Source organism: Hemitrygon akajei, unplaced genomic scaffold, assembly GCF_048418815.1.
Source record: "Hemitrygon akajei unplaced genomic scaffold, sHemAka1.3 Scf000054, whole genome shotgun sequence".
Taxonomy (NCBI): Eukaryota; Metazoa; Chordata; class Chondrichthyes; order Myliobatiformes; family Dasyatidae; genus Hemitrygon; species Hemitrygon akajei.
The window spans coordinates 5,131,041-5,198,512 of NW_027331940.1; the positions used below are offsets into that span (position 1 = coordinate 5,131,041).

At 53.9% G+C, this 67,472-nt stretch overlaps 1 protein-coding gene across 1 annotated transcript; it reads right to left on the reverse strand.

Moving 5' to 3' along the window:
• Window positions 1-53,570: 53,570 nt before the first annotated feature.
• LOC140721356 (ribonuclease inhibitor-like) lies at window positions 53,571-55,925 on the reverse strand. Its single transcript, XM_073036196.1, has 3 exons — window positions 55,746-55,925; window positions 53,898-53,984; window positions 53,571-53,742 (listed from the first exon to the last, which is right to left on the reverse strand). Exons 1-3 carry the CDS (start codon window positions 55,892-55,894, stop codon window positions 53,571-53,573), a joined length of 408 nt encoding a protein of 135 aa, XP_072892297.1. The 5' UTR covers window positions 55,895-55,925.
• Window positions 55,926-67,472: the final 11,547 nt, after the last annotated feature.

A 67,472-nucleotide genomic window follows, 5' to 3' on the forward strand; every position in this document is an offset into this window, starting at 1 on the left:
TATTGATAAAATATTCAGTAGATTTCGCAAAAATACTGAGTAAAATTCGAAGATGTTAGAATAAAACGTGCAGATTCTATCCTTAAGCTCTTTTAAAGAAAAGCGGTATATGCTTACCTTTGAATATTGTGATTGAAAAGCAGGGTGGTATGAGTATTTGGCTTAAGGAGAGAGACAGTGAGAGCGAGAGAGGGAGAGAAGCGAGAGAGACGGGAGAGGAGAGAGAGACTGACAGAGAGAGGGAGAGGAGAGAGGGGAGAGACTGAGAGAGAGACAGAGAGAGACTGAAGGAGGGAGGGAGAGAAGGAGAGGGGAGAGTGAGAGAGAGACAGTGAGAGCGAGAGAGGGAGAGAAGCGAGAGAGAGAGAGAGAGAGAGAGAGAGAGAGAGAGAGAGAGACTGACAGAGAGAGGGAGGGAGAGAGAGAGAGACAGAGAGAGGGAGGGGAGAGACTGAAAGAGAGACAGTCACAGAGAGAGAGACTGACAGAGGGAGGGAGAGGGGGGGAGAGACAGAAAGAGACAGTCAGGGAGAGAGACAGAGAGAGACTGACAGAGGGAGAGAAGGAGAGAGGGGAGAGTGAGAGAGAGACTGTCAGAGAGAGAGAGAGGAGAGAGGGGAGAGACTGAGAGAGAGACAGAGAGAGACTGACAGAGGGAGGGAGAGAGAGGGGAGAGACAGAAAGAGAGACAGTCAGAGAGAGAGAGACTGACAGAGGGAGAGAAGGACAGAGGGGAGAGTGAGAGAGAGACAGTCACACAGAGAGAGAGACAGACAGATAGAGAGAGAGAGAGGAGATTATTATTCTCTGCCCTCGGTCTTTCTGTTCCTTTTCACGTGTTTCATGGCCAATTTTCACATCATCATAATACAGTAGAATTGTTCATGAAACATGTGGGGGAGAGTTTCTGAATTACAAAACCTTTGGCATTGGGACAGTTCCACTCTTTTGACCTCAGTAGTCCGTGTCCAGTGGCACAAACCGACCTCTTTCTTGGTTCCAGTGAAGAACCTTGAGTTCATCTGTGTCTTGACATGCCCTTCGCTCTCTCCGGAGCGTTGCAGTACCGGATGCAAACAGATATTCTCATGATCAAAATCACGTTTAATATCACCGGCATGTGCCGTGATATTTGTTAACTGAGCAGCAGCAGGTCAATGCAATACTTAACACAGAAAAAGTAGATAAATAAGTAAAGTAAATACATCGGGTGTATAGTGAATTTTAAAAATCGTGCAAAACAGAAATAATATATGATAAAAATGTGAGATAGTAAGCGCGGGTTCAATGTCCATTTAGGAATCGGATGGCAGAGGGGAAGAACCTGTTCCTGAATCGCTGAGTGTGTGCCGTCAGGCTCCTGTACCTCCCCCCTTATGGTAGCAATGAGAAAGGGGTATGCCCTGGGTGATCGGGGTCCTGAATAATGGACGCTGACACCGCTCCAAGATGACGTCCTGGGAACTTTACAGGCAAGTATCCAAGATGGAGCTGCCTAAATTTACGACCCTCTGCAGCTTCTTTCGGTCCAGTGCAGTAGCACCGCACCTACCCCCCCCCCCCCCACAACAACCCTCCATCCCAGACAGTGACCCAGCCTGTCAGAATGCTCTCCCGTCTATAGAAGTGTTTGAGTTTATTTTGTTCACATACCAAATCTCTTCAAACTACAAAATGAAGTGTAGTCGCTGACTGGCCGTCTTTATAGCTGCATCGATGTGTTGGGACCAGGTTAGGTCCTCAGAGAAACAGACACCCAGGAACTTGAAACTGCTCCTCTCTCCACTTCTGATCCCTCTGTGAGGATCGGCATCTGATCCTTTGTCTTGCCGTTCCTGAAGTCCACAATCAGCTCTTTCGTCTTACTGACGTTGAGTGCCAGGTTGTTGCTGAGACACCACTCCACTAGTTGGTATATCTCGTTCCTGTGCGCCCTCTCGTCTCCATCTCATATTCGACCAACAATGGTTGTATCATCAGTAAATTTATAGATGGTATATGCGCCATGTCTAACCACACAGTCATGGGTGTACAGAGAGTAGAGCAGTGGGCTAAGCACACAGCCCTGAGGTGCACCAAAGTTGATCGTCAGCGTGGAGGAGATATTTTCACCAATCCGCATAGATTTTCGTCTTCCAGTTAGGAAGTCGAGGAGCCAATTGCAGACGGAGGCACAGAAGGCCAGGTTCTGTAACTTCTTAATCACGATTGCGGAATGATGGTGTGAATGCTGAGCTATTGTCACTAAACAGCATCCTGCACAGGTGTTTGTATTGTCCAGGTGGCTAAAGCCGTATGAAGAGCCATTACGAATGCTTCTGACGTTGACCTGTTGTGGCGATAGGCAAATTGCAGTGGGTCTAGATGTTTGCTGAGGCAGGACTTCACTCCAGTTATGAACACCCTCTCAAAGCATTTCATCACTGTAGATGTGAGTGCTACCGGGCGATAGTCATTAAGGCAGCTCACATTAATCTTCTTAGGCACTGGTATAATTGTGGCTTTATCTGAAGCAGTGGGAAATTCTGCCAGGAGCAGTGAGAGGTTGAAAATGTCCTTGAAAAGTCCCACCATTTAGGTGACAGGTTTTCAGAGCCTTACCAGGAATTCCATCGAACCTTTCACCTTGTGAGGGTTCACTCACTTTAAAGACAGCCTAACATCGGCCTCTGAGACGAAGATCACAGAGTCACCGCGTCCAGCAGGGATCTTCACAGCTCTAGTTATATTGGCGCGTAGAAGACGTTGGGTACATCTGGTAGTGAAGCATCGCGGCCATTCATGCCATTGGGTTTCGCTTTGTAGGACGTAATGCCTTGCAAACCCTGCCAGAGTTGTCGTACATCCGATGTCGCCTCCAACCTCGTTGGAAATGGTCACTTCACCCTCCCCAAATCATACCTGTTTTTCTGGTACAGACACTGGTCGCCAAATGTAAATGCCACAGATCTAGACTTCAGCAGACAACGTACCAACTGGTTCAGCCATGGCCTTTGGTTTGGGATTGTACAGTAATTCTTTGTAGGCACACTCTCATCCACACAGTTTTATTGAAGTCCGTAACAACTACATCATACTCATCCAGATTCGAAGATGAATCCCTGATACAGTCCAGTCCACCGATTCAAGGCAGTTCTGTAGTTGCTCCTATGCTTCCCTTGTCCAAACCTTCTTGGTCCTCACTTCTCTTGCTGTAGTCTTCGGTCTCTGCCTATACTTGGGGGTAGAAGTACAGCCAGGTGATCAGACTTCCCGAAGTGAGGGCGTGGAATAGGACAGTAGGCATTCTTGGCGGTGGTGTAGCAATGGTCCAGTGTGTTGTTTCCTCTGGTACTGCAAGTGATATGTTGATGGTAATTGCTTAGTGATTTTTTCAGACTGGCCTGGTTGACAATTCCCAAACCACTGGTGAAGGCGTTAGGGGGCGCTGTTTCGTGCATGATGATCCCATTATTCCTTCCTTGTGCCACCGAAAGTACGGTTCACACCATTTACGATGGTGATTGATAGGATCGTTGCCTAAGGTAGAGGGAGTCAATTTTAGAAAACCTAGCATATTTATTTTTCAACATAGTTCCCTCCTACACGTACGCACATAGTCCAGCGGTGGTGGAGCATACGGATCCCTTCATTGTAGAAGTGGTCCACAGCAGGGGTGATTGATAAGTTCGTGGCCTACGGAAGAAGGGGATGAGTTATTCCCTTCAAACTTTCTGCATTTTCACCCAAAGAGTTGAACTGCACGTGCATGTAACAGAGCGTCTTGGATCTGCAGGTGGGCCACAGCAGGGATTATTAAGTTCGTGGCCTAAGCTAGAAGGAGATATACAGCTCTCGTTACATGCACGTGCAGGTCAACTCTTTGAGTAAAAATGCAGAAAGTTGGAAGTTAACAACTCATCTCCTTCAACCGTAGACCACGAACTTATCAATCACCCCATGCTGTGGACCACTTCTGGAGGTCCAAGACGATGACTTATACAAAGAAGGGATCTGTATGCTCCACGACCACTGGACTAAGTGTGTTAATGTAGGAGGGGACAATGTTGAAAATTAAATGTGCTAGGTTTTCTAAAATTGACTCCTTTTACCTTAGGCCACGTACTTATCAATCACCCCTCATAGGTTATTGATTGAAACGTCTGTTCTCTCTCTAACAACCTGGAAACGAGTAGGATGGTGGTCATTCGTCCCAAACGAGTTCCCCACTGACACAGAAGCCGCTTGACCCATCTCGTTCCCTCACAAGTGATCGAGTCTGTCTTTCAGTATAAACTTCATTTCATTTCTCAAAGCGGTACCGAAGGCACAAAGCACATTTGACCCAATCTTCATCGGTGGCACTTCGGCAGCTCTGGGCAATATTTGGGAGGAATTCATCGGGTATTATTATTATTTTTTTTACTCGCCTACCTATCTCTGAATTCCACACGTATTCTCACCTCTACTCTACCCGTAATAATGGATCGCTCGTCATGTTATTGTAGACCTCTGACTCTAAAACAGGACGCGGATTGTATTTATAGTGATGTATGGCACCTTTTATGAGTTTGCCACTTAAAGCAACATTTTGGTGAATGATGTTTGCCCCGTGATCGTGTCCGTGTCAGTAATCAGATGATAAGCTCCCGCACGGGAGGATGGTCACGAAGGTTCAGTCGCTCGGCATTCACGATGAGGCAGTAAATGGGATCAGACATCGGCTTTGTAGTGGAAGCCAGAGAGTGGAGGGAGATTGTTGCATCTCTGACTGGAGGCCTGTGACTCCTACAGTGCCGCAGGGAGCCGTGCCGGGTACGTTTTTGTTTCTCGTCTCTATCAACCATCTGAATGATAACGTGGTTTACTGGAAATCTGCGGATGACAACCTGATTGGAGGTGTAGTGGACCGCAAGGAAGGCTGTAATGACGTACAGCGGGATCCGCACCAGCTGGAGAAATGAGCTGAAAATGGCTGAAGGAATTTAACGCAGACAAATGCGAGGTTTTGCTCTTCGGTAGAACTAACCAGGGGAGGTTGAACGGTCGGGCACTGAGGAGTGCGGTAGAACAAAGGGAGCTGGGAACACAGGTCCATAATCTGTTGAAAGTGGCGTCACAGGTAGATCGGGTGGTAAAGAAAGCTTTGGGTATATTGGTCTTCATGTCTCAAAAAGTTAAGTACAGGAGATGGGACGTCACGCTGTATGATGCATTTTTGAGGAAATTTACAATGATGTTGCCGGGTCTGGAGTTCATGGTTTCTCGAGTTCGAGCTTAAGGTAACGGGAGGGAAGTTCAAGGGGGATATTAGAGGAAGGTTTTTCACTTAGAGAGTGGTTGGTGCGTGGAATGCACTGCCTGAGTCAGTAGAGAAGGCAGATACACTAGTGAAGTTTAAGAGACTACTAGACAGGTATATGGAGGAATTTAAGGTGGGGGGTTATATGGCAGGCAGGGTTTGATGGTCGGCACAACATTCTGGGCCGAAGGGCCTGTAATGTGTTGTACTATTCTATGTTCTATGTTTTATGCTCTTCCATTGGTTAACAGTTTCTACTGTCTTGATACTTCCTTCATTTTTCATCCTTGTGCTTTCATTTAATTTCAGTTCCGTGTACTTCTTAACAGAATAGTATATGTTCGTTGGAATGGTTAATCATGTTTCCGTTGATGAAAATATATCCTGAGAAGTTTTATCTGACTGTTGTGTAAAGTATTTATGTCTTATTCTGTTCATTCTTCTTTCCCAGGTGGAGTTAATGTAAATGGGTTCGAGTGTACATGGAAATTTCTAAAATTCCTCATTTCAGTCCACATTTTCCTTTGTAAGTCTTTTTTCAGATCTGTTTCAGACCGGGATATTATGCGATATATCTGCTATACATGTCAACATGTATTATTTTGATTTTCTCGGCTCAAGCTGATAAAACCAGAGGTCCGGACACACTCATTTCTCAATTGCTCAGAACTTTCCGACTATTCTAATGGTGGTCAGTGTTGAGCTTTTCTGGAGATTTACTGACATACTGATGTGTGAGGAGGACGGGGAGATGGAGGAGGTGAGCCGTGTGGACAGGGGAGAGAAGATGGTGAGGGAGCTACACACACTCAGACAGGGGATTGGGAAGTTCCATTCTCTCTGACCCAAACACAGTAACCAAGACAGCACAAGGGGAGGGTCTGAGGTTTCCCATTCTCGCTCCGTTCGCCAGTTCCTCCTGTTCCCGAGCTGCGGTGCGAGTTTCTGCTGCTCTGAATGGAGCCTTTCACGCGTCGCTGTTCCGTCCACATCTCGTCTCCGATTGACACTGATGCTGACACTCACTATCTCTCTCTGTATCTCTCCCTCCATTCGCTGTCTCTCTCGCCCCCCCCCCCTCTCTTTAACTATCACACATTTTTAACTCTCATTCTCTGCCCCGGTATCTCTCTCTCTCTCTCTCTCTCTCTCTCTCCCTCTCTCTCTCTCTCTCTCTCTCTCTCTCTCTCTCTCTCTCTCTCTCTCTCTCTCTCTCTCTCTCTCTCTCTCTCTCTCTCTCTCTCTCTGTCTCTCACTCTCTCGGTTTTACTCATTTCTCTCGGACTTACTCACTCACCCCCTTGGGTTTGCTTTCTGTTTTTTTTTCTGTCTCTTTCCTGTATTTGTCTGTCTGTCTGACTGTTCCTCTCGTGTTTTTTTTTTATTCTCACTGCTTCTAAATCTTTCTCTATAACAATCCTTCTCACTCTTCGCGCACTTCCTCCCGTGGGAGAATCTGTGGTTTGGGATTGAGAGAAAGGGACTGTGGCATTAGGGAGAAAGGGGGCGGGGAAAAGAGAGAGTGAAAGAGAGAGACATTTACTTCCACCACACTTCTCACACTCAACGTCTCCGTTGAGGTGATGGGGGAAGAGAGGGAGACGTCAGAGAGAGAGAGACGGGAGAGAAAGAGCTCCGGGATAGAGAGTCTGGAGAGGGACTGCGAGTCTGAGGTAGATATACAGGGGTGAAGAGAGTTTGGAGAAGGACTGCGAGTCTGAGGTAGATATACAGGGGTGAGGAGAGTTTGGAGAAGGACCCTGGAGGAAGAAAACACTGCTTAATTACCCCCAGCTTTTATATTTCATTGATTGTATTGTGGTTATTATTTTATGTTGTTTCTTGTGTATGTCTGCAAGAAAATGTCATGTTCGGCCCAACTTTGTCGTCCGAAGGGCTTGTATTGTGCTAGGTTTTCTGTTTCTAAACTGAATTTCAGAGCAGAATACGGTGACAGAGATGTACTTTAATAATAAATTTGCTTTTACCTATGAAAGAGACTGTCGGAGAGAGAGCATCTGGAAGGGTGGAGAGAGAGCGAATGGGGAGCCAGGAGTGTGAGACGGGGAGAAAGGCCAGTGAAAGAGAGGGAGAGACCAAGCCTGAAAATAGACAAGGTGGAGAGGGAGAGAAATCGTAGATGAGAGAGCAGCCGGAATGAGGGGGAGATTTGGGATGAGACCGGGGACATAGAGACGGGGAGAAGGGTACATGAGACTGGGTGCCGAGAGTGTAAAAGAGGAAAGGAGCAAGAGCGCGTGAGGGGTAGTGAGAGAGAGATGGGGACAGGGGGAGAAACGAAATAAAGGGTGGTGAGAGGGGCTGGAGGACAGGATGGGGGAGAGAGATGTGGGGGAAGAGACGGAGAGGGCAAATGGGACAGAAGGGGCAGAGAGAGAGACTGAGGAAGTGGGTAATGGACGACGCAGAGGCGATGATGGTTTTACTCGTCTCGTCTCCTCTCCTCACCTTTTCTTTCTCCCCTCCCCTCCTCAACCTGATCCCTCCCTCTCGCACCGCCCCCTGCTAACCAGCCCGCACCGACAGATCGCCTTCATCTTCTCCAGCAAGCCCGCGCCACTCCTGCCTTTGACGGATTCGGGCCGAGCGACCTGAGGAGGGGAGGGAGAAAAATCCAGGTGGTATTTTGGAGATGGGAGGGGGTGGTAACGGCGCCAAGCTCTAACCGGAACTACATTCCTCCCCATGGGTACCCCTCACTGTTCCAGCTCCCTTGTTACGAGTCTTCTTGTCCCAGCCCTGGCATCCTGTCGCTCCTGAAACACTCCGCTCTCTGTTCCCTCGCTCTCCCCTCTATCACCGCCCATCTCACCCTGGCTGGCGGCCATTTTGTGATGTTTACCATTGACAACCGCTCTCCCAGCATCACTCCCCTACTCACCCGGTCACTCCTGACACATCTATCCCCTCTCTGTCCCCTTGTCCGTTCTACTGTCATCCACCACATCCTACGTGGTGAACATTTTCTGATGGGAAATTTCGCTCCCCCACCCAATCCCTTCCCTTCCCTCCGTCGTTGAGTGAGTCGCTCCCCTTTCTCTCCGTTATGACACTCTACTCTCCCTCCCATCAGCTCTGACCACGTCCCGACCCCTTGTTCCCCTTTACCCCGAACACACCTCTCTTTCTTGCAGCTTGTTTTATTTGCGAAGGAATTGTCAGCACCCATCCTTCCTCCACTGTAGAAAAAGTCACTCCCCCCAAAATCCCATCCTGTTCCTCCTCACCCTGTCCAGTCAAACCACTCCTTCCCGTCCCATCATTCCCACTCCCTCCCCGTCCCATCACTCCTCCCTTCCAGTCCCATTATTTTCGCTCCCTTCCTGTCGTTTCACACCTCCTCACCCCGTCTTTATCTTCTCCATGTCGGGCACCAGTTTGTGACAGGAAGTTCCGCCCCTCCCCTTTCCGTCCCCTAATGAGTCAGTGACTTCGCCACGTACACCGTCTCATCAGTCCACTCCTCGTCCCATCACTCCTCTTCTTCCCATACCCCTCCCCTGCACCCAAAACCCCACATGTATATGCGTATGTGTGGATATCTAAGATATATATATTAGTTTATTCAACATTATTAAAATTAAAACTATATATAGTACGCAAGGCTATGTAAAACACATATTAAAATAGTCAATAACATACTCGATCCCGGGATTGCACACAGGGACACCGCATGTTCCTTCGCCATAGATTCTGTGTATGTCAGTGGCCATTATAAGTCAGTGTCTCACTCCATCCCTGGCGGCCACATTAACCACGGATCCGCCCATTTTAAATCAGCGCGTCCCTCCCTCTCTAGTGCTCACTTCTACCAAAGCCGCCAGTTCCTCCCCAGCGGCCATTTCCAGTGAAGCGTCGGCCATTTGAAGTCAACGTGTCCTTCACTCCTTCTCTGCCGCTCACTTTAACCGAGGCGTCGCTCCCTCCTTGGTCCCGTTTCAACCCGGCCGAGCGGGGTCTCCTTCAGTCACCACATCTCTCCCTCCTTGGTCCCGTTTCAACCCGGCCGAACGGGGTCTCCTTCAGTCACCACATCTCTCCCTCCTTGGTCCCGTTTCAACCCGGCCGAACGGGGTCTCCTTCAGTCACCACATCTCTCCCTCCTTGGTCCCGTTTCAACCCGGCCGAACGGGGTCTCCTTCAGTCACCACATCTCTCCCTCCTTGGTCCCGTTTCAACCCGGCCGAGCGGGGTCTCCATCAGTCACCACATCTCTCCGTCCTTGTTCCCGTTTCAACCCGGCCGAACGGGGTCTCCATCAGTCACCACATCTCTCCGTCCTTGGTCCCGTTTCAACCCGGCCGAACGGGGTTTCCTTCAGTCATCACATCTCTCCCTCCTTGGTCCCGTTTCAACCCGGCCGAACGGGGTCTCCATCAGTCACCACATCTCTCCGTCCTTGGTCCTGTTTCAACCCGGCCGAACGGGGTCTCCTTCAGTCATCACATCTCTCCCTCCTTGGTCCCGTTTCAACCCGGCCGAACGGGGTCTCCTTCAGTCACCACATCTCTCCGTCCTTGGTCCCGTTTCAACCCGGCCGAACGGGGTCTCCTTCAGTCATCACATCTCTCCCTCCTTGGTCCCGGTTCAACCCGGCCGAGCGGGGTCTCCTTCAGTCACCACATCTCTCCCTCCTTGGTCCCGTTTCAACCCGTCCGAACGGGGTCTCCTTCAGTCACCACATCTCTCCCTCCTTGGTCCCGTTTCAACCCGGCCGAGCGAGGTCTCCTTCAGTCACCACATCTCTCCCTCCTTTGTCCGGTTTCAACCCGGCCGAACGGGGTCTCCTTCACTCACCACATCTCTCCCTCCTTGGTCCCGTTTCAACCCGGCCGAACGGGGTCTCCTTCAGTCACCACATCTCTCCCTCCTTGGTCCCGTTTCAACCCGGCCGAACGGGGTCTCCTTCAGTCACCACATCTCTCCCTCCTTGGTCCCGTTTCAACCCGGCCGGACGGGGTCTTCTTTAGTCACCACATCTCTCCCTCCTTGGTCCCGTTTCAACCCAGCCGAACGGTGTCTCCTTCAGTCACCACATCTCTCCCTCCTTGGACCCGTTTCAACCCGGCCGAACGGGGTCTCCTTCAGTCACCACATCTCTCCCTCCGTTGGTCCCGTTTCAACCCGGCCGAACGGGGTCTCCTTCAGTCACCACATCTCTCCCTCCTTGGTGCCGTTTCAACCCGGCCGAACGGGGTCTCCTTCAGTCACCACATCTCTCCCTCCTTGGTCCCGTTTCAACCCGGCCGGACAGGGTCTCCTTTAGTCACCACATCTCTCCCTCCTTGGTCCCGTTTCAACCCGGCCGAACGGGGTCTCCTTCAGTCACCACATCGCTCCCTCCTTGGTCCCGTTTCAACCCGGCCGGACAGGGTCTCCTTTAGTCACCACATCTCTCCCTCCTTGGTCCCGTTTCAACCCGGCCGAACGGGGTCTCCTTCAGTCACTACATCGCTCCCTCCTTGGTCCCGTTTCAATCCGGCCGAACGGGGTCTCCTTCAGTCACCACATCTCTCCCTCCTTGGTCCCGTTTCAACCCGGCCGAACGGGGTCTCCTTTAGTCACCACATCTCTCCCTCCTTGGTCCCGTTTCAACCCAGCCGATCGGGGTCTCCTTAGTCACCACATCTCTCCCTCCCTTGGTCCCGTTTCAACCCGGCCGGACAGGGTCTCCTTTAGTCACCACATCTCTCCCTCCTTGGTCCCGTTTCAACCCGGCCGAACGGGGTCTCCTTCAGTCACCAGATCTCTCCGTCCTTGGTCCCGTTTCAACCCGGCCGAACGGGGTCTCCTTCAGTCACCACATCTCTCCGTCCTTGGTCCCGTTTCAACCAGGCCGAACGGGGTCTCCTTCAGTCACCACATCTCTCCGTCGTTGGTCCCGTTTCAACCCGGCCGAACGGGGTCTCCTTCAGTCACCACATCTCTCCGTCCTTGGTCCCGTTTCTACCCGGCCGAGCGGGGTCTCCTTCAGTCACCACATCTCTCCGTCCTTGGTCCCGTTTCAACCCGGCCGAACGGGCTCTCCGTCAGTCACCACATCTCTCCCTCCTTGGTCCCGTTTCAACCCGGCCGAACGGGGTCTCCTTCAGTCACCACATCTCTCCGTCCTTGGTCCCGTTTCAACCCGGCCGAACGGGGTCTCCTTCAGTCACCACATCTCTCCGTCCTTGGTCCCGTTTCTACCCGGCCGAGCGGGGTCTCCTTCAGTCACCACATCTCTCCGTCCTTGGTCCCGTTTCAACCCGGCCGAACGGGCTCTCCGTCAGTCACCACATTTCTCCCTCCTTGGTCCCGTTTCAACCCGGCCGAACGGGGTCTCCTTCAGTCACCACATCTCTCCCTCCTTGGTCCCCTTTCAACCCGGCCGAACGGGGTCTCCTTCAGTCACCACATCTCTCGCTCCTTGGTCCCGTTTCAACCCGGCCGAGCGGGGACTCCTTCAGTCACCACATCTCTCCCTCCTTGGTCCCGTTTCAACCCGGCCGAGCGGGGTCTCCTTCAGTCACCACATCTCTCCCTCCTCGGTCCCGTTTCAACCCGGCCGGACAGGGTCTCCTTTAGTCACCACATCTCTCCCTACTTGGTCCCGTTTCAACCCGGCCGAACGGGGTCTCCTTCAGTCACCACATCTCTCCCTCCTTGGTCCCGTTTCAACCCGGCCGAACGGGGTCTCCTTTAGTCACCACATCTCTCCCTCCTTGGTCCCGTTTCAACCCGGCCGAACGGGGTCTCCTTCAGTCACTACATCGCTCCCTCCTTGGTCCCGTTTCAATCAGGCCGAACGGGGTCTCCTTCAGTCACCACATCTCGCCCTCCTTGGTCCCGTTTCAACCCGGCCGAACGGGGTCTCCTTTAGTCACCACATCTCTCCCTCCTTGGTCCCGTTTCAACACGGCCGAACGGGGTCTCCATCAGTCACCACATCTCTCCGTCCTTGGTCCCGTTTCAACCCGGCCGAACGGGGTCTCCATCAGTCACCACATCTCTCCCTCCTTGGTCCCGTTTCAACCCGGCCGAGCGGGGTCTCCTTCAGTCACCACATCTCTCCCTCCTTGGTCCCGTTTCAACCCGGCCGAGCGGGGTCTCCATCAGTCACCACATCTCTCCGTCCTTGTTCCCGTTTCAACCCGGCCGAACAGGGTCTCCATCAGTCACCACATCTCTCCGTCCTTGGTCCCGTTTCAACCCGGCCGAACGGGGTCTCCTTCAGTCATCACATCTCTCCCTTCTTGGTCCCGTTTCAACCCGGCCGAACGGGGTCTCCATCAGTTACCACATCTCTCCGTCCTTGGTCCCGTTTCAACCCGGCCGAACGGGGTCTCCTTCAGTCACCACATCGCTCCCTCCTTGGTCCCGTTTCAACCCGGCCGGACAGGGTCTCCTTTAGTCACCACATCTCTCCCTCCTTGGTCCCGTTTCAACCCGGCCGAACGGGGTCTCCTTCAGTCACTACATCGCTCCCTCCTTGGTCCCGTTTCAATCCGGCCGAACGGGGTCTCCTTCAGTCACCACATCTCTCCCTCCTTTGTCCCGTTTCAACCCGGCCGAACGGGGTCTCCTTTAGTCACCACATCTCTCCCTCCTTGGTCCCGTTTCAACCCAGCCGATCGGGGTCTCCTTCAGTCACCACATCTCTCCCTCCCTTGGTCCCGTTTCAACCCGGCCGGACAGGTTCTCCTTTAGTCACCACATCTCTCCCTCCTTGGTCCCGTTTCAACCCGGCCGAACGGGGTCTCCTTCAGTCACCACATCTCTCCGTCCTTGGTCCCGTTTCAACCCGGCCGAACGGGGTCTCCTTCAGTCACCACATCTCTCCGTCCTTGGTCCCGTTTCAACCCGGCCGAACGGGGTCTCCTTCAGTCACCACATCTCTCCGTCCTTGGTCCCGTTTCAACCCGGCCGAACGGGGTCTCCTTCAGTCACCACATCTCTCCGTCCTTGGTCCAGTTTCTTCCCGGCCGAGCGGGGTCTCCTTCAGTCACCACATCTCTCCGTCCTTGGTCCCGTTTCAACCCGGCCGAACGGGCTCTCCGTCAGTCACCACATCTCTCCCTCCTTGGTCCCGTTTCAACCCGGCCGAACGGGGTCTCCTTCAGTCACCACATCTCTCCCTCCTTGGTCCCGTTTCAACCCGGCCGAACGGGGTCTCCTTCAGTCACCACATCTCTCGCTCCTTGGTCCCGTTTCAACCCGGCCGAGCGGGGACTCCTTCAGTCACCACATCTCTCCCTCCTTGGTCCCGTTTCAACCCGGCCGAGCGGGGTCTCCTTCAGTCACCACATCTCTCCCTCCTTGGTCCCGTTTCAACCCGGCCGAGCGGGGTCTCCTTCAGTCACCACATCTCTCCCTCCTTGGTCCCGTTTCAACCCGGCGGAACGGGGTCTCCTTCAGTCACCACATCTCTCCCTCCTTGGTCCCGTTTCAACCCGGCCGAGCGCGGTCCCCTTCAGTCACCACATCTCTCCCTCCTTGGTCCCGTTTCAACCCGGCGGAACGGGGTCTCCTTCAGTCACCACATCTCTCCCTCCTTGGACCCGTTTCCACCCGGCCGAACGGGGTCTCCTTCAGTCACCACATCTCTCCCTCCTTGGTCCCGTTTCAACCCGGCCGGACAGGGTCTCCTTCAGTCACCACATCGCTCCCTCCTTGGTCCCGTTTCAACCCGGCCGAACGGGGTCTCCTTCAGTCACCACATCTCTCCCTCCTTGGTCCCGTTTCAACCCGGCCGAACGGGGTCTCCTTTAGTCACCACATCTCTCCCTCCTTGGTCCCGTTTCAACCCAGCCGATCGGGGTCTCCTTCAGTCACCACATCTCTCCCTCCCTTGGTCCCGTTTCAACCCGGCCGGACAGGTTCTCCTTTAGTCACCACATCTCTCCCTCCTTGGTCCCGTTTCAACCCGGCCGAACGGGGTCTCCTTCAGTCACCACATCTCTCCGTCCTTGGTCCCGATTCAACCCGGCCGAACGGGGTCTCCTTCAGTCACCACATCTCTCCGTCCTTGGTCCCGTTTCAACCCGGCCGAACGGGGTCTCCTTCAGTCACCACATCTCTCCGTCCTTGGTCCCGTTTCAACCCGGCCGAACGGGGTCTCCTTCAGTCACCACATCTCTCCGTCCTTGGTCCAGTTTCTACCCGGCCGAGCGGGGTCTCCTTCAGTCACCACATCTCTCCGTCCTTGGTCCCGTTTCAACCCGGCCGAACGGGCTCTCCGTCAGTCACCACATCTCTCCCTCCTTGGTCCCGTTTCAACCCGGCCGAACGTGTTCTCCTTCAGTCACCACATCTCTCCCTCCTTGGTCCCGTTTCAACCCGGCCGAACGGGGTCTCCTTCAGTCACCACATCTCTCGCTACTTGGTCCCGTTTCAACCCGGCCGAGCGGGGACTACTTCAGTCACCACATCTCTCCCTCCTTGGTCCCGTTTCAACCCGGCCGAGCGGGGTCTCCTTCAGTCACCACATCTCTCCCTCCTTGGTCCCGTTTCAACCCGGCCGAGCGGGGTCTCCTTCAATCACCACATCTCTCCCTCCTTGGTCCCGTTTCAACCCGGCGGAACGGGGTCTCCTTCAGTCACCACATCTCTCCCTCCTTGGTCCCGTTTCAACCCGGCCGAGCGCGGTCCCCTTCAGTCACCACATCTCTCCCTCCTTGGTCCCGTTTCAACCCGGCGGAACGGGGTCTCCTTCAGTCACCACATCTCTCCCTCCTTGGTCCCGTTTCCACCCGGCCGAACGGGGTCTCCTTCAGTCACCACATCTCTCCCTCCTTGGTCCCGTTTCAACCCGGCCGGACAGGGTCTCCTTCAGTCACCACATCGCTCCCTCCTTGGTCCCGTTTCAACCCGGCCGAACGGGGTCTCCTTCAGTCACCACATCTCTCCCTCCTTGGTCCCGTTTCAACCCGGCCGAGCGGGGACTCCTTCAGTCACAACATCTCTCCCTCCTTGGTCCCGTTTCAACCCGACCGAACGGGGTCTCCTTCAGTCACCACATCTCTCCCTCCTTGGACCCGTTTCAACCCGGCCGAACGGGGTCTCCTTCAGTCACCACATCTCTCCCTCCGTTGCTCCCGTTTCAACCCGGCCGAACGGGGTCTCCTTAAGTCACCACATCTCTCCCTCCTTGGTCCCGTTTCAACCCGGACGAACGGGGTCTCCTTCAGTCACCACATCTCTCCCTCCTTGGTCCCGTTTCAACCCGGCCGAGCGGGGTCTCCTTCAGTCACCACATCTCTCCCTCCTTGGTCCCGTTTCAACCCGGCCGAACTGGGTCTCCTTCAGTCACCACATCTCTCCCTCCTTGGTCCCGTTTCAACCAGGCCGGACAGAGTCTCCTTCAGTCACCACATCTCTCCCCCCTTGGTCCCGTTTCAACCCGGACGAACGGGGTCTCCTTCAGTCACCACATCTCTCCCTCCTTGGTCCCGTTTCAACCCGGCCGGACAGGGTCTCCTTTAGTCACCACATCTCTCCCTCCTTTTTCCCGTTTCAACCCGGCCGAACGGGGTCTACTTCAGTCATCACATCGCTCCCTCCTTGGTCCCGTTTCAACCCGGCCGGACAGGGTCTCCTTTAGTCACCTCATCTCTCCCTCCTTGGTCCCGTTTCAACCCGGCCGAACGGGGTCTCCTTCAGTCACTACATCGCTCCCTCCTTGGTCCCGTTTCAATCCGGCCGAACGGGGTCTCCTTCAGTCACCACATCTCTCACTCCTTGGTCCCGTTTCAACCCGGCCGAACGGGGTCTCCTTTAGTCACCGCATCTCTCCCTCCTTGGTCCCGTTTCAACCCAGCCGATCGGGGTCTCCTTCAGTCACCACATCTCTCCCTCCCTTGGTCCCGTTTCAACCCGGCCGGACAGGGTCTCCTTTAGTCACCACATCTCTCCCTCCTTGGTCCCGTTTCAACCCGGCCGAACGGGGTCTCCTTCAGTCACCACATCTCTCCGTCCTTGGTCCCGTTTCAACCCGGCCGAACGGGGTCTCCTTCAGTCACCACATCTCTCCGTCCTTGGTCCCGTTTCAACCCGGCCGAACGGGGTCTCCTTCAGTCACCACATCTCTCCGTCATTGGTCCCGTTTCAACCCGGCGGAACGGGGTCTCCTTCAGTCACCACATCTGTCCCTCCTTGGTCCCGTTTCCACCCGGCCGAACGGGGTCTCCTTCAGTCACCACATCTCTCCCTCCTTGGTCCCGTTTCAACCCGGCCGGACAGGGTCTCCTTCAGTCACCACATCGCTCCCTCCTTGGTCCCGTTTCAACCCGGCCGAACGGGGTCTCCTTCAGTCACCACATCTCTCCCTCCTTGGTCCCGTTTCAACCCGGCCGAGCGGGGACTCCTTCAGTCACAACATCTCTCCCTCCTTGGTCCCGTTTCAACCCGACCGAACGGGGTCTCCTTCAGTCACCACATCTCTCCCTCCTTGGACCCGTTTCAACCCGGCCGAACGGGGTCTCCTTCAGTCACCACATCTCTCCCTCCGTTGCTCCCGTTTCAACCCGGCCGAACGGGGTCTCCTTAAGTCACCACATCTCTCCCTCCTTGGTCCCGTTTCAACCCGGACGAACGGGGTCTCCTTCAGTCACCACATCTCTCCCTCCTTGGTCCCGTTTCAACCCGGCCGAGCGGGGTCTCCTTCAGTCACCACATCTCTCCCTCCTTGGTCCCGTTTCAACCCGGCCGAACTGGGTCTCCTTCAGTCACCACATCTCTCCCTCCTTGGTCCCGTTTCAACCAGGCAGGACAGAGTCTCCTTCAGTCACCACATCTCTCCCTCCTTGGTCCCGTTTCAACCCGGACGAACGGGGTCTCCTTCAGTCACCACATCTCTCCCTCCTTGGTCCCGTTTCAACCCGGCCGGACAGGGTCTCCTTTAGTCACCACATCTCTCCCTCCTTTTTCCCGTTTCAACCCGGCCGAACGGGGTCTACTTCAGTCATCACATCGCTCCCTCCTTGGTCCCGTTTCAACCCGGCCGGACAGGGTCTCCTTTAGTCACCTCATCTCTCCCTCCTTGGTCCCGTTTCAACCCGGCCGAACGGGGTCTCCTTCAGTCACTACATCGCTCCCTCCTTGGTCCCGTTTCAATCCGGCCGAACGGGGTCTCCTTCAGTCACCACATCTCTCACTCCTTGGTCCCGTTTCAACCCGGCCGAACGGGGTCTCCTTTAGTCACCGCATCTCTCCCTCCTTGGTCCCGTTTCAACCCAGCCGATCGGGGTCTCCTTCAGTCACCACATCTCTCCCTCCCTTGGTCCCGTTTCAACCCGGCCGGACAGGGTCTCCTTTAGTCACCACATCTCTCCCTCCTTGGTCCCGTTTCAACCCGGCCGAACGGGGTCTCCTTCAGTCACCACATCTCTCCGTCCTTGGTCCCGTTTAAACCCGGCCGAACGGGGTCTCCTTCAGTCACCACATCTCTCCGTCCTTGGTCCCGTTTCAACCCGGCCGAACGGGGTCTCCTTCAGTCACCACATCTCTCCGTCCTTGGTCCCGTTTCTACCCGGCCGAGCGGGGTCTCCTTCAGTCACCACATCTCTCCGTCCTTGGTCCCGTTTCAACCCGGCCGAACGGGCTCTCCGTCAGTCACCACATCTCTCCCTCCTTGGTCCCGTTTCAACCCGGCCGAACGGGGTCTCCTTCAGTCACCACATCTCTCCCTCCTTGGTCCCGTTTCAACCCGGCCGAACGGGGTCTCCTTCAGTCACCACATCTCTCGCTCCTTGGTCCCGTTTCAACCCGGCCGAGCGGGGACTCCTTCAGTCACCACATCTCTCCCTCCTTGGTCCCGTTTCAACCCGGCCATGCGGGGTCTCCTTCAGTCACCACATCTCTCCCTCCTTGGTCCCGTTTCAACCCGGCCGAGCGGGGTCTCCTTCAGTCACCACATCTCTCCCTCCTTGGTCCCGTTTCAACCCGGCGGAACGGGGTCTCCTTCAGTCACCACATCTCTCCCTCCTTGGTCCCGTTTCAACCCGGCCGAGCGGAGTCTCCTTCAGTCACCACATCTCTCCCTCCTTGGTCCCGTTTCCACCCGCCCGAACGGGGTCTCCTTCAGTCACCACATCTCTCCCTCCTTGGTCCCGTTTCAACCCGGCCGGACAGGGTCTCCTTCAGTCACCACATCGCTCCCTCCTTGGTCCCGTTTCAACCCGGCCGAACGGGGTCTCCTTCAGTCACCACATCTCTCCCTCCTTGGTCCCGTTTCAACCCGGCCGAGCGGGGACTCCTTCAGTCACCACATCTCTCCCTCCTTGGTCCCGTTTCAACCCGGTCGAACGGGGTCTCCTTCAGTCACCACATCTCACCCTCCTTGGTGCCGTTTGAACCCGGTCGAACGGGGTCTCCTTCAGTCACCACATCTCTCCCTCCTTGGTCCCGTTTCAACCCGGCCGAGCGGGGTCTCCTTCAGTCACCACATCTCTCCCTCCTTGGTCCCGTTTCAACCCGGCCGAGCGGGGTCTCCTTCAGTCACCACATCTCTCCCTCCTTGGTCCCGTTTCAACCCGGCCGAGCGGGGTCTCCTTCAGTCACCACATCTCTCCCTCCTTGGTCCCGTTTCCACCCTGCCGAACGGGGTCTCCTTCAGTCACCACATCTCTCCCTCCTTGGTCCCGTTTCAACCCGGCCGAACGGGGTCTCCTTCAGTCACCACATCTCTCCGTCCTTGGTCCCGTTTCAACCCGGCCGAACGGGGTCTCCTTCAGTCACCACATCTCTCCCTCCTTGGTCCCGTTTCAACCCGGCCGAACGGGGTCTCCTTCAGTCACCACATCTCTCCCTCCTTGGTCCCGTTTCAACCCGGCCGAACGGGGTCTCCTTCAGTCACTACATCGCTCCCTCCCTGGTCCCGTTTCAATCCGGCCGAACGGGGTCTCCTTCAGTCACCACATCTCTCCCTCCTTGGTCCCGTTTCAACCCGGCCGAACGGGGTCTCCTTCAGTCACCACATCTCTCTCTCCTTGGTCCCGTTTCAACCCGGCCGGACAGGGTCTCCTTTAGTCACCACATCTCTCCCTCCTTGGTCCCGTTTCAACCCAGCCGAACGGGGTCTCCTTCAGTCACCACATCTCTCCCTCCTTGGTCCCGTTTCAACCCAGCCGAACGGGGTCTCCTTCAGTCATCACATCTCTCCCTCCTTGGTCCCGTTTCAACCCGGCCGAACGGGGTCTCCATCAGTCACCACATCTCTCCCTCCTTGGTCCCGTTTCAACCCGGCCGAGCGGGGTCTCCATCAGTCACCACATCTCTCCGTCCTTGTTCCCGTTTCAACCCGGCCGAACAGGGTCTCCATCAGTCACCACATCTCTCCGTCCTTGGTCCCGTTTCAACCCGGCCGAACGGGGTCTCCTTCAGTCATCACATCTCTCCCTTCTTGGTCCCGTTTCAACCCGGCCGAACGGGGTCTCCATCAGTTACCACATCTCTCCGTCCTTGGTCCCGTTTCAACCCGGCCGAACGGGGTCTCCTTCAGTCACCACATCGCTCCCTCCTTGGTCCCGTTTCAACCCGGCCGGACAGGGTCTCCTTTAGTCACCACATCTCTCCCTCCTTGGTCCCGTTTCAACCCGGCCGAACGGGGTCTCCTTCAGTCACTACATCGCTCCCTCCTTGGTCCCGTTTCAATCCGGCCGAACGGGGTCTCCTTCAGTCACCACATCTCTCCCTCCTTTGTCCCGTTTCAACCCGGCCGAACGGGGTCTCCTTTAGTCACCACATCTCTCCCTCCTTGGTCCCGTTTCAACCCAGCCGATCGGGGTCTCCTTCAGTCACCACATCTCTCCCTCCCTTGGTCCCGTTTCAACCCGGCCGGACAGGTTCTCCTTTAGTCACCACATCTCTCCCTCCTTGGTCCCGTTTCAACCCGGCCGAACGGGGTCTCCTTCAGTCACCACATCTCTCCGTCCTTGGTCCCGTTTCAACCCGGCCGAACGGGGTCTCCTTCAGTCACCACATCTCTCCGTCCTTGGTCCCGTTTCAACCCGGCCGAACGGGGTCTCCTTCAGTCACCACATCTCTCCGTCCTTGGTCCCGTTTCAACCCGGCCGAACGGGGTCTCCTTCAGTCACCACATCTCTCCGTCCTTGGTCCAGTTTCTTCCCGGCCGAGCGGGGTCTCCTTCAGTCACCACATCTCTCCGTCCTTGGTCCCGTTTCAACCCGGCCGAACGGGCTCTCCGTCAGTCACCACATCTCTCCCTCCTTGGTCCCGTTTCAACCCGGCCGAACGGGGTCTCCTTCAGTCACCACATCTCTCCCTCCTTGGTCCCGTTTCAACCCGGCCGAACGGGGTCTCCTTCAGTCACCACATCTCTCGCTCCTTGGTCCCGTTTCAACCCGGCCGAGCGGGGACTCCTTCAGTCACCACATCTCTCCCTCCTTGGTCCCGTTTCAACCCGGCCGAGCGGGGTCTCCTTCAGTCACCACATCTCTCCCTCCTTGGTCCCGTTTCAACCCGGCCGAGCGGGGTCTCCTTCAGTCACCACATCTCTCCCTCCTTGGTCCCGTTTCAACCCGGCGGAACGGGGTCTCCTTCAGTCACCACATCTCTCCCTCCTTGGTCCCGTTTCAACCCGGCCGAGCGCGGTCCCCTTCAGTCACCACATCTCTCCCTCCTTGGTCCCGTTTCAACCCGGCGGAACGGGGTCTCCTTCAGTCACCACATCTCTCCCTCCTTGGACCCGTTTCCACCCGGCCGAACGGGGTCTCCTTCAGTCACCACATCTCTCCCTCCTTGGTCCCGTTTCAACCCGGCCGGACAGGGTCTCCTTCAGTCACCACATCGCTCCCTCCTTGGTCCCGTTTCAACCCGGCCGAACGGGGTCTCCTTCAGTCACCACATCTCTCCCTCCTTGGTCCCGTTTCAACCCGGCCGAACGGGGTCTCCTTTAGTCACCACATCTCTCCCTCCTTGGTCCCGTTTCAACCCAGCCGATCGGGGTCTCCTTCAGTCACCACATCTCTCCCTCCCTTGGTCCCGTTTCAACCCGGCCGGACAGGTTCTCCTTTAGTCACCACATCTCTCCCTCCTTGGTCCCGTTTCAACCCGGCCGAACGGGGTCTCCTTCAGTCACCACATCTCTCCGTCCTTGGTCCCGATTCAACCCGGCCGAACGGGGTCTCCTTCAGTCACCACATCTCTCCGTCCTTGGTCCCGTTTCAACCCGGCCGAACGGGGTCTCCTTCAGTCACCACATCTCTCCGTCCTTGGTCCCGTTTCAACCCGGCCGAACGGGGTCTCCTTCAGTCACCACATCTCTCCGTCCTTGGTCCAGTTTCTACCAGGCCGAGCGGGGTCTCCTTCAGTCACCACATCTCTCCGTCCTTGGTCCCGTTTCAACCCGGCCGAACGGGCTCTCCGTCAGTCACCACATCTCTCCCTCCTTGGTCCCGTTTCAACCCGGCCGAACGTGTTCTCCTTCAGTCACCACATCTCTCCCTCCTTGGTCCCGTTTCAACCCGGCCGAACGGGGTCTCCTTCAGTCACCACATCTCTCGCTACTTGGTCCCGTTTCAACCCGGCCGAGCGGGGACTACTTCAGTCACCACATCTCTCCCTCCTTGGTCCCGTTTCAACCCGGCCGAGCGGGGTCTCCTTCAGTCACCACATCTCTCCCTCCTTGGTCCCGTTTCAACCCGGCCGAGCGGGGTCTCCTTCAATCACCACATCTCTCCCTCCTTGGTCCCGTTTCAACCCGGCGGAACGGGGTCTCCTTCAGTCACCACATCTCTCCCTCCTTGGTCCCGTTTCAACCCGGCCGAGCGCGGTCCCCTTCAGTCACCACATCTCTCCCTCCTTGGTCCCGTTTCAACCCGGCGGAACGGGGTCTCCTTCAGTCACCACATCTCTCCCTCCTTGGTCCCGTTTCCACCCGGCCGAACGGGGTCTCCTTCAGTCACCACATCTCTCCCTCCTTGGTCCCGTTTCAACCCGGCCGGACAGGGTCTCCTTCAGTCACCACATCGCTCCCTCCTTGGTCCCGTTTCAACCCGGCCGAACGGGGTCTCCTTCAGTCACCACATCTCTCCCTCCTTGGTCCCGTTTCAACCCGGCCGAGCGGGGACTCCTTCAGTCACAACATCTCTCCCTCCTTGGTCCCGTTTCAAACCGACCGAACGGGGTCTCCTTCAGTCACCACATCTCTCCCTCCTTGGACCCGTTTCAACCCGGCCGAACGGGGTCTCCTTCAGTCACCACATCTCTCCCTCCGTTGCTCCCGTTTCAACCCGGCCGAACGGGGTCTCCTTAAGTCACCACATCTCTCCCTCCTTGGTCCCGTTTCAACCCGGACGAACGGGGTCTCCTTCAGTCACCACATCTCTCCCTCCTTGGTCCCGTTTCAACCCGGCCGAGCGGGGTCTCCTTCAGTCACCACATCTCTCCCTCCTTGGTCCCGTTTCAACCCGGCCGAACTGGGTCTCCTTCAGTCACCACATCTCTCCCTCCTTGGTCCCGTTTCAACCAGGCCGGACAGAGTCTCCTTCAGTCACCACATCTCTCCCCCCTTGGTCCCGTTTCAACCCGGACGAACGGGGTCTCCTTCAGTCACCACATCTCTCCCTCCTTGGTCCCGTTTCAACCCGGCCGGACAGGGTCTCCTTTAGTCACCACATCTCTCCCTCCTTTTTCCCGTTTCAACCCGGCCGAACGGGGTCTACTTCAGTCATCACATCGCTCCCTCCTTGGTCCCGTTTCAACCCGGCCGGACAGGGTCTCCTTTAGTCACCTCATCTCTCCCTCCTTGGTCCCGTTTCAACCCGGCCGAACGGGGTCTCCTTCAGTCACTACATCGCTCCCTCCTTGGTCCCGTTTCAATCCGGCCGAACGGGGTCTCCTTCAGTCACCACATCTCTCACTCCTTGGTCCCGTTTCAACCCGGCCGAACGGGGTCTCCTTTAGTCACCGCATCTCTCCCTCCTTGGTCCCGTTTCAACCCAGCCGATCGGGGTCTCCTTCAGTCACCACATCTCTCCCTCCCTTGGTCCCGTTTCAACCCGGCCGGACAGGGTCTCCTTTAGTCACCACATCTCTCCCTCCTTGGTCCCGTTTCAACCCGGCCGAACGGGGTCTCCTTCAGTCACCACATCTCTCCGTCCTTGGTCCCGTTTCAACCCGGCCGAACGGGGTCTCCTTCAGTCACCACATCTCTCCGTCCTTGGTCCCGTTTCAACCCGGCCGAACGGGGTCTCCTTCAGTCACCACATCTCTCCGTCATTGGTCCCGTTTCTACCCGGCCGAGCGGGGTCTCCTTCAGTCACCACATCTCTCCGTCCTTGGTCCCGTTTCAACCCGGCCGAACGGGCTCTCCGTCAGTCACCACATCTCTCCCTCCTTGGTCCCGTTTCAACCCGGCCGAACGGGGTCTCCTTCAGTCACCACATCTCTCCCTCCTTGGTCCCGTTTCAACCCGGCCGAACGGGGTCTCCTTCAGTCACCACATCTCTCGCTACTTGGTCCCGTTTCAACCCGGCCGAGCGGGGACTACTTCAGTCACCACATCTCTCCCTCCTTGGTCCCGTTTCAACCCGGCCGAGCGGGGTCTCCTTCAGTCACCACATCTCTCCCTCCTTGGTCCCGTTTCAACCCGGCCGAGCGGAGTCTCCTTCAATCACCACATCTCTCCCTCCTTGGTCCCGTTTCAACCCGGCGGAACGGGGTCTCCTTCAGTCACCACATCTCTCCCTCCTTGGTCCCGTTTCAACCCGGCCGAGCGCGGTCCCCTTCAGTCACCACATCTCTCCCTCCTTGGTCCCGTTTCAACCCGGCGGAACGGGGTCTCCTTCAGTCACCACATCTCTCCCTCCTTGGTCCCGTTTCCACCCGGCCGAACGGGGTCTCCTTCAGTCACCACATCTCTCCCTCCTTGGTCCCGTTTCAACCCGGCCGGACAGGGTCTCCTTCAGTCACCACATCGCTCCCTCCTTGGTCCCGTTTCAACCCGGCCGAACGGGGTCTCCTTCAGTCACCACATCTCTCCCTCCTTGGTCCCGTTTCAACCCGGCCGAGCGGGGACTCCTTCAGTCACAACATCTCTCCCTCCTTGGTCCCGTTTCAACCCGACCGAACGGGGTCTCCTTCAGTCACCACATCTCTCCCTCCTTGGACCCGTTTCAACCCGGCCGAACGGGGTCTCCTTCAGTCACCACATCTCTCCCTCCGTTGCTCCCGTTTCAACCCGGCCGAACGGGGTCTCCTTAAGTCACCACATCTCTCCCTCCTTGGTCCCGTTTCAACCCGGACGAACGGGGTCTCCTTCAGTCACCACATCTCTCCCTCCTTGGTCCCGTTTCAACCCGGCCGAGCGGGGTCTCCTTCAGTCACCACATCTCTCCCTCCTTGGTCCCGTTTCAACCCGGCCGAACTGGGTCTCCTTCAGTCACCACATCTCTCCCTCCTTGGTCCCGTTTCAACCAGGCCGGACAGAGTCTCCTTCAGTCACCACATCTCTCCCTCCTTGGTCCCGTTTCAACCCGGACGAACGGGGTCTCCTTCAGTCACCACATCTCTCCCTCCTTGGTCCCGTTTCAACCCGGCCGGACAGGGTCTCCTTTAGTCACCACATCTCTCCCTCCTTTTTCCCGTTTCAACCCGGCCGAACGGGGTCTACTTCAGTCATCACATCGCTCCCTCCTTGGTCCCGTTTCAACCCGGCCGGACAGGGTCTCCTTTAGTCACCTCATCTCTCCCTCCTTGGTCCCGTTTCAACCCGGCCGAACGGGGTCTCCTTCAGTCACTACATCGCTCCCTCCTTGGTCCCGTTTCAATCCGGCCGAACGGGGTCTCCTTCAGTCACCACATCTCTCACTCCTTGGTCCCGTTTCAACCCGGCCGAACGGGGTCTCCTTTAGTCACCGCATCTCTCCCTCCTTGGTCCCGTTTCAACCCAGCCGATCGGGGTCTCCTTCAGTCACCACATCTCTCCCTCCCTTGGTCCCGTTTCAACCCGGCCGGACAGGGTCTCCTTTAGTCACCACATCTCTCCCTCCTTGGTCCCGTTTCAACCCGGCCGAACGGGGTCTCCTTCAGTCACCACATCTCTCCGTCCTTGGTCCCGTTTAAACCCGGCCGAACGGGGTCTCCTTCAGTCACCACATCTCTCCGTCCTTGGTCCCGTTTCAACCCGGCCGAACGGGGTCTCCTTCAGTCACCACATCTCTCCGTCCTTGGTCCCGTTTCTACCCGGCCGAGCGGGGTCTCCTTCAGTCACCACATCTCTCCGTCCTTGGTCCCGTTTCAACCCGGCCGAACGGGCTCTCCGTCAGTCACCACATCTCTCCCTCCTTGGTCCCGTTTCAACCCGGCCGAACGGGGTCTCCTTCAGTCACCACATCTCTCCCTCCTTGGTCCCGTTTCAACCCGGCCGAACGGGGTCTCCTTCAGTCACCACATCTCTCGCTCCTTGGTCCCGTTTCAACCCGGCCGAGCGGGGACTCCTTCAGTCACCACATCTCTCCCTCCTTGGTCCCGTTTCAACCCGGCCATGCGGGGTCTCCTTCAGTCACCACATCTCTCCCTCCTTGGTCCCGTTTCAACCCGGCCGAGCGGGGTCTCCTTCAGTCACCACATCTCTCCCTCCTTGGTCCCGTTTCAACCCGGCGGAACGGGGTCTCCTTCAGTCACCACATCTCTCCCTCCTTGGTCCCGTTTCAACCCGGCCGAGCGGAGTCTCCTTCAGTCACCACATCTCTCCCTCCTTGGTCCCGTTTCCACCCGCCCGAACGGGGTCTCCTTCAGTCACCACATCTCTCCCTCCTTGGTCCCGTTTCAACCCGGCCGGACAGGGTCTCCTTCAGTCACCACATCGCTCCCTCCTTGGTCCCGTTTCAACCCGGCCGAACGGGGTCTCCTTCAGTCACCACATCTCTCCCTCCTTGGTCCCGTTTCAACCCGGCCGAGCGGGGACTCCTTCAGTCACCACATCTCTCCCTCCTTGGTCCCGTTTCAACCCGGTCGAACGGGGTCTCCTTCAGTCACCACATCTCACCCTCCTTGGTGCCGTTTGAACCCGGTCGAACGGGGTCTCCTTCAGTCACCACATCTCTCCCTCCTTGGTCCCGTTTCAACCCGGCCGAGCGGGGTCTCCTTCAGTCACCACATCTCTCCCTCCTTGGTCCCGTTTCAACCCGGCCGAGCGGGGTCTCCTTCAGTCACCACATCTCTCCCTCCTTGGTCCCGTTTCAACCCGGCCGAGCGGGGTCTCCTTCAGTCACCACATCTCTCCCTCCTTGGTCCCGTTTCCACCCTGCCGAACGGGGTCTCCTTCAGTCACCACATCTCTCCCTCCTTGGTCCCGTTTCAACCCGGCCGAACGGGGTCTCCTTCAGTCACCACATCTCTCCGTCCTTGGTCCCGTTTCAACCCGGCCGAACGGGGTCTCCTTCAGTCACCACATCTCTCCCTCCTTGGTCCCGTTTCAACCCGGCCGAACGGGGTCTCCTTCAGTCACCACATCTCTCCCTCCTTGGTCCCGTTTCAACCCGGCCGAACGGGGTCTCCTTCAGTCACTACATCGCTCCCTCCCTGGTCCCGTTTCAATCCGGCCGAACGGGGTCTCCTTCAGTCACCACATCTCTCCCTCCTTGGTCCCGTTTCAACCCGGCCGAACGGGGTCTCCTTCAGTCACCACATCTCTCTCTCCTTGGTCCCGTTTCAACCCGGCCGGACAGGGTCTCCTTTAGTCACCACATCTCTCCCTCCTTGGTCCCGTTTCAACCCAGCCGAACGGGGTCTCCTTCAGTCATCACATCTCTCCCTCCTTGGTCCCGTTTCAACCCGGCCGAACGGGGTCTCCATCAGTCACCACATCTCTCCGTCCTTGGTCCCGTTTCAACACGGCCGAACGGGGTCTCCTTCAGTCATCACATCTCTCCCTGCTTGGTCCCGTTTCAACCCGGCCGAACGGCGTCTCCTTCAGTCACCACATCTCTCCGTCCTTGGTCCCGTTTCAACCCGGCCGAGCGGGGTCTCCTTCAGTCACCACATCTCTCCCTCCTTGGTCCCGTTTCAACCCGGCCGAACGGGGTCTCCTTCAGTCACCACATCTCTCCCTCCTTGGTCCCGTTTCAACCCGTCCGAACGGGGTCTCCTTCAGTCACCACATCTCTCCCTCCTTGGTCCCGTTTCAACCCGGCCGAACGGGGTCTCCTTCAGTCACCACATCTCTCCCTCCTTGGTCCCGTTTCAACCCGGCCGAACGGGGTCTCCTTCAATCACCACACCTCTCCCTCCTTGGACCCGTTTCAAACCGGCCGAGCGGGGTCTCCTTCCGTCACCACATCTCTCCCTCCTTGGTCCCGTTTCAACCCGGCCGAACGGGGTCTCCTTCAGTCACCACATCTCTCCCTCCTTGGTCCCGTTTCAACCCGGCCGAACGGGGTCTCCTTTAGTCACCACATCTCTCCCTCCTTGGTCCCGTTTCAACCCGGCCGAACGGGGTCTCCTTCAGTCACTACATCGCTCCCTCCTTGGTCCCGTTTCAATCCGGCCGAACGGGGTCTCCTTCAGTCACCACATCTCTCCCTCCTTTGTCCCGTTTCAACCCGGCCGAACGGGGTCTCCTTTAGTCACCACATCTCTCCCTCCTTGGTCCCGTTTCAACCCAGCCGATCGGGGTCTCCTTCAGTCACCACATCTCTCCCTCCCTTGGTCCCGTTTCAACCCGGCCGGACAGGTTCTCCTTTAGTCACCACATCTCTCCCTCCTTGGTCCCGTTTCAACCCGGCCGAACGGGGTCTCCTTCAGTCACCACATCTCTCCGTCCTTGGTCCCGTTTCAACCCGGCCGAACGGGGTCTCCTTCAGTCACCACATCTCTCCGTCCTTGGTCCCGTTTCAACCCGGCCGAACGGGGTCTCCTTCAGTCACCACATCTCTCCGTCCTTGGTCCCGTTTCAACCCGGCCGAACGGGGTCTCCTTCAGTCACCACATCTCTCCGTCCTTGGTCCAGTTTCTTCCCGGCCGAGCGGGGTCTCCTTCAGTCACCACATCTCTCCGTCCTTGGTCCCGTTTCAACCCGGCCGAACGGGCTCTCCGTCAGTCACCACATCTCTCCCTCCTTGGTCCCGTTTCAACCCGGCCGAACGGGGTCTCCTTCAGTCACCACATCTCTCCCTCCTTGGTCCCGTTTCAACCCGGCCGAACGGGGTCTCCTTCAGTCACCACATCTCTCGCTCCTTGGTCCCGTTTCAACCCGGCCGAGCGGGGACTCCTTCAGTCACCACATCTCTCCCTCCTTGGTCCCGTTTCAACCCGGCCGAGCGGGGTCTCCTTCAGTCACCACATCTCTCCCTCCTTGGTCCCGTTTCAACCCGGCCGAGCGGGGTCTCCTTCAGTCACCACATCTCTCCCTCCTTGGTCCCGTTTCAACCCGGCGGAACGGGGTCTCCTTCAGTCACCACATCTCTCCCTCCTTGGTCCCGTTTCAACCCGGCCGAGCGCGGTCCCCTTCAGTCACCACATCTCTCCCTCCTTGGTCCCGTTTCAACCCGGCGGAACGGGGTCTCCTTCAGTCACCACATCTCTCCCTCCTTGGACCCGTTTCCACCCGGCCGAACGGGGTCTCCTTCAGTCACCACATCTCTCCCTCCTTGGTCCCGTTTCAACCCGGCCGGACAGGGTCTCCTTCAGTCACCACATCGCTCCCTCCTTGGTCCCGTTTCAACCCGGCCGAACGGGGTCTCCTTCAGTCACCACATCTCTCCCTCCTTGGTCCCGTTTCAACCCGGCCGAACGGGGTCTCCTTTAGTCACCACATCTCTCCCTCCTTGGTCCCGTTTCAACCCAGCCGATCGGGGTCTCCTTCAGTCACCACATCTCTCCCTCCCTTGGTCCCGTTTCAACCCGGCCGGACAGGTTCTCCTTTAGTCACCACATCTCTCCCTCCTTGGTCCCGTTTCAACCCGGCCGAACGGGGTCTCCTTCAGTCACCACATCTCTCCGTCCTTGGTCCCGATTCAACCCGGCCGAACGGGGTCTCCTTCAGTCACCACATCTCTCCGTCCTTGGTCCCGTTTCAACCCGGCCGAACGGGGTCTCCTTCAGTCACCACATCTCTCCGTCCTTGGTCCCGTTTCAACCCGGCCGAACGGGGTCTCCTTCAGTCACCACATCTCTCCGTCCTTGGTCCAGTTTCTACCCGGCCGAGCGGGGTCTCCTTCAGTCACCACATCTCTCCGTCCTTGGTCCCGTTTCAACCCGGCCGAACGGGCTCTCCGTCAGTCACCACATCTCTCCCTCCTTGGTCCCGTTTCAACCCGGCCGAACGTGTTCTCCTTCAGTCACCACATCTCTCCCTCCTTGGTCCCGTTTCAACCCGGCCGAACGGGGTCTCCTTCAGTCACCACATCTCTCGCTACTTGGTCCCGTTTCAACCCGGCCGAGCGGGGACTACTTCAGTCACCACATCTCTCCCTCCTTGGTCCCGTTTCAACCCGGCCGAGCGGGGTCTCCTTCAGTCACCACATCTCTCCCTCCTTGGTCCCGTTTCAACCCGGCCGAGCGGGGTCTCCTTCAATCACCACATCTCTCCCTCCTTGGTCCCGTTTCAACCCGGCGGAACGGGGTCTCCTTCAGTCACCACATCTCTCCCTCCTTGGTCCCGTTTCAACCCGGCCGAGCGCGGTCCCCTTCAGTCACCACATCTCTCCCTCCTTGGTCCCGTTTCAACCCGGCGGAACGGGGTCTCCTTCAGTCACCACATCTCTCCCTCCTTGGTCCCGTTTCCACCCGGCCGAACGGGGTCTCCTTCAGTCACCACATCTCTCCCTCCTTGGTCCCGTTTCAACCCGGCCGGACAGGGTCTCCTTCAGTCACCACATCGCTCCCTCCTTGGTCCCGTTTCAACCCGGCCGAACGGGGTCTCCTTCAGTCACCACATCTCTCCCTCCTTGGTCCCGTTTCAACCCGGCCGAGCGGGGACTCCTTCAGTCACAACATCTCTCCCTCCTTGGTCCCGTTTCAACCCGACCGAACGGGGTCTCCTTCAGTCACCACATCTCTCCCTCCTTGGACCCGTTTCAACCCGGCCGAACGGGGTCTCCTTCAGTCACCACATCTCTCCCTCCGTTGCTCCCGTTTCAACCCGGCCGAACGGGGTCTCCTTAAGTCACCACATCTCTCCCTCCTTGGTCCCGTTTCAACCCGGACGAACGGGGTCTCCTTCAGTCACCACATCTCTCCCTCCTTGGTCCCGTTTCAACCCGGCCGAGCGGGGTCTCCTTCAGTCACCACATCTCTCCCTCCTTGGTCCCGTTTCAACCCGGCCGAACTGGGTCTCCTTCAGTCACCACATCTCTCCCTCCTTGGTCCCGTTTCAACCAGGCCGGACAGAGTCTCCTTCAGTCACCACATCTCTCCCTCCTTGGTCCCGTTTCAACCCGGACGAACGGGGTCTCCTTCAGTCACCACATCTCTCCCTCCTTGGTCCCGTTTCAACCCGGCCGGACAGGGTCTCCTTTAGTCACCACATCTCTCCCTCCTTTTTCCCGTTTCAACCCGGCCGAACGGGGTCTACTTCAGTCATCACATCGCTCCCTCCTTGGTCCCGTTTCAACCCGGCCGGACAGGGTCTCCTTTAGTCACCTCATCTCTCCCTCCTTGGTCCCGTTTCAACCCGGCCGAACGGGGTCTCCTTCAGTCACTACATCGCTCCCTCCTTGGTCCCGTTTCAATCCGGCCGAACGGGGTCTCCTTCAGTCACCACATCTCTCACTCCTTGGTCCCGTTTCAACCCGGCCGAACGGGGTCTCCTTTAGTCACCGCATCTCTCCCTCCTTGGTCCCGTTTCAACCCAGCCGATCGGGGTCTCCTTCAGTCACCACATCTCTCCCTCCCTTGGTCCCGTTTCAACCCGGCCGGACAGGGTCTCCTTTAGTCACCACATCTCTCCCTCCTTGGTCCCGTTTCAACCCGGCCGAACGGGGTCTCCTTCAGTCACCACATCTCTCCGTCCTTGGTCCCGTTTCAACCCGGCCGAACGGGGTCTCCTTCAGTCACCACATCTCTCCGTCCTTGGTCCCGTTTCAACCCGGCCGAACGGGGTCTCCTTCAGTCACCACATCTCTCCGTCCTTGGTCCCGTTTCTACCCGGCCGAGCGGGGTCTCCTTCAGTCACCACATCTCTCCGTCCTTGGTCCCGTTTCAACCCGGCCGAACGGGCTCTCCGTCAGTCACCACATCTCTCCCTCCTTGGTCCCGTTTCAACCCGGCCGAACGGGGTCTCCTTCAGTCACCACATCTCTCCCTCCTTGGTCCCGTTTCAACCCGGCCGAACGGGGTCTCCTTCAGTCACCACATCTCTCGCTCCTTGGTCCCGTTTCAACCCGGCCGAGCGGGGACTCCTTCAGTCACCACATCTCTCCCTCCATGGTCCCGTTTCAACCCGGCCATGCGGGGTCTCCTTCAGTCACCACATCTCTCCCTCCTTGGTCCCGTTTCAACCCGGCCGAGCGGGGTCTCCTTCAGTCACCACATCTCTCCCTCCTTGGTCCCGTTTCAACCCGGCGGAACGGGGTCTCCTTCAGTCACCACATCTCTCCCTCCTTGGTCCCGTTTCAACCCGGCCGAGCGGAGTCTCCTTCAGTCACCACATCTCTCCCTCCTTGGTCCCGTTTCCACCCGGCCGAACGGGGTCTCCTTCAGTCACCACATCTCTCCCTCCTTGGTCCCGTTTCAACCCGGCCGGACAGGGTCTCCTTCAGTCACCACATCGCTCCCTCCTTGGTCCCGTTTCAACCCGGCCGAACGGGGTCTCCTTCAGTCACCACATCTCTCCCTCCTTGGTCCCGTTTCAACCCGGCCGAGCGGGGACTCCTTCAGTCACCACATCTCTCCCTCCTTGGTCCCGTTTCAACCCGGTCGAACGGGGTCTCCTTCAGTCACCACATCTCACCCTCCTTGGTGCCGTTTGAACCCGGTCGAACGGGGTCTCCTTCAGTCACCACATCTCTCCCTCCTTGGTCCCGTTTCAACCCGGCCGAGCGGGGTCTCCTTCAGTCACCACATCTCTCCCTCCTTGGTCCCGTTTCAACCCGGCCGAACGGGGTCTCCTTCAGTCACCACATCTCTCCCTCCTTGGTCCCGTTTCAACCCGGCCGAGCGGGGTCTCCTTCAGTCACCACATCTCTCCCTCCTTGGTCCCGTTTCCACCCTGCCGAACAGGGTCTCCTTCAGTCACCACATCTCTCCCTCCTTGGTCCCGTTTCAACCCGGCCGAACGGGGTCTCCTTCAGTCACCACATCTCTCCGTCCTTGGTCCCGTTTCAACCCGGCCGAACGGGGTCTCCTTCAGTCACCACATCTCTCCCTCCTTGGTCCCGTTTCAACCCGGCCGAACGGGGTCTCCTTCAGTCACCACATCTCTCCCTCCTTGGTCCCGTTTCAACCCGGCCGAACGGGGTCTCCTTCAGTCACTACATCGCTCCCTCCCTGGTCCCGTTTCAATCCGGCCGAACGGGGTCTCCTTCAGTCACCACATCTCTCCCTCCTTGGTCCCGTTTCAACCCGGCCGAACGGGGTCTCCTTCAGTCACCACATCTCTCTCTCCTTGGTCCCGTTTCAACCCGGCCGGACAGGGTCTCCTTTAGTCACCACATCTCTCCCTCCTTGGTCCCGTTTCAACCCAGCCGAACGGGGTCTCCTTCAGTCATCACATCTCTCCCTCCTTGGTCCCGTTTCAACCCGGCCGAACGGGGTCTCCATCAGTCACCACATCTCTCCGTCCTTGGTCCCGTTTCAACACGGCCGAACGGGGTCTCCTTCAGTCATCACATCTCTCCCTGCTTGGTCCCGTTTCAACCCGGCCGAACGGCGTCTCCTTCAGTCACCACATCTCTCCGTCCTTGGTCCCGTTTCAACCCGGCCGAGCGGGGTCTCCTTCAGTCACCACATCTCTCCCTCCTTGGTCCCGTTTCAACCCGGCCGAACGGGGTCTCCTTCAGTCACCACATCTCTCCCTCCTTGGTCCCGTTTCAACCCGGCCGAGCGGGGTCTCCTTCCGTCACCACATCTCTCCCTCCTTGGTCCCGTTTCAACCCGGCCGAACGGGGTCTCCTTCAGTCACCACATCTCTCCCTCCTTGGTCCCGTTTCAACCCGGCCGAACGGGGTCTCCTTCAGTCACCACATCTCTCCCTCCTTGGTCCCGTTTCAACCCGGCCGAGCGGGGTCTCCTTCAGTCACCACATCTCTCCCTCCTTGGTCCCGTTTCAACCCGGCCGAACGGGGTCTCCTTCAGTCACCACATCTCTCCCTCCTTGGTCCCGTTTCAACCAGGCCGGACAGAGTCTCCTTCAGTCACCACATCTCTCTCTCCTTGGTCCCGTTTCAACCCGGCCGAGCGGGGTCTCCTTCAGTCACCACATCTCTCCCTCCTTGGTACCGTTTCAACCCGGCCGCGCGAGGTCTCCTTCAGTCACCACATCTCTCCCTCCTTGGTCCGGTTTCAACCCGGCCGAACGGGGTCTCCTTCAGTCACCACATCTCTCCCTCCTTGGTCCCGTTTCAACCCGGCCGAACGGGGTCTCCTTCAGACACCACATCTCTCCCTCCTTGGTCCCGTTTCAGCCCGGCCGAACGGGGTCTCCTTCAGTCACCACATCTCTCCCTCCTTGGTCCCGTTTCAACCCGGCCGAACGGGGTCTCCTTCAGTCACCACATCTCTCCCTCCGTAGGTCCCGTTTCAACCCGGCCGAACGGGGTCTCCTTCAGTCACCACATCACTCCCTCCTTGGTCCCGTTTCAACCCGGCCGAACGGGGTCTCCTTCAGTCACCACATCTCTGCCTCCTTGGTCCCGTTTCAACCCGGCCGGACAGGGTCTCCTTTAGTCACCACATCTCTCCCTCCTTGGTCCCGTTTCAACCCGGCCGAGCGGGGTCTCCTTCAGTCACCACATCTCTCCCTCCTTGGTCCCGTTTCAACCCGGCCGGACAGGGTCTCCTTCAGTCACCACATCTCTCCCTCCTTGGTCCCGTTTTAACCCGCCCGAACGGGGTCTCCTTCAGTCACCACATCTCTCCCTCCTTGGTCCCGTTTCAACCCGGCCGAACGGGGTCTCCTTCAGTCACCACATCTCTCCCTCCTTGGTCCCGTTTCAACCCGGCCGAACGGGGTCTCCTTCAGTCACCACATCTCTCCCTCCTTGGTCCCGTTTCAACCCGGCCGAACGGGGTCTCCTTCATTCACCACATCTCTCCCTCCTTGGTCCCGTTTCAACCCGGCCGAGCGGGGTCTCCTTCATTCACCACATCTCTCCCTCCTTGGTCCCGTTTCAACCCGGCCGAACGGGGTCTCCTTCAGTCACCACATCTCTCCCTCCTTGGTCCCGTTTCAACCCGGCCGAACGGGGTCTCCTTCAGTCACCACATCTCTCCCTCCTTGGTCCCGTTTCAACCCGGCCGCACGGGGTCTCCTTCCGTCACCACATCTCTCCCTCCTTGGTCCCGTTTCAACCCGGCCGAAGGGGGTCTCCTTCAGTCACCACATCTCTCCCTCCTTGGTCCCGTTTCAACCCGGCCGAACGGGGTCTCCTTCAGTCACCACATCTCTCCCTCCTTGATCCCGTTTCAACCCGGCCGAACGGGGTCTCCTTCAGTCACCACATCTCTCCCTCCTTGGTCCCGTTTCAACCCGGCCGAACGGGGTCTCCTTCAGTCACCACATCTCTGCCTCCTTGGTCCCGTTTCAACCCGGCCGAACGGGCTCTCCGTCAGTCACCACATCTCTCCCTCCTTGGTCCCGTTTCAACCCGGCCGAACGGGGTCTCCTTCAGTCACCACATCTCTCCCTCCTTGGTCCCGTTTCAACCCGGCCGAACTAGGTCTCCTTCAGTCACCACATCTCTCCCTCCTTGGTCCCGTTTCAACCCGGCCGAGCGGGGTCTCCTTTACTCACCACATCTCTCCCTCCTTGGACCCGTTTCAACCCGGCCGAACGGGGTCTCCTTCAGTCACCACATCTCTCCCTCCTTGGTCCCGTTTCAACCCGGCCGAGCGGGGTCTCCTTCAGTCACCACATCTCTCCCTCCTTGGTCCCGTTTCAACCCGGCCGAGCGGGGTCTCCTTCAGTCACCACATCTCTCCCTCCTTGGTCCCGTTTCCACCCGGCCGAACGGGGTCTCCTTCAGTCACCACATCTCTCCCTCCTTGGTCCCGTTTCAACCCGGCCGGACAGGGTCTCCTTCAGTCACCACATCGCTCCCTCCTTGGTCCCGTTTCAACCCGGCCGAACGGGGTCTCCTTCAGTCACCACATCTCTCCCTCCTTGGTCCCGTTTCAACCCGGCCGAACGGGGTCTCCTTCAGTCACCACATCTCTCCCTCCTTGGTCCCGTTTCAACCCGGCCGAGCGGGGACTCCTTCAGTCACCACATCTCTCCCTCCTTGGTCCCGTTTCAACCCGGCCGAACGGGGTCTCCTTCAGTCACCACATCTCTCCCTCCTTGGTCCCGTTTCAACCCGGCCGGACAGGGTCTCCTTCAGTCACCACATCTCTCCCTCCTTGGTCCCGTTTCAACCCGGCCGAACGGGGTCTCCTTCAGTCACCACATCTCTCCCTCCTTGGTCCCGTTTCAACCCGGCCGAGCGGGGTCTCCTTCAGTCACCACATCTCTCCCTCCTTGGTCCCGTTTCAACCCGGCCGAGCGGGGTCTCCTTCAGTCACCACATCTCTCCCTCCTTGGTCCCGTTTCCACCCGGCCGAACGGGGTCTCCTTCAGTCACCACATCTCTCCCTCCTTGGTCCCGTTTCAACCCGGCCGAACGGGGTCTCCTTCAGTCACCACATCTCTCCCTCCTTGGTCCCGTTTCAACCCGGCCGAGCGGGGTCTCCTTCAGTCAACACATCTCTCCCTCCTTGGTCCCGTTTCAACCCGGCCGAGCGGGGTCTCCTTCAGTCACCACATCTCTCCCTCCTTGGTCCCGTTTCCACCCGGCGGAACGGGGTCTCCTTCAGTCACCACATCTCTCCCTCCTTGGTCCCGTTTCAACCCGGCCGAACGGGGTCTCCTTCAGTCACCACATCTCTCCGTCCTTGGTCCCGTTTCAACCCGGCCGAACGGGGTCTCCTTCAGTCACCACATCTCTCCCTCCTTGGTCCCGTTTCAACCCGGCCGAACGGGGTCTCCTTCAGTCACCACATCTCTCCCTCCTTGGTCCCGTTTCAACCCGGCCGAACGGGGTCTCCTTCAGTCACCACATCTCTCCCTCCTTGGTCCCGTTTCAACCCTGCCGGACAGGGTCTCCTTTAGTCACCACATCTCTCCCTCCTTGGTCCCGTTTCAACCCAGCCGAACGGGGTCTCCTTCAGTCACCACATCTCTCCCTCCCTTGGTCCCGTTTCAACCCGGCCGAACGGGGTCTCCTTCAGTCACCACATCTCTCCCTCCTTGGTCCCGTTTCAACCCGGCCGAACGGGATCTCCTTCAGTCACCACATCTCTCCCTCTCTTGGTCCCGTTTCAACCCGGCCGAACGGGGTCTCCTTCAGTCACCACATCTCTCCCTCCTTGGTCCCGTTTCAACCCGGCCGGACAGGGTCTCCTTCAGTCACCACATCGCTCTCTCCTTGGTCCCGTTTCAACCCGGCCGAACGGGGTCTCCTTCAGTCACCACATCTCTCCCTCCTTGGTCCCGTTTCAACCCGGCCGAACGGGGTCTCCTTCAGTCACCACATCTCTCCCTCCTTGGTCCCGTTTCAACCAGGCCGAGCGGGGACTCCTTCAGTCACCACATCTCTCCCTCCTTGGTCCCGTTTCAACCCGGCCGAACGGGGTCTCCTTCAGTCACCACATCTCTCCCTCCTTGGTCCCGTTTCAACCCGGCCGGACAGGGTCTCCTTCAGTCACCACATCTCTCCCTCCTTGGTCCCGTTTCAACCCGGCCGAACGGGGTCTCCTTCAGTCACCACATCTCTCCCTCCTTGGTCCCGTTTCAACCCGGCCGAGCGGGGTCTCCTTCAGTCACCACATCTCTCCCTCCTTGGTCCCGTTTCAACCCGGCCGAGCGGGGTCTCCTTCAGTCACCACATCTCTCCCTCCTTGGTCCCGTTTCCACCCGGCCGAACGGGGTCTCCTTCAGTCACCACATCTCTCCCTCCTTGGTCCCGTTTCAACCCGGCCGAACGGGGTCTCCTTCAGTCACCACATCTCTCCCTCCTTGGTCCCGTTTCAACCCGGCCGAGCGGGGTCTCCTTCAGTCACCACATCTCTCCCTCCTTGGTCCCGTTTCAACCCGGCCGAGCGGGGTCTCCTTCAGTCACCACATCTCTCCCTCCTTGGTCCCGTTTCCACCCGGCCGAACGGGGTCTCCTTCAGTCACCACATCTCTCCCTCCTTGGTCCCGTTTCAACCCGGCCGAACGGGGTCTCCTTCAGTCACCACATCTCTCCGTCCTTGGTCCCGTTTCAACCCGGCCGAACGGGGTCTCCTTCAGTCACCACATCTCTCCCTCCTTGGTCCCGTTTCAACCCGGCCGAACGGGGTCTTCTTCAGTCACCACATCTCTCCCTCCTTGGTCCCGTTTCAACCCGGCCGAGCGGGGTCTCCTTCAGTCACCACATCTCTCCCTCCTTGGTCCCGTTTCAACCCGGCCGAACGGGGTCTCCTTCAGTCACCACATCTCTCCCTCCTTGGTCCCGTTTCAACCCGGCCGAACGGGGTCTCCTTCAGTCACCACATCTCTCCCTCCTTGGTCCCGTTTCAACCCGGCCGGACAGGGTCTCCTTCAGTCACCACATCTCTCCCTCCTTGGTCCCGTTTCAACCCGGCCGAACGGGGTCTCCTTCAGTCACCACATCTCTCCCTCCTTGGTCCCGTTTCAACCCGGCCGAGCGGGGTCTCCTTCAGTCACCACATCTCTCCCTCCTTGGTCCCGTTTCCACCCGGCCGAACGGGGTCTCCTTCAGTCACCACATCTCTCCCTCCTTGGTCCCGTTTCAACCCGGCCGAACGGGGTCTCCTTCAGTCACCACATCTCTCCCTCCTTGGTCCCGTTTCAACCCGGCCGAGCGGGGTCTCCTTCAGTCACCACATCTCTCCCTCCTTGGTCCCGTTTCCACCCGGCCGAACGGGGTCTCCTTCAGTCACCACATCTCTCCCTCCTTGGTCCCGTTTCAACCCGGCCGAACGGGGTCTCCTTCAGTCACCACATCTCTCCGTCCTTGGTCCCGTTTCAACCCGGCCGAACGGGGTCTCCTTCAGTCACCACATCTCTCCCTCCTTGGTCCCGTTTCAACCCGGCCGAACGGGGTCTCCTTCAGTCACCACATCTCTCCCTCCTTGGTCCCGTTTCAACCCGGCCGAACGGGGTCTCCTTCAGTCACCACATCTCTCCCTCCTTGGTCCCGTTTCAACCCTGCCGGACAGGGTCTCCTTTAGTCACCACATCTCTCCCTCCTTGGTCCCGTTTCAACCCAGCCGAACGGGGTCTCCTTCAGTCACCACATCTCTCCCTCCCTTGGTCCCGTTTCAACCCGGCCGAACGGGGTCTCCTTCAGTCACCACATCTCTCCCTCCTTGGTCCCGTTTCAACCCGGCCGAACGGGATCTCCTTCAGTCACCACATCTCTCCCTCTCTTGGTCCCGTTTCAACCCGGCCGAACGGGGTCTCCTTCAGTCACCACATCTCTCCCTCCTTGGTCCCGTTTCAACCCGGCCGGACAGGGTCTCCTTCAGTCACCACATCGCTCCCTCCTTGGTCCCGTTTCAACCCGGCCGAACGGGGTCTCCTTCAGTCACCACATCTCTCCCTCCTTGGTCCCGTTTCAACCCGGCCGAACGGGGTCTCCTTCAGTCACCACATCTCTCCCTCCTTGGTCCCGTTTCAACCCGGCCGAGCGGGGACTCCTTCAGTCACCACATCTCTCCCTCCTTGGTCCCGTTTCAACCCGGCCGAACGGGGTCTCCTTCAGTCACCACATCTCTCCCTCCTTGGTCCCGTTTCAACCCGGCCGGACAGGGTCTCCTTCAGTCACCACATCTCTCCCTCCTTGGTCCCGTTTCAACCCGGCCGAACGGGGTCTCCTTCAGTCACCACATCTCTCCCTCCTTGGTCCCGTTTCAACCCGGCCGAGCGGGGTCTCCTTCAGTCACCACATCTCTCCCTCCTTGGTCCCGTTTCAACCCGGCCGAGCGGGGTCTCCTTCAGTCACCACATCTCTCCCTCCTTGGTCCCGTTTCCACCCGGCCGAACGGGGTCTCCTTCAGTCACCACATCTCTCCCTCCTTGGTCCCGTTTCAACCCGGCCGAACGGGGTCTCCTTCAGTCACCACATCTCTCCCTCCTTGGTCCCGTTTCAACCCGGCCGAGCGGGGTCTCCTTCAGTCACCACATCTCTCCCTCCTTGGTCCCGTTTCAACCCGGCCGAGCGGGGTCTCCTTCAGTCACCACATCTCTCCCTCCTTGGTCCCGTTTCCACCCGGCCGAACGGGGTCTCCTTCAGTCACCACATCTCTCCCTCCTTGGTCCCGTTTCAACCCGGCCGAACGGGGTCTCCTTCAGTCACCACATCTCTCCGTCCTTGGTCCCGTTTCAACCCGGCCGAACGGGGTCTCCTTCAGTCACCACATCTCTCCCTCCTTGGTCCCGTTTCAACCCGGCCGAACGGGGTCTCCTTCAGTCACCACATCTCTCCCTCCTTGGTCCCGTTTCAACCCGGCCGAACGGGGTCTCCTTCAGTCACCACATCTCTCCCTCCTTGGTCCCGTTTCAACCCTGCCGGACAGGGTCTCCTTTAGTCACCACATCTCTCCCTCCTTGGTCCCGTTTCAACCCAGCCGAACGGGGTCTCCTTCAGTCACCACATCTCTCCCTCCCTTGGTCCCGTTTCAACCCGGCCGAACGGGGTCTCCTTCAGTCACCACATCTCTCCCTCCTTGGTCCCGTTTCAACCCGGCCGAACGGGATCTCCTTCAGTCACCACATCTCTCCCTCTCTTGGTCCCGTTTCAACCCGGCCGAACGGGGTCTACTTCAGTCACCACATCTCTCCCTCCTTGGTCCCGTTTCAACCCGTCCGAACGGGGTCTCCTTCAGACACCACATCTCTCCCTCCTTGGTCCCGTTTCAGCCCGGCCGAACGGGGTCTCCTTCAGTCACCACATCTCTCCCTCCTTGGTCCCGTTTCAACCCGGCCGAACGGGGTCTCCTTCAGTCACCACATCTCTTCCTCCGTTGGTCCCGTTTCAACCCGGCCGAACGGGGTCTCCTTCAGTCACCACATCACTCCCTCCTTGGTCCCGTTTCAACCCGGCCGAACGGGGTCTCCTTCAGTCACCACATCTCTGCCTCCTTGGTCCCGTTTCAACCCGTCCGGACAGGGTCTCCTTTAGTCGCCACATCTCTCCCTCCGTGGTCCCGTTTCAACCCAGCCGATCGGGGTCTCCTTCAGTCACCACATCTCTCCCTCCCTTGGTCCCGTTTCAACCCGGCCGGACAGGGTCTCCTTTAGTCACCACATCTCTCCCTGCTTGGTCCCGTTTCAACCCGGCCGATCGTGTTCTCCTTCAGTCATCACATCTCTCCATCCTTGGTCCCGTTTCAACCCGGCCGAACGGGGTCTCCTTCAGTCACCACATCTCTCCGTCCTTGGTCCCGTTTCAACCCGGCCGAACGGGGTCTCCTTCAGTCACCACATCTCTCCGTCCTTGGTCCCGTTTCAACCCGGCCGAACGGGGTCTCCTTCAGTCATCACATCTCTCCCTCCTTTGTCCCGTTTCAACCCGGCCGAACGGGGTCTCCTTCAGTCATCACATCTCTCCATCCTTGGTCCCGTTTCGACCCGGCCGAACGGGGTCTCCTTCAGTCACCACATCTCTCCGTCCTTGGTCCCGTTTCAACCCGGCCGAACGGGGTCTCCTTCAGTCACCACATCTCTCCGTCCTTGGTCCCGTTTCTACCCGGCCGAGCGGGGTCTCCTTCAGTCACCACATCTCTCCGTCCTTGGTCCCGTTTCAACCCGGCCGAACGGGCTCTCCGTCAGTCACCACATCTCTCCCTCCTTGGTCCCGTTTCAACCCGGCCGAACGGGGTCTCCTTCAGTCACCACATCTCTCCCTCCTTGGTCCCGTTTCAACCCGGCCGAACGGGGTCTCCTTCAGTCACCACATCTCTCCCTCCTTGGTCCCGTTTCAACCCGGCCGAGCGGGGTCTCCTTCATTCACCACATCTCTCCCTCCTTGGTCCCGTTTCAACCCGGCGGAACGGGGTCTCCTTCAGTCACCACATCTCTCCCTCCTTGGTCCCGTTTCAACCCGGCCGAACGGGGTCTCCTTCAGTCACCACATCTCTCCCTCCTTGGTCCCGTTTCAACCCGGCCGAGCGGGGTCTCCTTCATTCACCACATCTCTCCCTCCTTGGTCCCGTTTCAACCCGGCGGAACGGGGTCTCCTTCAGTCACCACATCTCTCCCTCCTTGGTCCCGATTCAACCCGGCCGAGCGGGGTCTCCTTCAGTCACCACATCTCTCCCTCCTTGGTCCCGTTTCAACCCGGCCGAGCGGGGTCTCCTTCAGTCACCACATCTCTCCCTCCTTGGTCCCGTTTCAACCCGGCCGGACAGGGTCTCCTTCAGTCACCACATCTCTCCCTCCTTGGTCCCGTTTCAACCCGCCCGAACGGGGTCTCCTTCAGTCACCACATCTCTCCCTCCTTGGTCCCGTTTCAACCCGGCCGAACGGGGTCTCCTTCAGTCACCACATCTCTGCCTCCTTGGTCCCGTTTCAACCCGGCCGAACGGGCTCTCCGTCAGTCACCACATCACTCCCTCCTTGGTCCCGTTTCAACCCGGCCGAACGGGGTCTCCTTCAGTCACCACATCTCTCCCTCCTTGGTCCCGTTTCAACCCGGCCGAACTAGGTCTCCTTCAGTCACTACATCTCTCCCTCCTTGGTCCCCTTTCAACCCGGCCGAGCGGGGTCTCCTTTACTCACCACATCTCTCCCTCCTTGGACCCGTTTCAACCCGGCCGAACGGGGTCTCCTTCAGTCACCACATCTCTCCCTCCTTGGTCCCGTTTCAACCCGGCCGAGCGGGGTCTCCTTCAGTCACCACATCTCTCCCTCCTTGGTCCCGTTTCAACCCGGCCGAGCGGGGTCTCCTTCAGTCACCACATCTCTCCCTCCTTGGTCCCGTTTCCACCCGGCCGAACGGGGTCTCATTCAGTCACCACATCTCTCCCTCCTTGGTCCCGTTTCAACCCGGCCGGACAGGGTCTCCTTCAGTCACCACATCGCTCCCTCCTTGGTCCCGTTTCAACCCGGCCGAACGGGGTCTCCTTCAGTCACCACATCTCTCCCTCCTTGGTCCCGTTTCAACCCGGCCGAACGGGGTCTCCTTCAGTCACCACATCTCTCCCTCCTTGGTCCCGTTTCAACCCGGCCGAGCGGGGACTCCTTCAGACACCACATCTCTCCCTCCTTGGTCCCGTTTCAACCCGGCCGAACGGGGTCTCCTTCAGTCACCACATCTCTCCCTCCTTGGTCCCGTTTCAACCCGGCCGGACAGGGTCTCCTTCAGTCACCAGATCTCTCCCTCCTTGGTCCCGTTTCAACCCGGCCGAACGGGGTCTCCTTCAGTCACCACATCTCTCCCTCCTTGGTCCCGTTTCAACCCGGCCGAACGGGGTCTCCTTCAGTCACCACATCTCTCCCTCCTTGGTCCCGTTTCAACCCGGCCGAGCGGGGTCTCCTTCAGTCACCACATCTCTCCCTCCTTGGTCCCGTTTCCACCCGGCCGAACGGGGTCTCCTTCAGTCACCACATCTCTCCCTCCTTGGTCCCGTTTCAACCCGGCCGAACGGGGTCTCCTTCAGTCACCACATCTCTCCCTCCTTGGTCCCGTTTCAACCCGGCCGAGCGGGGTCTCCTTCAGTCACCACATCTCTCCCTCCTTGGTCCCGTTTCAACCCGGCCGAGCGGGGTCTCCTTCAGTCACCACATCTCTCCCTCCTTGGTCCCGTTTCCACCCGGCCGAACGGGGTCTCCTTCAGTCACCACATCTCTCCCTCCTTGGCCCCGTTTCAACCCTGCCGAACGGTGTCTCCTTCAGTCACCACATCTCTCCGTCCTTGGTCCCGTTTCAACCCGGCCGAACGGGGTCTCCTTCAGTCACCACATCTCTCCCTCCTTGGTCCCGTTTCAACCCGGCCGAACGGGGTCTCCTTCAGTCACCACATCTCTCCCTCCTTGGTCCCGTTTCAACCCGGCCGAACGGGGTCTCCTTCAGTCACCACATCTCTCCCTCCTTGGTCCCGTTTCAACCCAGCCGAACGGGGTCTCCTTCAGTCACCACATCTCTCCCTCCCTTGGTCCCGTTTCAACCCGGCCGAACGGGGTCTCCTTCAGTCACCACAACTCTCCCTCCTTGGTCCCGTTTCAACCCGGCCGAACGGGATCTCCTTCAGTCACCACATCTCTCCCTCTCTTGGTCCCGTTTCAACCCGGCCGAACGGGGTCTACTTCAGTCACCACATCTCTCCCTCCTTGGTCCCGTTTCAACCCTGCCGAACGGGGTCTCCTTCAGTCACCACATCTCTCCCTCCTTGGTCCCGTTTCAACCCGGCCGAACGGGGTCTCCTTCAGTCACCACATCTCTCCCTCCTTGGTCCGGTTTCAACCCGGCCGAGCGGTGCCTCCTTCAGTCACCACATCTCTCCCTCCCTTGGTCCCGTTTCAACCCGGCCGAACGGGGTCTCCTTCAGTCACCACATCTCTCCCTCCTTGGTCCCGTTTCAACCCGGCCGAGCGGGGTCTCCTTCAGTCACCACATCTCTCCCTCCTTGGTCCCGTTTCAACCCGGCCGAACGGGGTCTCCTTCAGTCACCACATCTCTCCCTCCTTGGTCCCGTTTCAACCCTGCCGGACAGGGTCTCCTTTAGTCACCACATCTCTCCCTCCTTGGTCCCGTTTCAACCCAGCCGAACGGGGTCTCCTTCAGTCACCACATCTCTCCCTCCCTTGGTCCCGTTTCAACCCGGCCGAACGGGGTCTCCTTCAGTCACCACATCTCTCCCTCCTTGGTCCCGTTTCAACCCGGCCGAACGGGGTCTCCTTCAGTCACCACATCTCTCCCTCCTTGGTCCCGTTTCAACCCGGCCGAGCGGTGCCTCCTTCAGTCACCACATCTCTCCCTCCCTTGGTCCCGTTTCAACCCGGCCGAACGGGGTCTCCTTCAGTCACCACATCTCTCCCTCCTTGGTCCCGTTTCAACCCGGCCGAACTAGGTCTCCTTCAGTCACCACATCTCTCCCTCCTTGGTCCCGTTTCAACCCGGCCGAGCGGGGTCTCCTTTACTCACCTCATCTCTCCCTCCTTGGACCCGTTTCAACCCGGCCGAGCGGGGTCTCCTTCAGTCACCACATCTCTCCCTCCTTGGACCCTTTTCAACCCGGCCGAGCGGTGTCTCCTTCAGTCACCACATCGCTCCCTCCTTGGTCCCGTTTCAACCCGGCCGAACGGGGTCTCCTTCAGTCACCACATCTCTCCCTTTTCCTCAACAGAATTAACGAAGCTGACGTCCGTTTTCAATCGGTGTCTCACCTCCTCCCTTCCTGGCGCTCACTCTAAACAAGGTATCACAATCGGAAACTGCCCCGTCAGACAGATTAAGCGAATCAGCTGCCAATTTTTGTCAGTGCAATAGATCATTTTATATCGACCCATTACCCCCTCCCTCTTCTGAATGTGCCACTGTCTCCATTTCGGCCATTTTACCCGTTGCGTCTCTTCCTCTCTGTTGTCTGTCCATCACTCTCTCCCTGTCGGCCATTGTAACAAAGGATTCAGGGACTATTTCAGATCGGGCAGCCACTCCCTCTGAGTTGTCAGTGTGTTACTCCCTTCCTGGAGTCTCTTTTATATCGGTGCATCCCTCCCCCCACCCCCGGTGACATTTTTCAATGCGCGCGTCGCTTCCTACCTGGTGATAATTTTGTATTCTGGCTTAAATCCAGAATCCTATTTTTAATCGGAACATAAACCCCCTCCCCGTTATAATTTACAATCAGTGTGTCATCCCCACCCTGTCGGTCATTTTAACTCTGCCGGTCACTCCCAATCTGTTGTCAGTGTGTCACCCCTTCCCTGAGGAACAAGGTGACCTCGGCCATCTTAATTCCGCACATCGCCCCCTCCATGGCGTTCATTGTCACTCAGCCCATCACTTTCTCCCTGCAGACAATTTTCAGTCAACCTTTCACTCCCTCTCTAGTGACCATTCTAAATCCTTCTGTCGTTCCCTCCCTATTCACCATTTTCAATCAGGAGCCCCTCGCAGGACAGACACTCTCGACCACCCTCCACTTGATTGCGCAGACTGTTTATCACTAATAATAAATATATCGCAAACAATAGACACCCATCCGACATCCTCATCTCCGGACTCTGTGCGTTATCTCTCAAAATGTCGTAGAGAGAGGAGGATACAGACACCAGGAAACATCTGCTGTAATATTCCTGGTGTCGATACAGAGACCCGACCTTTCCTTGTTAGCTAATAAACCCGTTGGACTTATCGTCAAATTTCGTAAACCGCACTCTGTGTTCTGTCAAATACAGAATTCAGGCGTTCCCGCCAACTTCCCAGATCCCATTCCCGTTGGAAATGAACTAGAAGGGGACCCATTGAGATGCAGATGGTGGGAGTGAATGGGAAGTGCTGGGTCCCATTGGGAGTGAACGGGAATGGGTGGAGTCCATTGGGAGGTCTGGCGATGAGAGTGAAAGGGAAGGAAAGGGGTCCAGTTGGAATGCCTGGGCGGTAGGAGCGAATGGGAAGGGAAGGGGTCTATTGAGAGTGCGGACGGTGGGAGTGAATGGGAAGCGCTGGGTTCCATTGGGAGTGCGAAAGATGAGAGGGAACGAGAAGAGGTGGGGTCCATTGGGAGTTCGGGCGAGCTTGATTGGAAGCGCGGCCCGTGTGAGATGACTCGAAAGAACAGCGCCCTCTTACGAGTGCCCACGGCGGGAGAAGATGGGAAGAGGTGAAGTCCCGTTTTTGCAAAATTATCCTCATATTCGATTTCACCCTCGGCGACTTCACAATCCCAGAAATCAGATGTGATTGTTAACCACTAGGGTTCTGATATCCATCCGTATTCCCCTGGCCGTGTGTGCGCCCTCACACCCTCGCCGAACCGTCCACCCTGCATCCCTCCCCATCATTCCACTACTTCTCTCCTCGTCTCTCTGACCTCCTCGACAGAGATTCATCTCGTGTGTGTGAGTGTGTGAGTGTGTGTGTGTGTGTGTGTGTGTGTGTGTGTGTGTGTGTGTGTGTGTGTGTGTGTGTGTGTGTGTGTGTGTGTGTGGTGGGGGGAGAGGTTGTGGGGTTCCTTGTGCTACAGCTTCAAACGGAGAGTGTCCTCTCTAATTCGTTTCAACTCAGGAATTTAGCTGATATATCTCACTCTACAGATACCTTTTCTCCGTGTCTAGGCACGAGAGGGCGTGACTGGACTGCGCAGAGTGAGCTTCATTCTGTGCCTGGCCCCTGGAGTCCGTGAGGGGATGGTCTGGAGGGAGATTCACTCTGTGTCTGACTGCAAAATTGTGAAATGGGATTGTGTGGAAGGAGATTCTCTCGGTATCTGACCCTGGGAGTGTGTGATGGGACGGTGTGGGGGCAGAATAACCCCGTGTCTGACCCCGGGTGTGTGTGTTGGGATGGTATGGAGGGATCTTCACCACGTACTTAACGCCGGTATTCCATCCCCCATCCGTCTCGTACTCCTGACCTTGGTGGAATCACGTCTGATGTTGTAGTCTATTTTAACCGTCTGCGGGGGCAGGAGGGGGGGGGGTGCAGTTAGGCAGGAAGGGGGCTGGGTAGAGATGAGATCCTGGACACCCAGACTCTGCGAGTCCGGCCTCCCTCAGCCTGGAGCTGAAACGCTACTGTGTCAGTGTGAGGAGCTCCGACCCACTGTTGTCGTGCACAAGGTGCGGGGGACAGCAGAAACCTCAAATAAAACTGGAGTCCGACACCAAGACAGGAAGTTACAGCGGTTTATTGATTACATTATGACAAATGTAAATTAAACAATGTGTGAGCTGCTGACGTGCGGGAATAAATAAGCTGCTCCCGACTCACTCACAGTCACACACAATTAACTGACTGGCGACAACAAGTGACAATATGAATAACCAGTCCCGTTTCTCACTGTCACTCTGCATCGATTATTATGTAATCACACTTCAGGGCCGGGGCCGAGATCGCTGCAGATTCAAGGTGTCTGCCGAGGTATTTGTCATAATATTTGGAAACTGTGCACCAAATTCATATAGTAAACTAAGAATAAATGATGTTGAAAACGATAAGCTATCGGAAACAAATTTTTTAGGAGTGGTAATTGTAGTGTTCTCGCACAGGTGTAAAAACTCTGAACTAAACAGCAAGTATAATACGGAGTCAATGAGGCGCGATCCCAGTAAGATTAACCGTTTACTGTTCACTCTTCCACATTAACGTATGGTGTAAACTGTTGGTAAAACAATACATAATATATACAGTATTTGTTTCCTTCTTGGCATCGCATTTACATCATAAATGCTTGTAAAAGTAAAAATACAAGCAACTATATTACATGAAAGTACAACATACAGTCAGAATCTACTTATGCCATCAACTGGCTTTAAATACATCAACACAAACTATCCGCAACTCTTTAAATAACAAAGAAAATAAGCTTTATCAACCGTCATTACTTTTAACAGAATCAGCGTTAAAATTTTTACTTCAACATATCAATTATCTTATAAACTTACGGCGTTGCTTCTATGATGTTTCTAGTGCGTAGAATGAAACTGTTCTCGCGCTAATCCTGCACACACAAGCCCCCTCCTTCCCGTTTCTCCAAACCGGTATTTTCCAACAAGACGCAGCGAAACCGGGTGTGACGTCATCGCATGCCGCGATATATCACAGACTACGAATTTACTTTCAACAATCTTAACTTTAACTAAAAAATAATTACAAACAAATTACTAAAGCGAAAATATAATAAACTAAATGAACGCCTTAAAGGCAACACACGCCTGACCTTCATAAGGTCACAATAAAGAGAATACAAAACTTCAGTCTCTAAATCAGTCCTTAGGGAGAAGTAGAACGACTTCTGCAACTGGCCTTTGGTAAGTTCTCACATCACCTTGGTCAGAAGTTTTCAACTCAACCTTGCTGACATGTCCATCCCTACCAGGGAACGTGGCAGTGATTCTGGCCATGTGAATGAGGAACGCAAGTCCTCTCACTAAAGAATTCAAAGTGGAGAACCGCTGAAAGCGCTCATTAGTACGTATTGATTCTTCAAGATCGGTGACTCTTGTTTGTATTTGCTGCTGAAGTTTCGAGTCTCTTTCGGGTTCGATCAGCTCAAATGTCTCGCTCATTTGAGTTTTTTTCTGTTGGTGGCTGATACAGAAAGGGGGGTCCGGTGAACCAGGATGTCTGAGCCAGACGGGATGCAGGTAAGGATCTCGATGCATGGTCTGCAGGGTTATCCTCTGTACGTACATAATACCATTGTTCAGGCTTTGATGACAGGCGGATACGTTGAACTCTATTATGAACGTACACGTAGAAATGTTTTGATTCGTTGTAAATATAACCAAGCACTACTTTGCTATCTGTGTAGAACTTGATATCGTCCAGCTCTAAGACTAGCTCGTCCTGGATAAGATCCGCGATTTCCACAGCCAGGACAGCTGCGCACAGTTCAAGCCTATCACAAAACGAGCGCCGATGCACTGCTCCATTCGCAGGAGGATTAAAATGTTGCCATGGGACAGGAACAGAATTAACAATTCGGTTTCTTAACCTTTAGTAAGAATGGATTCAAATATTACCCAGCTTTTACTGGAAATCCTGTCTTGTTTTACTTTGAGCGGCGGAGACTGCGGGGAAATCTGTTAGAGGTTTGTAAGATTATGAATGACTTTGACAGAGTAGTCAGGGAGCATCTTTTCGCTGGTTAGAAATTTCTAATACCAGAGGACATGTAATGAAGGTGTGAGGGGGTGGTTGCAAAGGGAATGTGAGGGTAAGTTGTTTTACTCAGGGAGGGAGTGATGAATGCTTGGAATGAGCTGTCTGTTATGGTGGTGGAAGCCAATACATCGGAGTCTTTGAAGACACGTTTAGATAGGCACATGCGTGTGAGGAAGATTGAGAGGATATGGACATTGTGCAAACAAGATGGATTAGATTTTGGGGGGGGGGTTGATTTATTTCTTAGCTGGTTCAGCATAACATTAACATAGAAAACAGAAAACCTGCAGCGCAATACAGGCCCTTCGGACCACAAAGTTGTGCCGAACATTTCCCTATCTTAGAAGTTACTAGGCTTACCTATAGCCCTCTACTTTACTAAGCTCCATGTAACTATCTAAAAGCCTCTTAAAAGACCCTATCGTATCCGCCTCCACCATTGTTTTCGGCAGCCCATTCCACACACTCACCACACTCTGAGTAAAAAAAAAAACTAACCCCTGACATCTCCTCTGTACCTGCTCCCCAGCACCTTCACCCTGTGTCATCCTGTGGCAACAATTACAGCCCTGGGAAAAAGCCTCTGACTATCCACACGATCAACTTGTACACATCTATCAGGTCACCTCTCATCCTCCGTCACTCCAAGGAGAAAAGGCCGAGTTCACTCAACCTATTCTCATAAGGCATTCTCCCCAATCCAGGCAACATCCTTGTAAATCTCCTCTGCACCCTTTCTATGGTTTCCACATCCGTCCTGTAGTGAGTTGAGTAGAACTGAGCACAGTACTCCAAGTGGATTCAGACCAGAGTCCTATATAGCTGCAACACAAGCCAGCCAGGAAAGCTAGTCCCTGCAGAGCTGAGCATCCATTGTCTGTAACAGCAAAGGTAATGAGGACTCTGGCCAGAAAGCATCCAGGCTGAGGTTGCAGAAAGAGTGTACATATGCACATTGATGTCTTCATAGCCATCGTCAGCACTTCACTCATCCAGGCTGCTGTTCCCACGTGCTTTAAAACATCCACCATCACCCCTGCACCAAAGAACTCTACACATTTAGAACAACGCGACTACTGCCCAGTGGTGCTGTCGCCAATCAGCATTAAGTGCTTTGACGGCTGATAACAGCACGGATCAAAAACTCCAATCCTCGCTCACTGGGCACTCACCAATATGCTTACCGACTGAATCGCTAAGTGGCAGATGACATTGCATCTGTCATTTCCCTTGGCCTGACATGCCTAACAAAGAGACAATTAGGTCCAAATGTTGTTTCTGGATTTCATTTCGGCATTCAACACTGTTTTCCCACAAACCTTGGTGAACAAATTCCCACGCCTCTGTCTAAACTGTGCAACTGGGTGGTGGACTTCCTAACCAATAGACGACAGACAGTCAGGGTGCACAACTGGTCCTCCCTTCCCATCATTGTCAACCTGTGTGACCCTCAGCCTTGTGCTGAGACCATTGCTCTACACTCTGTTCACAAGCGATTGCAAATCCAAACACCCGAGTAAGGCCTAACCACCAGAAAGCTGCTGGAAAAGTGCCATCATCAAGGGTCCCACACACCCTGGTCAGGGATTGTTTGTCCCACTCACATCAGCCCATCAGGGAAGAGGCTACATAACATCCACACCAGGACAATCAGCCTCAGAACAGCTATTCCCCTAAACAATAAACCTGATCAACACCTCCACACTCACCAGCCCACCCCTCCACACCCTCACCACTAATTTAACATTCCCTATCAATCAACTTATGTCCAGACACTCCTGTGCCTAACGTCACTTTATGGACATAGAATAAATGTCAGTCTCAAATGTCCAGACTCTCCTGTGCCTAACATCATTTAATGGACATACAATCAATGCTTTTTTTTAAATAATCATACTGTATATACCGTGTTTTTTTTATTATTGTGGTCTCTATCATTTTGTTTCCTTTTTCCTGTCCTGCTTTGGACCCAGAGTAACAATTATTTCGTTCTCCTATACACCTGTGTACTGGAATGATTTTAAACAATCTTGAATCATAAACCCTGGGAAAAATACCACAACCAACCACATTATCTAAACTCCCTTTTGATTTTATAAACTCCTACAATGTCACCTCCATTCTCCTCTGGAAAGATCCAGTTTGGCGAACCTCTTCCTATGACTCGCCCCTCTAGTCCAGGCAGCATCTTCAGCAATCTGTTCTGCACCGTCTCTAGATTGATAATATCTTTCCTATAGTAGTGTGAACACAACTATACATAATAGTCTGTGCAGCCTCACCAACTATTTATATGACTACAATATATTCTCGCACAGGTATAAAAACTCTGATCTAAACACTAAGTATAAAGCGGAGTCAATGAGGCGCGATCCCAGTAAGATTAACCGTTTACTGTTCACTCTTCCACATTAACGTATGGTGTAAACTGTTGATAAAACAATACAAAATATATACAGTATTTGTTTCCTTCTTGGCATCGCATTTACATCATAAGTACTTGTAAAAGTAAAAATACAAGAAACTATATTACATTAAAGCACAACATACAGTCAGAATCTACTTACGCCATCAACTGGCTTTAAATACATCAACACAAACTATCCGCAACTCTTTAAATAACAAAGAACATAAACTTTATCAACCGTCATTACTTATAACAGAATCAGCGTTAACATTTTTACTTCAACATATCGATTATCTTATAAACTTACGGCGTTGTTTCTATGACGTTTCTTAGTGCGTAGAATGAAACTGTTCTCGCGCTGATCCTGCACACACAAGCCCCCTCCTTCCCGTTTCTCCAAACCGGTATTTTCCCACAAGACGCGGCGAAACCGGGTGTGATGTCATCGCAGGCCGCGATACCTTACAGCTAATGAATTTACTTTCAACAACCGTAACTTTAACTAGAAAACGATTATAAACTAATTATTAAAGCGAAAATGTAATAAACTAAACGAATGCCTTAAGGGCAACACAGTAATAGATAATAAATAGAGTAGTGTCAAGGCAAAAATGACTAAATCTATTACAATATTGTACAAAGCGCAAGATTACTTAAATCAGGAATCTTTGTTCACTTATAGTCCCATGCATGATTTACTGCAAATACGAACTGAATGTTTCTACTCCAAAAGAAAGCCATACGAATTATAAATAAGACATGTTATTATGAGCCAACTAATTCACTATTTATTCAACTAAACACTTTAAAGTTCAGAGATTTCGTAGATTTTAAAATAATACAAATTATATGTAAAGTAAAAAATGGACAGTTACCACAAATTATCCAAAGGTTAATGAGAGAACGTCAACTTGGTTTAAGAGGAACCTGTATATTTCAAAAACAAAGAATAAGAACAAATGAAAAACTCATTCAGTCAGAGGGGTGAATTTAAGTTTGAAAAAAAAACTTAATGAACAAATATAAAATACATGAATTAAAATGAATCGGAGTAATGTGATGATTGAAGCCAAATATGTTATTTTGTAAGTGAGGGGGTAATAAGCTGTAGCTTCAGACTACAGCCTTTCGGTCTGTTTTGAAGAATATCTATGTTTTTGTTGTTTTTTTTATTATTTAATGTCTTATAAAATCATCGTTGAAATTGATGCTTTTTCTTATGTTTGTACTGACCGAAAAAAAATAATTCATTCATTTAACAACGTTATATTAGCCAGACTGAAGAATGGACCACATTCAGCAAGGTGAGCAAAAGGATTCTCTCCCGACAGTGGTGACACAGACTGAGCCCCGACACTCGGGCTCTTCCTGTCTGTGTAAGTCCGCGGGGTCTCACGTGGTGGAGTCTCGAACCCGCATATCCGGCGGAAGCTGCGCCGCGGGACAACAGGCGGAAATCCGTCACCTCAGGAACATTGCAAACGTCACAGAGCACGGTGCTGAAGCCAGTTCTGTTAGAACGGTTGGGAATTAAACCTGGCGCGAGGCAATTAAAGGTAAGGACGTAAGTTAAAGGCGAGGGTGGGAATCGGACAAAAATGACCCCATCCCGCGAAGGGGGATGTTCACACATCAGATGTTCACACGGTCACTGCCAGTCTGGGTTTGGTTTCCTGAAGAGATCTCAGTTCCTTCTCCCCGGTCCGACTGAATTGATTCCTCGCCAGCCTGAAACAGATGGGAGAATAAAGATGAAATGAACAGATTACACAAAAGTTTCAGTAACAGGGGACCGGGGTTAAGGTTTCAACAACACTCACAGACAAATATCGCCAGAAAACCCGCAGATCCACTGATGTATTACCACACTGAACATTAACACAAACACTCACCAGATACACTCCAGATTTGGGTGGGTCTGTATGAGGCGGCGGAGAGTGGGAACAGATCGGTCTGTGAGCGAGTTTAATTCCAGGTTCAGCACCGTCAGTGATCGGTTTGTACTAAGAGCGGAGACGAGATCCTCGGCACCAGAATCTGTGAGACCGACACTCCACAGCCTGGAGATGAGAGAGAGTGAGGGTGAAGGACACAGAGAGACAGGAGACGGTACAAATCCCCAGTCTTTATCAGGAACACAATTACTGATCACATTAATGTTCAGTGTCAGACACCCAGTGACTGTAAACACAATCTCCCACCGTCTGGTACTTACTCCAGTTTCTGTATTTTACACTCCGGGATCCTCAGAGCCTCAGACAGCAGTTTCACTCCTAAATCTCCCAGTTTATTCCGGCCAAGTCTAAACACAGACAAAATAATGAACAAAGTGATTCAAATCGTGTGTCTCAGGGAATTTATCTCACTCGGATATCTCAGGAAAAATTAAACCCTTCAGTATATCACTGCTGAGAGTTTCCATCACTGTCAATGTCCCTCACTGATCAGCTCCAGCGTACTCACCAAATGTCAATAATTTAGTCTGTCGATGTGACCCTGTAAACTCAAAATATTCGGTCCCATTCCCCGATGGTTAGAAAACTGTCCCTGACGTGAGTGGGACGGGAGAGCTAGGGTCAGAGAGTGGAAGAAAGTCAGACATTGAGGAAGATTTGTGAATGAGAAAGTGTCGAATGGAGCTGGTGTAAGATACCACACCTGAGGAAGGAGGTTAAGGAAGAGATTCCCAGGAGGAAGGGGGATGGGGAAGAGAGGTCCCACGGGGGAAATGTGTGGAGAAGAGAGTTCCCACGGGAGAAAGGGCTGGAGAAGAGAGATCACACAGGAAAAGGGGGATGGGGAAGAGGGATCCCACAGGAGGAAGGGGGATGGGGAAGAGAGAACACACAGGAGGAAGGGGGAACAGGAAAGTAGTTCCCATACGACGAAGTGGAATAGGAAAGTAAGTTCCCAATGGAGGAGGGGTGATGGTGAAGAGGGATCCCACGGGAGGCAGGGAGTTAGGTACCAGGGAACCCACAGGAGAATGGGAGATGCGAAAGAGAGATCCAACAGGAGGAAGAGAAATGGGGAAGAGAGATCTTACAGGAGGCAGGGTATAGGCAAGACAGATCCAACAGGAGGACAGGAGGAAAGGTGATGTGGATGTGTGATCCCAATGGAGGAAGGGGGTGTGGAAGAGAGTTCCCACTGGAGGGAGGCGAATGTGGAAGACAGTTCCAACAGGAAAATGGGGATGGGGAGGAGACATCCCACAGGAGGAAAGGTGATGGAGAAGAGAGATCCCACTGCAGGAAGGGGGATGGGGAAGAGAGTAACCACAGGAGGAAGGTGAATGCGGAATAGAGCCCTCAGGAGGAATGGCGATGGGAAGAGTGATCCCACAGGAGGATGGGGGATGGGGAAGAGAGACTCCACTGGAGGATGGGGGATGGGGAAGAGAGAACCCACAGGAGGATGGGGGATGGGGAAGAGAGACTCCACTGGAGGATGGGGGATGGGGAAGAGAGATCCCACAAGAGGAATCCGAGGGTAAACGATAATCTTTCATGACAAAGGAATGCAGATCTATATTGCACGGGAGCATTGGGTCTGAATAGAGACCCAGAGGAGATGGGCCCCTGTTGTCTGGGTATCTGGCAGTGAGGTAAGTCACACACGGGGAATGGCAGTGGAGAACAATCTCACAATGGTATTTCCCTCCCTCTCACCGCGACACTCCACTGACAGTCTCGTAACTTCGCCGGGAAATGGGAGCGAATTTCTAACCCACCTGCTGCAGTCAATGTCGTTCTGGGTGTCAGTAACAGTGAGAAGGAACATTCTCAATGGACGTGTCACAGGCAGCGAGAAACACGGCCATTCCTGTGACTTACTACCATTAAACCAATGACCGTTGTTCACTGAACTGATGAAGTCTCCAACATCTCTTCACAAGGAAACACAGAACCTTCGTGTCCTTGGGAAATTACTGACAGATCCCCTGGGCATTTGCTACAATTCTTTACAATCTGATATGCTACAGTTTTACCCAAAATCCTTTACATTGAAACAACATAATGGAACAGTTTCACAGTTCAGAGTGAGAGAATAATCAAGTTACCCCAGTTCCAGGCACTTGTCCAGCCCGGGTCCCAGCCGCTGGATTCCTTCACACTGAATGTCGCAGTTCTCCAGGTCAAGGTGTTTTATTGTATCACAGAGTCCAATGACATGAGACAGGACCGCGCAGTCAATCGGGGTCAGTGTCATTCCACTGAATGAAACTATCTGCACAGATCCCAGTGCGGCCTGTGCCACTCTGCGATTCTGAGACTCGAACAGGTAGTGCAATGTGTTCAGGAGGCTCCTTTTACCAGCTTCATTCTCTGTGTTTCTTCTTTGGCGTTTAACCTCCTCCTTCACCCAGTCAATCACCTGACAGGTTGTTTCATGAGGAAATTGACCCAGAAACCCTTCCAGGTCCCGAACTGTCATTGGGGAGGAGAGACCAGCAGCAAAACGGAGAAATACCTCAAATCGCCCATCTTCCGTGTTGTGGGCTTCAGTGAGGAATTTCAGGACATCCCCGGAATGTGGATTCAGGAATTGTGCGACTGCAGCTACAAACTCTTGGATGGTGAGGTGTGGGAATGTGTATACCACGCTCCGGGCAGAATCCTCTCTCTCCAAAAGCTCCATCAAGAACCCGGACAGGAACTTGGAAGGCTCCAGATTGTAGTTAATCAAATCTCCATCTGTAAACACAATCTTCCTCTCGGACACTCCTCTGAAGGCCATCTGACCAACCCTGAGTAACACATCACGGGGGTTCTCAATCTCACGGCCGTGGTTTTTCAGGATGTTGTAAATATAGTAGGAGTACAGTTGGGTGATGGTCTTGGGAACTCGTTGTGGGTCCCTGACTCTTTGTGTGAAGAAGGGTCCCAGTGCCAGAGCGAGGATCCAGCAGTAAGAGGGGTTGTAGCTTATGGTGTACAGGATCTCGTTCTCCTTCACGTGTTTGAAAACAGCTTCCGCTACCGTCTGATCTTCAAAATACCTGATGAAATATTCCTTCCTTTCCCCACCAAAATATCCCAGGATTTCAGCCCAGACACTGATCTCAGCCTTTTCCAATAAATGTAACGCAGTGGGGCGAGTGGTCACCAGCACTGAACACCCTGGGAGCAGTTTGCCCTGGATTAAACTGTACACAATGTCAGACACTTCACACCACCACTCGGGATCTGGGCACTGGTGCTTGGGTTTTGTGTCTCTTCGACTGTCAGCAAAATCAATTTCGTCATTGAATTCATCCAAACCATCAAATATAAACAGCAATCTCTCTGGGTTGTTCCAGACGTCTCTCAGAGTATTCCCAAGGTAAGGATACTGATCCAGAATCAGTTCACTCAGATTTATTCTGCAGTTAATGGAGTTTAAATCCCGGAATTTGAAACTAAAGACAAACTGGAACTGTTGGTATATTTTCCCCGTGGCCCAGTCATAAACAGTCTTTTGTACCATTGTTGTTTTCCCAATCCCTGGCTCTCCGGCCACTGCTGCCGAACTCCCAGATTTGGAATTACGCCGGGAAAAGCTGCCCTGGAACAATTGTTCAGTCCGGAGTTTTTGCAGTTTTCCGCAGAGATATTTTTCTCTCCACTCCTCGTGGTCTCTGCCTCTTGCCAGCAGCTCATGTTCCACCAGTCTCCGATCTCGAACAGTAGAAATGATCGTGAGCTCAGCGTATCGATCAACCAGCTGGAAAACCTTCACCTTATCCCTCATCAGGATCGTGTTCACTCTCAGTGTTTCAGTTTGTGCCCGCAGAGTCTCCTTGTGTTTCTGTTGAACATCTTCCATGGGAACAGAGAGAAGACAAACTGTTAGATGCCTCAATTCAGAACTCAGTATTTAAGTACACAAGAGTTAGCTCAAAGCTATTGCATTAATTGGATTCAGCAATGGATGCTCCTACAGTAAAGTAAATTTCATTAACAGACCCCTGACTGGGCAGAGAGGCCTGGTCTAGATAAACACCAGATCATCACACTTCCAAATTAATTGTGTTGTGAAGGTGAGTATTTCCCTGGTAGTTTACTGACCCCCGACTGTTCCGTACTGAACAACCTCCTACTCCTGCCAAAGTTAACATTGTTCCCGTGGAAGAACTTTGAAAGCCCAGTGTTGATGTGGCGTATGGAGATGGAGAAGAGGGGAGTGGGCATTCTGTCAAAGGAAAAGGTTGGGGAATCACAGCTCCCCTCCCCTCCCACCATCACTGATTCAAAATACCAAGGATTAGGTTTGTTGATCAGCACGTGCACTGTTGGTGGGGTTGTTGTGGGGGAAAATGGCACTGTCTTGTTCAGGAGATTCAGACAGTCAGCATTTTGACACAAAACACAGACAACCCCCCCCGCCCCCATCTTCCATCATCACAGTTGCTGCTCAGATCACTGAGTTCATCCAGAAAACGGAAGATCTGCAGTCTCGCGTCCCTTAAAGAGTCTGTGTTGTAAATACTGAACAGTGTAAAGGTAATCATTATTCCTGATCTGATGTAGCACAAAATCTCAGATAAAGTACACAATGGAAAATTCGATATATATAAATATATATGATGCAGAAGTCATTCTGACCTCAGGTGGTTCTGACTGTAAAATTTAAAACCGTGCTGGATGTGGGGTGGGGGTTGTTAGCTGTGGAGTGGTGGCTTAGTCATTGGAGGTGTTGATCAGTCTTACTGCTTGAGGAAAGTAACTGATTTGGAGTCTGCTGGTCCTGCTGTGGATGCTACGTAGCCTCCTTCCTCATGGGAGAGGGGCAAACAGCCCATAGGCAGGATAGGTGGGATCCTTCCTCCCTCATGGGAGAGGGGCAAATAGCCCATAGGCAGGATAGGTGGGATCCTTCCTCCCTCATGGGAGAGGGGCAAACAGCCCATAGACAGGATAGGTGGGATCCTTCCTCCCTCATGGGAGAGGGACAGACAGCCCACAGTAGATGACCCCAACAGACTCGCAGGTGAAGTGTCGCCACACCTGGAAGGACTGTTTGGGGCCTAAGGGAGGGGGTTGTAAGGGCAGATGTTGCGTTTGTTCCAGTTGTAATGATAAGTGCCAGGAGGAAGATCAGTGGGGAGGGACAAGCGAGTCACACAGGGAGTCATCCCTGCAGAAAGCAGAAATGGTCGGGAGTTGTATGAGGATGGGAATCAATAAAACATGGATGACGCGATACAGACCAATCTGAAGCTCACATAAGAAAATCAAAATGAATATTACATCATTTATGAGTGGGACATCACTGGAACAAACTCACACAGTTGTGCACATTGAGGGACGGATAAAAGAATCGGCAAACTCTTAAGAGAGAAGATACTCGGTGAAGGAAGCCATTTAGAATTGTTGAGGGAAATCTATTGATATACATGCTGCTGGAATATGAAACATTCTGGCTCTGTTTGTCTTATATCCATCAATTTACGAATTTACTTACGCACTTATATATTTAAAATACAACACTTACCTAAAGTGTTTATTTTCAATCAACATTGAAGAAGTTGCATTGCCAAGCCATAGACAATTACAGACCAGGTGCTGTTCTATTTGGCTGTATCTGTTTGAGTAAGAAATAGCATGCAGAATGATGCCGGGCCGAATGGTCTGTTTGCCCCATGACTCTATTATCCTGAATGTACTGCTCCGAACAACCGACATTATTCATTGATGATCTCTCTATTTCACAATTATAGCATAAACCAACCGTAGCAGACTCTTGTTCCAAAAATAGCTCGGGGGAGACAGCAACTACTTTAAGATCAGTTACTAGATTTGAGAATTAAGGTAAAAAATACACCCGCTCCCACTGAATCAGTGGCTTCCGGCTACAGGACTGAGAGGACACACTTAACGCTCGATCAGAGACTGACAGATACAGAATGAAACCCACAGTCTCACACTGTACCAGAGACCGACAGATACAGCATGAAACCCACACTCTCACACTGTAGCAGAGGCTGACAGATACAGAATGAAACCCGCACTCTCACACTGTAACAGGGACTGACAGATACAAAATGAAACAAACACTCTCACACTGTAACAGAGAGTGAGAGATACAGAATGAAACCCACACTCTCACTCTGTGACAGAGACTGACAGATACAGAATGAAACCCACACTCTCACACTGTAGCAGAGACTGTCAGATACAATATGAAAAGCACACTCTCACACTGTAGCAGCGACTGACAGTTACAGAATGAAACCCACCCTCTCACACTGTAGCATAGACTGAGAAATACAAAATGAAACCCCACAGTCTCACACTGTGGCATAGACTGTCAGATACAGAATGTACCCCACACTTCCGCACTAGAGGAGAAACTGGTATATACAGTATGAAATGCACAGAGAATGTGTGTGAGTGTGAGAGAGTGTTTCTGTGTGCGCGTGCGTGTATGTGCGTGTGTATGTCATAAATAGTGTATATGTGTATGTGGAAGTTTACATGTGTGTGAGTGCATGTGTGTAAGAGTGTTTATGTGTATGTGTGTGTGTGTGTGTGTGTGTGTGTGCGCGCGCGCGCGCGCGTGTGTGTGTGTGTGTGTGTGCGCGCGTTCATAATACTTTTAATATGGCTTTATTTGATGGTCCTGCGAAGGACACTGTAAAAGAAATGCCAAAGACATGGGTATTTTTATGTTAAACCATGAGATCATATCGGAGTGGAATCTGTACACGTCAGAAAGTATTTTGTTAAATCATGCCGGTATTTACACCATGGAGAAACGTGTTGTGGTTGTGCTCGGAACCCACAGGACAGTGAATGAAAGCCTTATCATCTCATTATATTCCTACAGCTAATTGAACGCCACACACTGAGTGTTTCAGCATCTCGCTGTTCCTCAGGCGGATTCAACAGCGGCTTTTTCCGTCACTTTACTGTTCAAAATCCACAGCACGAACAACACATTTTATGCGTATACATTTTGTGATATATAAGAGTTGCACACAAACATCCATACACATGCGCACACACAATAAAAACACGCACACACGCACAAACACACACACACACACACACACACACACACACACACACACACACACACACACACACACGCACACACAGACAGACATATATACACATAAAAACACGCGCGCGCTCATACGCACAAACCCATACCCACACACATACATATAAACATAGGTACACACAGATACTACAGATGTGGAGAAGATAGTTTAAGAGTTGGAGGGAACCGTGGACAGTTCTGGAGTTATCGACGGTGTCGAAAATAAACATTATACAGGGAAAGTGATCAAACTGACATAAACATCGATGCCGTCCAGGTCTGAAGGAGAACTGGACAGAGTGTCTGTGTACACAGCGGGTATGTTTATATCTGTCGGCACATAATGGAGCATAATGGGGTGTGTTTAACAGCTGAGCGGTCAAAGTGAAGCAGCTGAATTAAAAAAAAATGCGAAGTGAATGACATTAACTGAAAGTCTGCAGAAGGAGACTGACAGTGTCCCTGGATCCACAGCACACTGAGGGGAAACCAGGTCTATTTGCAGATGAAACAATAGATGTGACAGTGAAAATTGTCCAAAATGTTGGAAGCACCGATTCCCGTTTGCTCGTGGAAAGAGAACCAAAGTGAAAGTCTGAAGGAGAACTGGACCGAGTGTCTGTGTACACAACGACTATATTTTCTATATGGTGACACATCGTCGGACGGGGTGGGATGGGTTTGATGTCTGAGCAGCCAGAGTGGAACTGCTGAATTAAGAAAAAGTGAATGATATTAAATTAAATTAAATTAATATTAAATTAAAGTCCGCAGGAAGAGACTGAGAGGGGTTATCATGTGTCCCTGGATCCAGAGCACACCGAGGGGAAACCGAATCTATTTGTAGATGAAACCGTAGGCGTGACAGTGAAAATTGCTGAAAATGCTGGAAACATCGATTCCGGAATGCTTGTGGAAAGAGAACCACAGTGAAAGTTTCAGGTTGGAAAATGGGAACAGTTGGCATCTCTGTCAATACAACTGTGGAATGTTGTAAATGAAGCTGATTGCTCACTTACTGGTCTCATTGCACATTTTGCTCGAATTACACAAAGGGATCTGACTGAGGTAATGCTAATGATATTGACGTGTTTGCGTTACATCCCCACTGAATTCACACCTGAGACACTGCCGGTGATGTAATTTGTTTGTTCAATAACAATGGTCAGAGGTGGGACCTTGTCACTGGAGATCGATCCCCTCTATAAATCAGAGCCTGTTGCAGTACGTCAGCCCAGAGTGTCTTGCCGAGCTGTGGAATTCGAGCAATCGCGTTCACTGCGTCACGCTAATGGGATATCCAGTAATCTTGCGGATAGAAGACATTTACTACCCTGTTATTTCAGCCGTTGGAATTCCCGGTAAGCCGCTGTCACACCTGCAAACGGTAGAAACTGAGTGTTAATTCCGATGTTCTGAAGTGTTTCTGTCGCTACTTGTTTCCACAGCCACCTGCCCAGTCCCCGCATTTCAGTCATGGGCGGAAGGCGCTGACAATATTAATCCCATTGCTTTCGTCGCAGGCAGCGTTCCATACTGGAGCCGAGATGCTGCCTTTGACTGAAATCCTCTCCGCTGACTCGATATCATGTAATAATTGTGAATGGAAATGTCTGCACAGAAGGACACCGGGTTACACAGCATCCGTGGGAGCCAGCCGACCTTCTGTTCTGTCCGTATGAATTGACTGTGAATTGCCTGACTGGGTGATGGAACAACGCGAATGGCTCATTTATGTTAGAAATATGAGCAGAGGGAACCGCCGATGTGGATTTCATTTCATTCCTGTGATGCTCAGACCTGTGACGTTGGTATATCATACCCATTCCTTACTGCGGTCAGGAAGCGTTTAACCAGCTGTCATCTGGTCGGTTTGGGAATTCACCCAGATTGAACCCATTTACAAAACTCGCGGAAGTTCTCTGTCAGCGGGTTCATATGTTCTGGGTCCAGATTCCACCATTTGAAGCAGAAAAAAAAACACAAGATGAAGTCTAATAATAATAATTTTGCTCTATTGCCCTGACTAGTCAGTAATTTCTCTGCTTCTTTCCCTCCCTCTTGCAGTTAACCTGGTGGCGATTGTTATCCTGTCCCGAGGAAAGTGCGGTCTCTCCAAATGCATCACTCGCTACCTGCTGGGAATGGCAGCGGCCGATCTCCTGGTCGTTATCTCTGACCCTCTGCTGAAATGGACTGTTCTCATATACTTTCGGTCTTCCTTCCTCCATTGGACTCCCGTTTGTAGGGTTGTTCGTTGCCTGCTTTTAGCAAGCACCGGGGTCTCTGTCTGGCTGACAGTCGCGTTCACCTGTGACAGATTTGTGGCCATTTGTTGTGAAAAGCTGAAAACTAAGTTTTGCACCGAAAGAACGGCGACTGTGGTTATTGGGACAGTGGGAGTTCTGGGCTGTTTAGAAAGTATCCCTTTCTACTTTACATTAGAACCTGGGATGATAATTGATGGAGTTTACTATGGCTGTGCCACCAAAGAGAATTTCTATACATCTCCCTCCGGGGCGGCACTTCGCACGATACATCGCATTTTCATGCCTTGTCTCCCGTTTGTTCTGATTTTATTGTTCAATACTCTGACAGTTAGACGGATTTTGTCCGCTAATAAAGTCCGGATGGGGCTCCGGGGCCGCAGCAACGGAAAGAATGAGAAGGACCCGGAGCTGGAGAACCGAAGGAAATCGATGGTTTTACTATTCAGTATAACCGGTAGTTTTATATTTCTGTGGTTAACTCTGCTGGTTTATGATCTCTACGTACTGATTGCAAACATCCCTCACTACTCGTTCGTGGGTACGATTTATATCGCAGAATCCACGGCGACGATGCTGCAGATCCTCAGCTCCTGCACCAACACATGTATTTACGCCGTGACTCAGAGCAAGTTCAGAGAGGAGCTGAAGAACGCGGTGAAATACCCGCTAAAACTGTTAACCAAATTCCGTAAATCATAGAGCGACTTGTTGCTTTCTACCGGAGATTTCAGTGAAACACCATGTTTCCTCCGTAATCTATCCACTTGCCGATATGTAGAACCACAGGTAACAACTGAGCGCTGTGAAATACGCATGCGTTTTGTGATGATATATTTCACCCGCTGTTTACACCGTACGGGTGAAATGTGTCCTTCATCAAATATGTAATATGTAGCGGTCACATCAGCTGTAATTCGCCCCGATGGAGGGTCTATATTCAGATCCCGCCCGTTTTATTTTAATAATCTCCATCACATCTGACAGCGTTTTACTCTGGGTTGGTCCCGTTAGGAAGAATCCTCTCCCTTTTCTCCATTCTCTCCGTTGTTTCTGATTCATCCTTTTCAGTGACGCTCACGGTGTTTTACTCCCAATATCTCTTACGTTGTCCTCGCTCACTCCTTCCCCCACGCCAGTGAGGGAAGCGTGATCAGACTGAAACATAGCGGAGGTGTGTGTGTGTGTGTGTGTGTGTGTGTGTGTGTGTGTGTGTGTGTGTGTGTGTGTGTGTGTGTGTGTGTGTGTGTGTGTGTGTGTGTGTGTGTGTGTGTGTGTGTTCTTTACATTTCCAACTCCTTTTCCATCTCCAGACTGCTCCGCTTTGTCCTTTCATATCTGCCTCTTTATCTCCGTTCACATCCTGAGGTCCAGTGAAAATCTGTTTCCTCCGTTCCCTGTTTCTCCCTGTCCGCACGTCCGGTCCCGTTCTGAACATAATTTAATCTCCTTGCGGACTGGTGAGTTTCCTAGTGGTGCCTTGTGCAGGAAGGCACAGAGTCGACTGTACTTCCTTAGAAGGTTGGCGTCATTCAATGTCTGTAGTGAGATGCTGAAGATGTTCTATAGGTCAGTTGTGGAGAGCGCCTTCTTCTTTGTAGTGGCGTGTTGGGGAGGAAGCATTAAGAAGAGGGACGCCTCACGTCTTAATAAGCTGGTAAGGAAGGCGGGCTCTGTCGTGGGCAAAGTACTGGAGAGTTTAACATCGGTAGCTGAGCGAAGGGCGCTGAGTAGGCTACGGTCAATTATCGAAAACTCTGAACATCCTCTACATAGCACCATCCAGAGACAGAGAAGCAGTTTCAGCGACAGGTTACTATCGATGCAATGCTCCTCAGACAGGATGAAGAGGTCAATACTCCCCAATGCCATTAGGCTTTACAATTCAACCGCCAGGACTTAAGAACTTTTTAAAAGCTATTATTAATGCTTTTTGAGATAGTGATTTAGATGCATATCATATTTTTTTACTGAGTTAAGTATTGTATGTAATTAGTTTTGCTACAACAAGTGTATGGGACATTGGAAAAAAGTTGAATTTCCCCATGGGGATGAATAAAGTATCTATCTATCTATCTATCTATCTATCTATCTATCTATCTATCTATCTATCTATCTATCTATCTATCTATCTATCTATCTATCTATCGTGAGGGACACATGATGTGTCTGGAACATGGCGTGTGTGCGTTCTTTTCCTTCTTTTTCAGCTCCATCTCCATCTCCGACCTGCTCACTCATTGTCCCCGCATCTCTCCGGCTTTATTTCTGTTCACATCCCGAGGCCCCGTGACGGTCTGTTTCTTTCCCTCTCCGACTGTTCTCTGTTTCTCTCTGACCACACCTTTCGTCCGGTCGCATACTACATAAATCGCATTGCTGGAACATATAGTTAAGTTAATAAATGCAGTTTGAAATTTAATGAACTTCCAGAGGAACAGGAAATAGTTATCCGTTCTTTCCATCTCGAACTAACTGAGCTCTACCTGGAAGGTTTATTTATTTTTTCTAAAATGAAAGAATGATACCGAAAATCCGAATTAAAATTTTCTTTAAAAGATGTACCGCTCGCTGACGGAACATTACTCACTCTGTTGTATTTCTAGCTCCGTCTTACTGGTCTGTCCTGCAACCGATCAGCGTTACACAACACCGGGGATTCTCCTCGCCCATGGTTGATGGAAGTAAGAGTCGACACGACAGATATCTTTCCGAGCGCAGAATAGATTTATGTGCCTCGCGTCAGGTATTACCAACTCAACGCTTTATCATAAATAATGTTTCCAGTGATCCGTAAGGATTTTGTCCCATCTCCGTCCACCGTGAACACCAAAGCAACGTGAATCCCAAGCGACGGCATTCTAGTCTTGTCCAATTTAATTCGCAAACAGATTGAGTGGCTTAAAGACTACAACAAAATTACCTGGCAAGATTAAATGACAGACCATTGCATTCCGGAGTTGGTAATGACCTGGGGTTAATTTTGCCTCGTGAAGGCAGCGCAGTTTCCAATGTTGTTGACTGTTGTCCAAGTCTAATCGCAAACTGGAGAACATCTGCAGACGCTGGAAATCAAAGTAATACCCACACAATCCTAAGGAGCTCAGTAAGCCGGGCAGAATCTATGCAAAAGAGTAAACAGTCAATGTTCCGGGCCGACACACTTCATCAGGGAGATCCCATTTAATAGGATCGGACGTTTCTACCATAATTATATGTATAAGGTGATGAGCGGCGTTGATCGTGTGGATAACCCGGGGCTTTTTTCCCCGGGACAAAGTGGCTAACACGTGGGGTATACTTTTAAGGTGCTTGGAAATAGGGACCGGGGGAATGTCAGAGTTCAGTTTTCACACAGAGCGTGCTGGGTGCGTGGAAAACACTGCCGCCGGCGTTGATGGAAGTGAATACAATAGGGTCTTTAAGAGCCTCTTAGGTACATGGAACTTTGAAAAGTAGAGGTCTGTGCACCAGGGAAATCCAAGACAGTTTCTAGAGTGGGTTTCATGGTGGGCACAATATTGTGGGCCGAAGGGCCTGTAATAGGCTGTAGGTTTCTATGTTCTATGTTTTTTTAATTGTAGTGTCGGCGACAGATTTTAGACACCCAGGCATGCCTCTTACAACTGCCGGTAATTGTGCAGAGCACTATGCACTGGGTTGTCTGCGGCCCCGTGTCGTTCGGTTAAACTGCCATCAGTAAACCCTTGGCATGCTATCTTGCTAATCCCCCTTAAGTATTGCAAACAAAAGTCACTCATTATCACGACCTGATTTCGGAACTGGTAAACTAAGAGAATTGCAGGGACTACAGGTTGGTACAGGCCCTTCCTGATCGAAAAGTGCTTTTATGACAGGAATCATGCCTTCCATTGCCTCCAGCGACAAATCATGTTGCCGTATAGAGGGTAGAATAGCATCGGTCTTCGTGTGGTGGGACGGAATGTACAAGACCCTCGTGATGTTTGTGTATCACCCACCGAGAGTGAGGTGCCTGCGAAAGCAACAAGACTACGACATACTCCGGCAAAGCGGGGTGAGCAAAGATGTCAAACTTTGTTTTAACGATGAAGAAGGAAATATTATGCATCCAGCCTGAGCGGAATGAAGTTGTAGAGCAGCGTTAGTATTAGGCAGAGTTAGACACTGTGTGCGGTTTAACTCCTGTAAAGTCTGAAGCACGGGTTCGAGTAGTTGAGAAGTTGCAGTCTTTTCTGACTATAGTGACATGAGGGATTGAGTATGGCAATTTAAATCGTTGATTCTGTTATTCACTCAAAAGCCCTTCTGCCACTTTGTCCATTGGACCATAATAGATGTGTTCAGTTGCATAAAGAGTTTCTGCTCTGTCAGTCACGGAAAGGAGCTTCTGGTGATCGCTCGGCTGAGATGTGTCAGTGTACCGGGCGGTGCGATGGAAATGCATCAGAGGCTGACATGTCAGAATAAACTGTCGTAGATAATACGCGTCGCTGGGCAGTTTAAGAGTTTCCGTA

Excerpts from the sequence above, each read along its gene's own strand:
- LOC140721356 (XM_073036196.1), bottom strand. The coding sequence starts at position 55,894 with ATGACACTGACCCCGATTGACTGCGCGGTCCTGTCTCATGTCATTGGA. Across the intron at positions 53,985-55,745 it reads GACAAGTGCCTGGAACTGGG|ACTTGGCCGGAATAAACTGG; the intron begins GTAACTTGATTA and ends GTCTGTGTTTAG. Across the intron at positions 53,743-53,897 it reads TGTAAAATACAGAAACTGGA|GCTGTGGAGTGTCGGTCTCA; the intron begins GTAAGTACCAGA and ends TCTCATCTCCAG.